Source organism: Lactuca sativa, chromosome 5 (genome assembly GCF_002870075.4).
Source record: "Lactuca sativa cultivar Salinas chromosome 5, Lsat_Salinas_v11, whole genome shotgun sequence".
Taxonomy (NCBI): domain Eukaryota; kingdom Viridiplantae; phylum Streptophyta; class Magnoliopsida; order Asterales; family Asteraceae; genus Lactuca; species Lactuca sativa.
Genome location: NC_056627.2, coordinates 350,227,612 through 350,299,700, shown reverse-complemented (window position 1 = coordinate 350,299,700; position 72,089 = coordinate 350,227,612). Strand labels below are relative to the sequence as shown.

The window sequence follows — 72,089 nt, the reverse complement described above, 5'->3', positions numbered from 1 at the left end:
TTAAAAAAATAAGTTTGAAAATGCAGATTTTAATTTCAGAAAATTTGATGTGTCAAGTGAGGTAGTTGCTTTGATGATTGAAAATCAATTAAATTTAAAGATAATAAGCAAAAGGGTCTAGGGTATGACTATGTTCCTCCTCCTTTTAATCATAACTACACTTCCATCCCTATGGCACAAGAAGAAATAGACAGGGATGCACATATTTAGTATGGTAAACCTATTGTGGTTGTGACTGAAAAAAGCTCCAAGGTGAACAATACTATTGTTTCTACTTCATATGCAGATTCACCTTTAATTCAAGGCAAGCAAGCAGATAGAGAGAGTGTTTCTGATAATAATTTTGTTTTGGAAACTGATGTTTTGATTCAAACAATGATGTTTTTGTTTCTAATTTGAAAACTGATGTTTTGGTTTTTTAATGATTATGTTTTGAAATCTGATGATTTGGATGTTTCTAATAAGTGTGGTGATGTGTTTGATAAATCTAATGAACCTGTCACTAGCAAATACCTGCTATCTAAGCCAGTCACACAATCTGAACCATGCACGTGCACTTGTAGGAAAAGTAAAGAATTCAATAAGGACACCAAATCAGGAAAGAATGGTACCAGTTTCTATATGAAGAACCAGACATGTTTCAATTGTGGAATTCCTGGTCACATTGCATGAAATTGTCCAAACCGTGCATATGTTCCTTATTATGCACAAGATTGAAAGAATGAGTCACGAGGAAGATCTCTCAAAAGAAAATCCTCGAGATCTCATTCTAGTGATGGTGATTGGAATATTAATAAAGACAGAATCGAGCTGAACCTAAAAAGAACAAACAAGTTTTAAACAAAAATTCAACAGGTACTTTAACGAAACCGAAATTGGTTAAGCCAAGATCGATATCGTCAAAGTCATCGTCTGGGTCTTCATCTAGTCCTAGACGGATACCCAAACAATCAAAATAAAGAAAAATGTTTCAAAATCACCTGTTAATGTTTCTAAACCAAATTATAAATGGGTGACTAAACATTCATCTGTCTAATCACCTCAACATCCTTTATGTGCATCTGGTAATATATCTGACTTAAATTGTGAAAAGATAAATTATGTTGCTAACAAGGGTAAACCCAGTGTTTCTATGGCATGGGTTCCAAAATCTAACTAATTACGTGCATCTTGTAGGAATAGCTATGGAGGAATATCGTCAGACCTTGGGTATGTCGATAGTGACTGTTCTAAGCATATGACAGGAGATATTTCCCAACTACACGACATTCAAAATTTTACTGGGGGTTATGTTTCCTTTGCGGGAGGAGAAGGTGGAAAGATCACTCAGAAGGGTACTGTGACGAATGGTGTGCTTAGGTTTGAGAATGTGAACTATGCTCCCGACCTAAAACATAGTCTGTTGAGTGTATCTCAGATTTGTGATAAAGGGTATTCAACTCATTTTGCGAACAAAGAGTGTCTCATTTTGAAGCCCGGAATCATTATTCCTGAAGAATGGATTTTGGTTAGATCGAACAGGGAGGGGAATGCTTACATCATTGACATGAGTCATAACACTCCCGAGCAAGTCACTTGCCTTTTCTCAAAAGTCTCTGAACACAATGCCATGCTCTGGCATCGTCGACTCGGCCATGCAAATGCCAAGAACCTCAATCGTCTTGCTAAAAATGTGATTGTGCGTGGACTTCCTATCAAAGACTTCATAACTTTTGAGAAGTGTATTGCTTGTGATTAAGGAAAACATCACCGCAAGACACATAAGCCAAAGTTGGTCAAATCAATTAGCATGATTCTTCAATTGTTACATATGGATTTATTCGGTCCGGTCAACGTTCTCAGTATAAATAAGAATTCTTATTGCTTGGTTGTGATTGATGATTACTCTCGGTTTACATGGGTTCTCTACTTGTCCAAAAAGAGTGGGATCGCTGACCTAATCAATAAATTCATTGTGATGATTGACAATCAAACCAATGAAAGGATGAAGGCACTTCAAACTGATAATGGCACAAAATTCAAAAATGTTGCTCTGGACCATTTTTGTGCCGAGAAGGGTATCTTGCGTCAGTACAACGCTGTTCGGACACCACAAGAAAAAGGTGTTGCAGAACGGCGAATCGTACTTTGACGGACGCTTCAAGGACGATGCTTTGTGATTCCAAGTTAACGGTCTTCTTCTGGGCTGAAGCCATCAATACAGCATGCTATGTTCAGAACTGTGTTCTGATCAACAAATCACACATGAAGACCCCATACGAGATTCTATACAATCAAAAGCCATCGGTTGCTCACTTCTATTTTTTGGATGTCCTTGCACCCTTCTTCACCTCGAATCCACCCCCAAGTTCAACTCAAAGGCCGATGACTGCTATTTTGTGGGATATGTCGCACGCACCGCTTACCGAGTGTACAGCAAAACCACCAAGAAGATTGTGGAATCCTTTGACGTGCGTTGGCTGGAAGAGAATGCGACAGATGCGTGAGTTGGACCTGATTGGTTGTTTGATTATGCATCATCTTTTAAATCCTTTAATGTGTATTCGGAAAATGTTTTAGGTTCCAGCTCGGGTACACGTGATGTTGTTGAAGATGAAGAGGAAGATCTTGTATACAGACCGCCCCTGGTGACTCCCGTGTCTCCTTTAGTGGATGAAACTGCTCCAAGTACTTCCTCAGTCTCGCTAAATCAAAGAATTAGTTCTGATGCTGAAGCTACTCCAGTTTCCCCTACAGAAAGAGAATTCATGACAAGAGATTCTTCCGCTGCCACTCCATCGTTTATGGAACTTCTCTTTCCTGAACCTATTTCAAATGAGTATGTGGCAAGTACCTCTCACAGTCCAAGATCGTCTTAGGAGAGTGATTCAGCTGAAGACAGATTCATCAACATCAACAACCTTCGAGTCTCAATCAATGACATCAACCATGAAATTCCCACCAAAGTCTAACACGATCATCTGATCAAAAATGGCATCGATCCGATGGCCGACGGAATTAAAACAAGAAGTCAAAATGGAGATGTCAATTCATGTCTCTACTCTTTCTTCATATCTCAGATCGAGCCCAAGAGTGTCGCCATGGCTTTAAACGAACCAAGTTGGGTAGATGTGATGCATGAAGATCTAAATCAATTTGAAAAATTAGGTGCGTGGAAACTGGTTGAGTTATCAAAAGGCAAGAAGTCTTTGGACACGCTTTGAGCTTTTAGAAATAAGCAAGATGATTACGGGGTTATTGTGCGCAATAAAGCTCAATTGGTCATTCGTGGATTCAGGAAAATAGAGGGTCTTAACTACATAGAAGTATATGTATCAGTAGCTCATTTAGAAGCCATTTGTATATTCCTAGCATATGCTTCATTCATGGGATTCATAGTTTATCAAATGGATGTCAAGACAACCTTCTTGTACGGAGCTGTGAAGGAAGAAATTTATGTTGATCAACCTCCAGGGTTCATCAATCCAAAGTTTCCAAATCATGTTTACAAGCCGGAAAAGGCTCTATATGGGTTACATCATTCTCCTAGAGCTTGGTATGCAACCTTCTGTGACAACCCAAAATTTATCCCGTCATTTTAACCTCTTCTTTCGTTAATAAAACTCGCTTTATTAAATTGCCTGTTAACCTTTTGGATTAGGTTAATTAATTTGGGACTTTTATTATGACTTCGTAAGGGTTGAAACAAATTAGAAACACCCTCAATATTCCCTTGAAAAATTTTAGTTACAACCAAGTCAAATTACGACCATTTAATCGGGTGCGACCAAAAGCCTCGTTTAACGTCAGTATCGGGTAAATTTCCTCCGAGCCACAAACTCAAACCTATATAAGGGTGAGTGGAATCCATTTGAAGCCTTTCCACCCTCTCTCTACTCTCTCTTTCTCTACAAAGCCGATTTTGATCCAAAAACGCCTCTTTCAAGCTCCAAACTAGTAAGTGATCTACCCTAACTAGTTATTTAGCTCATTTAACATGCAAATTCGTGTTTAAGACATCCAAAAGCCTCAAAATCTTGTGTTTACGGTCCAAGAACACTCTTGGACCGCAAACACCCATAAGTGGGGTTTTGAAGCCCTAAAACCCTTCTAAATCACTCCTAGGGCTTAGATATGACTTGTGGACTTGCACATATGAGCTTAGAACACCAAAACCTTATCATATGGAGAGTAAACATTAGTTTACGGCCCAAGAATACTCTTGGACCGTAAACCCATCTTCATGAGCCGTGAACACCTTTTAAGGTGTTAAATTTTCCCTTAAACACCTCCTAGGGCTTGGGTAAATGTCTAGAATCAACCACAAATGAAGTAGGGCCTTTAAACATCAAGGAAACTATGGATTTAGGAGTTTACGACCGTAACCCCCCAAGGAATGGTCCATGGGCCGTAAACTCCCATAATGAAGCCAAATGATGCCCTAATTTCCCCATTTGACTTGGAAAAATGCATAGAACCTTATACCCTTTCATTTAAGACCTTAATTCATGAAGGGAATGACCAAGTGAGAGTTTACGGCCATAAACTCTAGGTTTACAGCCGTGAACTCCCTTAAATGGTCCATTTGGAGCCTTAACCCCTTCCTATGCCCTAAATGTGAACCTAGACAAAATCTATAAGTGATATAAGACCTTTTAGCATCCAAAAACACACCTCCCATGAGTTTACGGTCGTAAACTCATGGGGATATGGTCTTAGGGCCGAAATCTCCATAAAGAGTTTACTCTTGAAGAGTAAACTCCCTAACTAGGCCCTACACTCCCTTATTGCAACCCAATAGCCTCCTAGCACTTGACCAAAGTGTTTTTTGCATGTTAGGATGCTTATACGTGTTTAATTAGTATATTCATCACTAATTATATGTAAACATATGCCTTCATATGTTACTAGGTCATTAAGTGTGTTCAAGTCTTCACTTGACACCGAGCACCCAACCGACACCTCCATCCGATCCACTTACAGCAGGTGAATTCATACCCCTGAATTAACCTTTTAAATGATTTTAACTGCTTTTATAGGGGGGGATACAAGTTGAGCTGTATAGTTATTAGATAAATCACATGTGATTAATAACTGTATAGCAAAATAGATTTTTGCATGATTAACTGTTTTATCCAGCTTAAGATGTTCCAATCTCGCTTTCAACTCTTGTTAAAGTATGAATTTCTCTTTTAGATTATCATAAGTATTCGAAAGGTTTTTCCAAAGGTTTTCCAAAGGTTTTTCAAGCTTGGTTACTAAAGAGACATCAAGTCGTAATTTCTTGTTAAAAGTTTTCCAAAGGTTTCCTTCACTTAAACTGTTTTATCAAATTGTTTTCAAAGCTCGTTTTACAAAAAAGACATCAAGTCGTAAATTCTTATTTGTAAAGGTTTTCCAAAGGTTTGACCAAAGTTTTCGTCTATGCTTCTATTTCGTTAAATGCATGCCTATATTTATATAATTATATAAATAATGTTTAAAGGACTTAGGAAGGCTAGTTTGCCCTATTTCCTTTTCCTCGTTGGGATGTGGTCTGGTGGGTATCGGTTGTCCGTCCGAAGGTCGGTTAAACATTAATTATATATCATGTATACATGTATGGACATAAAACCTCTCTCTCTCTCTCTCTCTCTCAGCCAATTCATCGCGTTGAGTAGTACATGCATCCTTCTATTATTCATGTTTCTGGAACCCTAGTAACTATTATAGGAATAGTTAGGAGACTCTATCTCTATCTCTATCTCTATCTCTATCTCTATCTCTATCTCTATCTTTATCTCTCCTTTACTTTAGAATGTGACACACTACTACTCTCTACGACGCTTCATTGCATCAACGCCGTGTAACCAGAGTCTCCGGGAAGGAGAGCGAACATCATGTGTATAGACCTATACGGGACTGACACTCCCACACCATGACTGCTAGCTACAGTACCCGGCCGACTAAGCCAAGGGGTGACAAATGTCACATTCATTCCAACGCTCGCAAGGCGTCAAGTTCTCTACTGTCAATCAGTATGGTTATGAGTATCTCCATGTTTACCTTATAACTCATGGCCTTAAGGTAACAAGAATTATCACTGTATTTCCTTGTTTTAGACTTTGCTAGCTGTATCGTTCATTTGATACTGTCTGGAGTCTGTATTCTCTTGTTTTAGACTTTGTTAGATGTGTCGTTCATTCGATACTATCTGGAGTCTGTGTTTCCTTCTATTAGACTGAGCCAGGCGTATCATTCATTTGATACTCTCCAGGAGTCTATGATTTCTTTTGCCTTAGTCAACAGTATTACTGTTGAGGCATATGTTATTTTTCCCTTAGTATTTTACTAGTGATATTCTCATATTTTCTTTAAATTCAATACCATATTTTGGTAATGATAGTATCTTGGGGAAAATTTCTTCTTAAAACATAAGTATGTCGAGTCTTGGTAGAAGACTGCTTTTGTTTAGAAAATATAGGATTTTCTGGAAAGGACGCTAATACACCATAGATTCTAAACTACTATCTTACATAAAGTTATTTTGAATAAAAATGCGTATTTACACAAATGACACTAAATACTTATGAACTCACCAGCATTTATAAAAATGCTGATACTCGCTTTCAAAATAACTTGTATTCTCATGTCAGCGATAGACAGGTACACTGCGGGAGCTTTTGCGAAGTCAGCCTAGAACCGAGCTGCATCTATATTATTCCTTGTATTACTTGATGTTGCTATGAAATGTAACTTATGTAAAACTATTACTATTAATGCAATGGTTGTTGTACTTTGATTACTATATTGCATATGTTGTGATACTTGACATGACGTCATCCACCCCAGAACGTTTATGCCGTTCCGGTTTTGGGGTGTGACACCTTCACTGAACATTTGCTTGGATATACAAGAGGAACAATTGATTAGACTTTATTTATCAAGAATGTGGATGCAGATTTGATCATTGTACAGATCTACGTTGATGATAGCCTTTTTGGGTCGACAAGTACAGAGTGATGCAAAGAGTTTGAGGATGTTATGAAGAAAATATTTGAGATGAGCTTGTTGGGTGAAATGACCATGTTCTTAGGGTTACAAGTTCGACAGGATTCGGCTGGCATCTTGTTACATCAAAGTAAATATCTCAAAGACATGCTCGAAAATTTTGGTTTTAAAGACTCCAAAATTGCTTTGACTCTAATGGATGAAAGACCACTATTTGACTCCATATTCAGATGGGGAATCCGTTGATCAAACATAATACCACTCGATGCTTGGTTCTCTGATGTATCTGACTGCAAGCAGACCTGATATCATGTTTGTTGTCTGTCAACGCGCTCGTTATCAGGCTAATTCTAAACTTTCTCATTTAATTGTTGTTAAAAGGATTTTTAGGTATCTTAAAGGTATCCCTAAACTGGGTCTTTGGTATCCTAAAAATCCTGATTTCGATTTATATGCGTTTGTTGACACTAATTATGGAGGATGTGATCTTGACAGGAAATCAACATCTGGTGGGTGCCAATTTTTAGGAGAACGGTTGGTGTCGTGGCAATGTAAGAAACAACAAACTGTGTCAACCTCAACGGCTGAGGCTGAATACATTGTTGCCTCAGCTTGTTGTTCTCAAGTTATCTGGATTCAACATCAGCTTCAAGATTATGGTTTGAATTTTCTTGATACTCCCATCTTTTATGATAATGATGCTGTAATCCAAATTGCTAAAAATCCAGTCCATCATTCCAAAACCAAGCACATTGACATCAAAGTTCATTTTATTCGAGACTGTTATGAACGCTCGCTCATTCATTTGGACCAGATCCACACTAATAATAATGTGGCGGATTTGTTTACCAAACCTTTTAATAAAGCTCGATTCGATGTGTTTGTGAGCTTTTTGAAAATGATTCGTTTTGAAGACTAATTTTTTTAGTTTAGTTTAAATTTGTGCATTTTATTTTTCATTTTTCTTTTCTTTTCTCTCCTATGCACAAATTTAGGGGGAGAATTAAAAACAAAAAAATTATAAAACAAAAACCAAAAATATGTGCTTATGTTTTTCTTTTGTAGGTCCTTATTTAGGAAGTGATATCAAGATTAAGTGGTAATGGGCAATTTAAACTAGTGTAAGGCACTGAATCTGAACTGTCTAGACTTTGTGTTCAATGTTCTGGTAGTAACGAAGGGTTTAAAAGGACTAAACTTAGATTGACAAATGAAAGGACTTGACAGTATGGATTTAGATAGCTTTATTTAGTCTGACAATACGACGCCTGGGTAGATTGAGCAGTGAGATAAACATGGGAACTTGCGAGATTCACTAAAAGTCATATGTATCTAGAATTGTGGCTTAACATTTCCTCGATGTATGGAATCATTTCCTTAATTCTGGTACTCATATGTCGTTTGGGGGTTCTAATAAAGTAGGTTTGTAGGAAATTATTTTCTTGCTTTCTTTCTGTCAGTCATATGTTGCCTTCTCTGTGTGATTGGAACATATCTGGCCTAGAATGCAACATATGCAACTCTGTCTCTATGCATCTCCTTATCTATGCAATTGTTTCTATCTGTTAGCCATATGCTATCCCTTTGTGTGATTGGAAGAGATCCGACCTGGGTTTATGACATATGCATTTCTAAATCTGATTTATTTTTCTTAATAATTTCCTACTCACCTAAAGTAAAGGAGTATTTTGGAAGTTCTTGATTAGTGGGGTATATCGGGAAGTGGGAAACACGTTCTAGTATATCTAATATTGAACCATTTAATAGGTTGTCTGTAAATCTCACTACTGAATTTAAGTCGACAACAATATCCTTGGTCGTTGTAAGCTAAATGGTTCATTTAGGAATTTAGGAGAAATGTCTTGACATTTTATAGACTGTCAAAATTGTCAAAAATTCTCCGTGTTTAAGTGGACCACAATACCAGCAATTGACCAGATTTATTCATGAAGGTGAACGTACTGAAAAACAAGTTAAGACTGTGTCAAAACTTATGATCCTAAAAATGTTAAAAATTCTTAATTTTGAAGAATATTTATTTTATTTTTATTTTAAAAAAAATTAAAATTTAGTTTTCATTTAAAGTTTTATATTTTATTTTATTTTTATTTATTATTTTTTTTTAAGTCTTCAATATGTTTCCTTTTTTATTAAATGGAGTTTTGGTTTTGGAATTGGGATTTTCGATAAGGCCCACCTGTTTGAGTTATGGATCGAAAACTTAATTAGGGTTATGGGGAGTGAAATAAATTAGAGTATAAAGGTAAGAATTTTCGGCCGCCTCCTCCATTTCTTTTGTTTCCAGCCGAAAACATCTGCTATTCTCTCTCTCCTGTTCACGTTTGCTATCAGGAATCAATCTCACAGATTCATTATTTGTGTGTGTTCATTCAAAATTGCATTATGATTCTTCATCGTAAGTGATTTGCGACCTCTATACAACTAATTCTAACTCGATTTGGTGACGTTTTTTCAGGATTTGGATCAAAAACATGATTCTGACGGAGTTTTACGTCAAATTGAATAGAAAACCGTTTTGGGGCGAAAATCGTTTGCGGCCAAAAATCGTTTTCGGCCGAAAACCCGTATGCGACCGAAAACTCATTCTCAAATGTTTTTTTGGTTTTTGGTGTAGCGTTTTCGGCTGAAAACCATTAATTAACTTAATTTTGATTAGGATCAAATCAAATTGGGGCCTAATTGACTTTGGTTGACCAAATTCGACCTTAGTTAATTAAAGTTAATGATTTGAGAGAATTGATATTAATTGTTTGATATTTTGATTTTCTCACTTGGCTTGGTTAATGCAAACAAATAGCTGGAATGAAGTTTGCTGACAACCACAACATTGTTGTCTGCCTGTCTGATCCACCTCCAAGTTATCAAGAGTTCAAGTTTATGGTCCATGGGTTAAACAACTACAGGATCACTCACGCAATTCGATCAAATCCCGTCATCTACAAAATCTTAGTGAGTGAATTTTGGGAGAAAGCCTTTTTTAATCAAGAAGGAGCAAATGGAGCAGTCTCGATAGAATCAATTGTAAAGGGGGAGAATGTTATTGTGACTGAACAAATTATCTGAGAAGTTCTTCGCTTCGGAGATCAGCCTAGCTCCCCAACTGAAATTCAAACTGATCTGATCTTGGTGGTTCTAGAAAAGATGGGATATGAAGGAACCTCCCCTCTAACAATAAAGAAATTGCTCACTCTTTATTGGCGCTTTTTTGCTCACACCTTTGTTATTTGCATCTCGGGAAGAAAGGGAGGAGTATATGAGTTATCTCTTTCATCCATCAGTGCCATTGTTGCTCTAACTATGGATCTGGACTCCAACTTCTCAAGACTTATATTCCATGAAATGAAGAGCAACTTACAGTTGGAAAAAGGGACGTATTTATGATGTATCCAAGGTTTCTTCAGATGATCTTTAATGATCAATATCCAGAATTTGAAAGGAAAGGTGAAACCTTGGATTTGAAATCCTAGGGTCCAAACACCTTTGGACTAATGAAGCAAAATCATAAGATTTCAAAGTTTGTGTTTAAGGGGTCGAATCCCTTGGTAAAGTTTGGTCGCTTTGCTGAGATAGAAGAAGCCTCTGAATCGGAAAATGTTTCAAATGATGAAGACGATGAGATCACTGTTTATGAACCTGAAGATGACATTGTTCCTCCTGTGGCAATTGTTACAGAGGAACATGTGCATGTGCTTGATGTGGATGATGATGATGATGATGATGAAGACGTTGGGATGAATCAAGGGGGTGATGCACCAGTTTTTAATGATGGAGATTTATTCTTTGATTTCGAGTCGAATAATGATGACCTCCATTTGTTCTTTGATGATGTCAATGATGTTGTGAACTCTACAACTGAGACAGAGAGAGACACTAATATTCTCAAGCTACCACTTCAAACACATGATCAGATGACAGGCATCATTTCTAAATTGGATTCAACTGCGAGGATTCCTCCCCGGGCAGTTGCTACTCCAACCATCATTCCATCTGATCGTGATTTGGAAGAGTCTCAAGCCTCTCAGCCTCCTCTCAAAAGAAGATGGGCAGATCCAAGGTCGGGAGTTCTCATTAGGGAACAATATCAGCCTATTCAACAATCAATCGCAACCGTTACACCAACCGAACCAGATCATGTTGATAGCCAAGTGTTGCATGAGGGTCCCAGTGTTATTCATACAACCTTTGAAGCCGGAAGCTCATCAGCTCCCCAACCTACTCATGAAGCCGCTTTCGAATGGTTGGCTAGGTTTTTAGCCCAAGAAGGTTTAGAATTTGCATCCAAGGGAAAAGGCATGTCTATAGGTGTAGGGAGCACCACTAATGAAGATCTAGAAATTGTTGAGCTAAAGGAAGAAATCGGGATCTTAAATCAGAAGCTTATTGAGAAGGATCTTTTGATTGGAACTCTAGACATTAGAGTCTCCAAGCTCGAAAAGGAAAACTCTCAAAAGTTAAAACAAAATTTTGACTTGCAGCTCAACCTTGGTGCTTTAACTGCTGGATACTTTGATCTAAAGAACAAGCGGATTAATGAATTTGGCGACAAATTCAAAACATCCGTCAGTGAGCCAAGTGAAGCCGGGGCATCCCAAAAGTACCCTTGCTCATGCAACCCCAGTTCCTCAAGATGTTCTGCGCCATATCAATACTACACGAATCATTGATCGATTTGAAAAAGAACCTGTCAATTCTGATCACATAGTCATTCTAAAGCGAGCTCAGAAACAAGCAAAGACTCAAGACAAAAGAGGATTTCTCTTCATGAAAAATTCTGATAAAAACGCTCGTGATGATCAGCCCCAGTTGAGTGTGACTGAGCTTGAAATAATGGTTCAAATCCAAGTATGGAGACAAGTCGGGAATTACTGTGTGGGGATTTCACGACCAGAAGAACGTCTGGGCTGTCAAGAGGAAAAATAGAAATGTGGAGTATTATGAACATTAAAATGAATTTAATTATTGGACTAAAGTTGATCTTATAGAATTGTCTGAGGCTCCCTTCCACTACGCATCAAATGATCCCTGTGGAACTAACTTCAAGATCGTTTTGGAGAACCAGGTAAAGAAAACATTTGATGGGATGAAGACTGCAGAGTCTTTTGTTAAGAAAGCCAAGGGCGTACTTGATCCCAACACAAACCGTACCGTAAAAAATGTGATGTGGCCTCCTACCAAACAAATAATACAAAATCCTGTTGTTCCACAGTTACCTGACGGTTCTCTGCGGAACATGGAATTATGGGTATTCGATGAGGTCACAGCCACCATTGTCATCAAGCTACCGACTCGTGAGATTCTACTTATTAAAGCAAAGGATCTCCTGCAGTTTGGTGAGCATGATATCCATACTTTGGCAGAGTGTCATATCTTGGTAAATAATGATATTCTGGAGGTTGCTGCTAAAGAGTTTACTGACATGGTCGCTGAAACTATCAACAAGAGAATGTGGGATGGCTCCATGGGGAAATCTGATGTTATGATAGTTGATAAGTCTTGATCTCATGCTAGCAACAATCCAAGGGGGAGACTGTTAGGACATAATTAGTTGGTTTGTACTAGGCATATATGTTGTATAGGCATTTCTTGTTTTGTTTAGGGCTTGATTTGAGTTTTCGGTGGGGTAGACCAAAAGCGTCTCGTTTTCGCTCCTATGGCGTTTTCGGTTGTAATCTAGGTTGTTGTTTTTGTTCCCTTTAAATAGGGGCTTAAATGACCAGTTTTGAGCTAGCTGTTTTCAGTCATTACTGTGTTTCATCATTTGTACCTGACGATTTCGGTTGATATAAAATCGTGTGCATTTTGATTGATATTGCTTCTTCTTCTTCTTGATTCATTTTGATTTGATTCATTATTATTTTTTGATCACTAGTTGGTTCATAATTTGGGTAGTTACAAGCTCCATCCCCGACTTCATTGATAACAGAAGCGACTACGGTGGTGCTCGGTCGTCCATGCGAGGCTAGGTGATGGCAGCGATCTAAACATGCGACAATGTCGGTTGGAGAGAAGGTGGTGGCTACCAAGTTTAGGGTTAGGGTTAGGGTTTGAGAAGGTGACGGGTTTATATGCTCTCGTCCAAAAATCAAACTTTAGCCATATCAACATTTTTAGTCCCTCGTCCTCTCATTCTTTTCAAATAAGGTCCATAAATTACCATTCAACCCCTAAGCCTCCAAAATCTATTCAATATAAGTCCAAATGATACCAAACACCCCCTGACTTCTAAAAATCTTTACAAAATAAATCCCGGAATTACACATTAATCCCCGAAAATATAAATTATATCATTTGGCTCCTTGAAACCAACACCTCACTAAATATTATAGATTTTAGGGCCATTATAAAATAATATAAAATATAAATTTACATTTTGGGGTTCCAGGTTTATTATTTAATTACTCTATTTCAAACGGAATGTTACATAAGGAGTTTAAATAGAGTCTCAACCCTAAAATTTAGGGTTTTAGGATCAACACGAGTACGCCCTGCGTACTCCTTATGTACGCCCGATGTACTCCTTATGTATGCACGACGTACTCAATATGGTCCCCAACCATCTTTATTGATCTACGCCATGCGTACACAATGTGTACGCCCAACGTAAATCAAAATCTCCAAAAATTTCATTTCAAATTCAAACGCCTATAACTTCTTCGTTTCAAATCTGATTTTGGCATTCTTTATATGCATGAAAATGTATTGAATAGGCCCTCAATCATATCTATTTACTTTTAACTTAAAACATACTGAACCAAAATCCTTATTTCATGAAAGAAGTCTGAAACATCACTTTTTCCATTTTACCCTTTGACTCGGAAACACAAACTGAGGGCTTGAATCTCATAACCAATATTTTCGACGTACAACGGGGTCAAAAACCTATTCCCTTGAAGCCCAAGGCCATTAATTGATCCATTTGTTGACCACAATCCTGAAATAAAAAATTTCTCGAAACAGGATGTTACAACTCTCCCCCACTTAAACTGGATTTGTCCTCCAAATTCGTCTTAGTTAGGATCTCCGATACAACGCAAACATATTATGTAAGATCCCTCTAACCATTTCAAAATCAAGGAATCTTATAAAGAAAACTCTAGAGACCACTCGGAAACACACAACTGTCAACAAACCACAACCACTATCCTCCTATACCTAACTAGAAGACCCGACTTCCAGTGAGGACCACTCAAATCGGGAACTCTCAAAACTACAACCACAAACCAAATCCATCAATATACTTCCCGGAACTGGGAACCCATTGGTCTAAACTTCAGAAACCATACTATATGACTGACGATCATCCATTCGTCGTACCTACCCCTAGTCACTGACTACGAACACCATCAAATCATGTAGAAAGAATACTCAAAACATACCGATTGTGAATTTCAACCAATCCTAAATTCGGAAATTACACCCAAGACCTTAAATACACTTTTGACTTCCTAACAAGTCATCACCATCCCGCTGCTCCCATGAGCATAATGATGGCCAAACCAATAACCTCACGTTGAATCCATATCCCTCATCAGCTTATGTGTATGTATGTTCACTTAAAAAATCACTCAATACATTCACAACAAACTTCGCGACTCGAGATTTCCGAACCAATACCCAACACTAGTGACCAAACTCCTAATAAACAACCCACACGCAAACAGGGTTCATAATGCAACACTCAGCAAGGAACTATGATGCACAATTGATACTCCCAACATCCTCTTACTATCCACATGATCCAAACCAGTCGGTCACTGAGTCTCCTGACTCCCAAAAATGCACTAACGCCCAAACATGCCAATAAGACTATTGATCCGAGACCTAAGAGACTCAATCAAATGACTATCAGGTCCCACCCATATGAATCATACAACCACTAATTTACGCTACATCGTGACACCTTCTAATCACTAAAATGATAAGGTCATGGTACTACGTTGATCTTATCGTCATTCCATCACTGGCCTGAAGACTCACGACCATCACCACAAGGGTCTAAAGGTACTCAACCATCAACCTACCGACTTGCAGGAACCCAAACAACATCTCTCTCAACACAACATGAGCCTTACCTTTCTATAACACATAATTCCTTTCACAGCACAGGCTGTTACCAACATCAAACTAGACGAAAACATAGTCACACTATAACATCCCAAAATACGAGCCAAAAATTTCATTTTTAGAACATATACTTAGCAAAACATTTAGGAATAAAACGTTCAATGATCATATCATTTCACAAAGATGTTGCATGTATGGAAAACATTTTTATAAAACATAAAAGTGTCAGAGTACAATTCCCAGGAAGATATCATAATGCGGAATACAAAGCATGTGTGTGATGTACCGCTACCGCGCCAGCTCCTTCCCCTTCGAAGAAGAGGTACCTGGAACCAAAACTGAAAACTATAAGCACGAAGCTTAGTGAGTTCCCCCATCATACCACATACCATACAATCACATATCATACATACTACCGGGAAATTCTGGGGTGCCCGACCTATCCGGTACAGCCATTCTGGGGTGCCGACTACCCGTGTCAAGCCGTTCTGGGGTGCTAACTACCCATCGGTCCTAACAACCGATCCTCGGGGACTATTTCACCCCCTACTGCTACTATCACATATATCATAACATAACATATTATCAGACATATCTGGGGTGTCCGATCTACCCTTCGGTCCTAACGGTCGAAACTTGGGGACTATTCCCCTCCTACTACCACTATCACATATAACATATCATGCCAGCATATAAACACATCATCACATACTGTCAAACATATCTGGGGTGTCTAACCTACCCTTCGGTCCTAACAACCAAACTCTACTACTATCACATATACATATCATGCCAGCATATAACATATCAGGTAGTAGCAAACCTAGATGATATCACAAAGACAATCATCTAACATACAACTCCTACTGGTGGGCCGGCATTGTGTCCGTAGACCCACCGCTACTGGAAGGTAACTCACCTCAAAGTAGCTGCTGATCGGTGTGGGAACCTACTTTCTTCTTCTGCTGCTGCTCCAGAAATCCTCCGGCTATAATTCCCACAAAACACTTAGTCAAATACTGCTAACCGACCTCAGGGTAAAATGACCATTTACCCCCTAACCAAACCAAGAGTCAGAGTCAAATTCAACTGCCAGTTGACCCGACTCGCCGATTTGGCTTGCCAACTCGCCGAGTCCCTATCCCTTTATCTGACCATAAACCCGTCTCTACTCGTCAAGCCGTATGAACAACTCGCCGAGTCTGTTTTTGAGGCAAGAAGATTGCCTTGAACTTGCCGAGTCAGGGCATTGACTCGCCGAGTTGCTTCTGTTGGATAAGGTGTCTAAGTCCATAACTTATTTGGTATATACTTGACCCGACCCGGCATGGTTCATTTGGGTTGCATCTCACCCAAACTATTTATGGATAATTTTATGAGAGTTATACACATATGTTTATTAATATATTATAAGTTATAATATATTAATATGAAGTTATGTTATTTAATTAGTATTAGTCTTAAATTAATTATGAATTAATTTAGAGATTAAAAGGAAGACTAATTAGATTATGGGCTATTGGTTTTATATGGTGTGGGCTAACACTCATTTGTTAATGGGCTAGGCTTGGATGGAAGTCCATGGATGATCCATGGAGCTTTTAACCCATGGATCCTTGGAAAGGAAAGGTCATGGATTATTAGGGTTTCACCCTAACCATGTACATTATATAAGCATGCTTATGGTGCATGAAATGGCAACTAGTGACACTAGTGTGTGTGTTTTGTGTGTGGCCGAAAGTTACAAGTGTGTGTACACTCTCTCAAAGTTTTCCAAGAGTTTGTGGTGATTTGTGATTCCATTTGAGGCATTCACACTATTGGTGCTTGGCCCTCAAACTCCTTAGGAATTGAACTCATCATCAAAAGGTATGTAATCTCATCTAATTCTTTTATGTTTAAAAGTACCCCATGCCATGGTAGATAGGTTATGAACCTTGGAAAATTATTATTTTGCATGTATTTAGACAAACATAGATCCAAGGTTTATTAGGGTTGCATGCACACTTAGGAAGTGTTAGATTGCTCAAAACCCAACAGTGGTATCAGAGCCTAGGCTTGCTTGTTTAATACTTGATGCAAATTGCTGAAAATCGAAGATTTTATGCTGTCTGCACAGCTGACTCGCCGAGTCCATGAAGGGACTCGACGAGTCCAAGGCAAAACTCATCCAACTCGGCGAGTTGGTTCATGCACTCGACGAGTTGGACCCCCAGACAGCATATCTTCGAGTTTTGGTGCTGGAATTGGTCTAGAATCATTACCTTAAACTGTTTTGGACTCATAAAACCTGTTTTTGATGTGGTAATGATGATGGTGGACCAATTTCAAAGTTATAATCAAAATTCCATGATTTTATGTGTTCATATAATTCTTGAAATTTTGATGATCATGTTCATGTACTTATGAATTTAGAAGATGATAGGAATTATTTGCTGAATTGTTTAGAATTAATTCTTGATCATTTATGTGTTTTAATGGAGTCCATAATTTGTCCTCAAGTTATGTATATCCAAAGGTCACTTTCTTTAACACACACATTTAAACACATAAGTTACATGAAAATGAAGAGTCTTCATTTTTATGAACCTTTAATTCATAAGTTATGAAATGAAAAGTCTTGGATGGTTACAAAAGATGAAGAGTCTTGTCCTTAAGTTATGGAGGTTCAAGAGTCACTTCATTAATAAAGTATAAATAAAGTGTAACCTTAATTAATTCCATAAGTTATAAAAATAAAGAAAAGTAATTCTTTTATTAGTTTAAAGTCTTCCATAATTTGTCCTCAAGTTATGGAACTTGAAGTGTTTTTGGATTAAAACTACTTTAAACACATAAATCATGGAATTAATTAGTTTTGAATAGTTTCAAAACTTGCCCTCAAGTTTTGGAATTTGGAAAAGTTTCACACACTTTAATAAACTTTAATTCCAACACTTAGAATTTTAAAAGTTAAAATTCAACACTTATACTATTTATAACATTAATGGTTAATTATTATATATATATATGTATAAGAACAAGTCGTTTTACCGTTAGTAGGCCTCATTCACGAAGCCGGTCTATAAGGTGGGTATAAGGTTGTTGCCTATAAAATGGCGACTTAATGGGTGTCCACTCTCACCCACCGCTTGCTTGATCGGTGGAGGGTCGTTAGCCGAACGGGTAGGACAATGACTTTAAATTCTCATTAAAAGTATAATGATTATTATAAAGTAACTAAATATTTTTTATTTAATTCCCAATCTTAGTTACTTTAGGAAAAATGTGAATTTGGTGCTAGCCCATGGAATTCACACTTTGTACCTTACCAAGTCGTTGGTGGAGCGTGTGTGGTTAACCGACACACTAACTTGGACTAGTAAGGATCACGAAGGGTGACTTAATGTTTGTCATAGATCAATGGAGCGTGTGTGGTTAACTGGCACATTGATTAGGTGATAATATTAAGGGTACCAAGTGAATTGGTATGGTTATTCACACCTTGTTTTGCGATCCTCGGCATCCCAGTCACAAAATTTGAGAGGGCACACTCGAGATTGAAACATGCCATTGAAAAGTTCAATGAATCTCAAAAGATCTAGGAATTTCAAATCCAATTAAAACCTAATAAATTATTTCGTTTTTCATGGTGGAAATTGGTGAATCATCATTCGCCTACCTTCAAATATTTTATAGCTTGGATTACGACATCCCTCTTCCAAATATAAAATATTGTGTTGGGTCCAAGCCTTAATATTTCATATTGGGTGTTATATTAAGGAATTTGAATCAACTAACTTGATTTTCTCCCATTATAGATGTCTGGTTAAGACAACTATGATCTTCCCAAATCTCTTGAAGATGGTGTCCCTCAACATCATGCTTCACTTCCTCCACCTCCTCCAATTATTCTCCCTCACCCACAAGTTCTTGAAAAGTTTAAAGTCACTCAATCCCTATTGGCAAGCATAGTCTATGTGTGCTCACATCTTGAAGATAAAGTCACATATTGACAAGTCGGGAGAGTTGGGTGTCAAAGTCTCGTGAAAGTTGGATGTTCAATCACTTTCTTAGTACCATAGTGAGTCTCTTTGGGACTACTATGAGGCAGACTATGACATGACCCTTAATGATGTTATCTTTTTGCAGGTGTTGTGGAATCAACAATGATTCGGAACACCAGTAAAGCAAATTTGATTAAAAGAACAACTTCCCAAGTCTACATGGACATTGACAATGGTAGCATTGGATATCTAGAAAAGGATTTCTCTTCCCAATGGAAAGGGATCGGCCATAGTCAACTCGGTTGACCAAATGGTAAAGAGAAAGGCTAAGTCTGAGATAGTCTCATGTGCCATTACCAAAGGGTCCATGTGTTTTGTTGCCAAAGGAAGGGACATTGGTTGCGAAGCTACCCTATTCACCTGAAAGGTCATAAGGTTGATCAAGTCAAGAGGTTTGACTCTACTTCGGGTAAAGTCCACTGTCTAACTCTATTAAGTTCCTATTTGGAGATTCTTATTACATAATGTGAATGGATCACATGCTGATGTTTTAAGAATCAAAGAAAAGATAGGAAGCTTAAAGTAAGTATATGTTGATTCTGATTGCAAAGGTGGGTTTCGATTGCATGGTTCGGTAATCAGAATTTTGAGCTGTTGCTTAAGAGTTATAATATATTGCTTATGAATAGATAACAACAAGGTTTTCATGTGGATTGTAAGGATAAGTTTTTCCACAAAGTTTTAAAATAAAAGAAAAAAAGGGTTTTAATTTTATTTTAAAAATATCCTTACAATGGCATCTATGGAAAATTGTTGCTTATATGTTTCCAGTAATAGCAATATTGGAAAGTGGATTTTATTCTTTCATTTGTGGTAGTGTCTGAATTTACCAAATGAAGAAAGTTTTTCATCACCCAAGTTTCAATTGGACAGAAACTTGGAATCATACAAGTTGTATTGTATGATGAATGAGAATTTTCATCTTTGAAAATTAAGACTAATTCTTTGATCACATGTATATGTGAGTCAATTGAAGGACTAAGGAATTAGGTACACTGGGTGTGCGCTGGTCAAAGTCCACCACAAAGATTGATTTGTCATGATTTACTGAAGATTAGTAAATATGATTATGCTTATGAGGTTAAGTATAATTCTGTAACATTGGAAAGGTTACAATGTATGACAAAACAAATGAGAAGAATCAAATTAGGCAGAAAGATAAAAGTTTCTCAAATCTGAAAGGATGGGAGAGTACTTTAGTATCGTATTTCATGATCATCTCAATGATTATGAAACCATATCACAAATTCATACTCTAAGGACGTCTTAGTGCATTGTTATGGCTAAGAAGAGAGGTCATGAATTGTTGGATTGGTTAAAATCAAGAAGATGAGTCATACTTCGTTCCAAAACAATTCTTAGAGTCATACTCCAAGATTGTAACTTTGAGTGACATAAAGGAAGATTTATTAACACTAGTCAAATGTAAGAGTAAAATGTTTTCTACTCTTGTACATTTGAGATTGGTAAGTTGTGATGTCTTGGATGAGACGAAGACCAACTAAGACCAATTGTGTGAAGTGTTAGTCTTGATAAGAATCCGCACTATCCCTTGAATATTTGTTTTGTCAAGGAATGGTTCTTGACTGGGGAAACTTATATGTCAAGGGGACAGTGGGAGCCTTAATGATCCTGAAAGAGTTTCAAGATTTAATCAAGAGTAAAACCTGTAATTTATCACTAGCACACGACTTAAGGTTTGCAACCTATCGTGTTGACATAATTCTTATTTTTGTACCTACTTCAAATAAGTTGAATTTGCATGTGAGTTATCAGAGTTCAACTTGGAAGCATTGGTGGGCCTTGTGCTACCAAGGTGACAAGAAACTAAGACTGAACAAGTTTAATCCATGTAAGGCTGAATTTATCACTAATCTTATCTTGTGATTATGGTTTTGACAAATTCACATGGATAGCAACTCATACACTATAAAATCTAAGTGTCATAAGGTTTCTCTCCGATTCATGAAAATGATGGTGAGGAAACACTTTCACTAAGTAGATTTTACGTAAATATCAATTGTGTTATTTGCATTTTCAAAAGTCGTTAGTGGAGCGCGTGTGGTTAACCGGAACACTAACATGGACTTGTGAGAAATGGCAAATGCCTAAGCAATTGAGACTATGATTACAACATCCCTTTTCATAGTCCTGAAAATTGTTTAGACACACATGTGAGCTATCTAAGAAAGGGTGTATAAATCTAAATTTCAGAAGTCCAGCAGATTTCTGGAAATATGTCAGAGCTAGTTTGAGCATAAGAGTTATGCTGATAATCATCATGTTAGTGGGAGCATGATTATTAGCAATGTTAATTATAGAAAACAAAGTTTCAATTCGTGAAGTTGCAGGGGTTGAAAAGTTGTTTTGCTATAATTAAGGGAGAGGAAATTATACTTCGTTTCAATTCTATAACTTAGATTGAGATTTTTATCATCTTTAGTCAAGAATATATATATATATATATATATATATATATATATATATATATATATATGAATTTTATGTTGGAATGGTTCAACTTGAAGAAATTCTATATATATTGCGTTTTCAAAATTCGATTATGATTACGGCATCCCTCTTCATAGTTAAATTTTGAAAACATGGCAAATAAAATATTGTAGCAAAAGACTGGTCTAGTATCATGTCTTTATGTCAAACATCATGAATCGTGTCCCATATGCTTCGGATATAGGATCGATTGCATGTGCTATAATATTCATCTTTTCTAAATTTTCCAAATGCTTAAGGCATTGAGAAGGGAAAAGTCTAGAACTGGATATGACTAAAGTGATTAAGCAATTGTCGAGGACAAATCAGAGGTTCGCCAAAGATTAGTTGCTCAGGGACAGTTGGAAGTATGATGTAAGTTGTCGGAAAGGACCATATTGACATATTCTGAAAAGAAGTAACTCTTGTTCGAAAGTGATAGTCAAAATGAGACTATGGAAATGTCTCCATAGGTGGAAGTTATTCAATCTATGTAAGATTAGAAAACCTTAATGCAAGAAGGATGTTCAAAGCAATGTACTTTGAATATGAGACTTCTTTTCCATAGAGTTGATCTTCTTTGGAATACTCTGTAATGACTGGTGACAAGGGTTTGGTGACTTTGTGCATAATCATTACAAGAGGAACATTGCATAAAAGTTTAAAATCTAACATATATTTTTTTTTGGTAAATGATAGGAATCGGGGATTTTCACATTTACAATAAGGATTTGGGATTGTGAAATGAGTATCATTGGAATCATGTTCAATTGATCTACATCACAATGTAAGGATCAAAGACAAACATAGTATGCATACTTGGAGTATGGCATAACTATTGTATAGAAAAACAAAGTGTACATGCTAGGAGCATGGGACGACTGTTGTTTTATTCAAGTCTTAAGTTGATTGTTTGAAACATTATACAATGAATAATGTGTAATCAATATGGTGATAAATAAAAGGTGGTTCTATTTATATTCAAAAGGGTTCTGAGACCATATTGGATTCGATTATTATTGTGTTTCACTTTGCATGTTTTGACTTCCAGAATAGCTAGGTTATTCTTTCCGAATGACTAAGTTATTTAAACACTCCACAGTCGTTCATATGTTGGAAGTAGGTATGAATCAAGACTGTCATGAATCGAGTTTGTAGATGACTAAATGGGTTTAGTCATAGCAATGGTTGCTACAACATTCATGAGTGCTCATAAGTTATGAGTATTGGAATAAACCCACGCTCACTTGTATCACTTCATGGAATTTATCTCGAGTGATCGTGAGACGGTAATATCATATAAATCTTCAAACCTAGAGATATGAGTTGTTACCTATGAGTTGGTTGTGCATTGATTACACGTAAACGCATCAGTAACTTGATGTTATAAAACGTGCCTTTGTGTACAATTCAACAAGTAGTAGAATAAGCATACGAGTTGAAGTTTATCTGTTCCTTCTAAAAATAGAAGCGATATTTGGGCCCCTCGATGATTTTGTTGTGACCTATGTACCGGCCGGTCAGAACTAAATTGATGTGTTCGATTAAGTTCTTTGTCAAACAAATCGAAAATCGGGAAACAAACTGCTGGACAATAAGTACGACGTTGTTCCATGTATTTGTCCGGCTGATATCATGAGAACAGAGGATTATATGATCACTTATCTAAAATGGCGCTTCATAGTTCAACGGAGTTTTCGAGAGCTACGATTGCTGGTTGGTTCCTGAAGTAACATACGCAAATATAGTTATTAGACTTATCCAAGTGGGAGTCTGTTGGATAAGGTGTCTAACTCCATAACTTATTTGGTATATACTTGACCCGACCTGGCATCGTCCATTTGGGTTGCATCTCACCCGAACTATTTATGGATAATTTTATGAGAGTTATACACATATGTTTATTAATATATTATAAGTTATAATATATTAATATGAAGTTATGTTATTTAATTAGTATTAGTCTTAAATTAATTATGAATTAATTTAGAGATTAAAAGGAAGACTAATTAGATTATGGGCTATTGGTTTTATATGGTGTGGGCTAACACTCATTTGTTAATGGGCTAGGCTTGGATGGAAGTCCATGGATGATCCATGGAGCTTTTAACCCATGGATCCTTGGAAAGGAAAGGTCATGGATTATTAGGGTTTCACCCTAACCATGTACACTATATAAGCATGCTTATGGTGCATGAAATGGCAACTAGTGACACTAGTGTGTGTGTTTTGTGTGTGGCCGAAAGTTACAAGTGTGTGTACACTCTCTCAAAGTTTTCCAAGAGTTTGTGGTGATTTGTGATTCCATTTGAGGCATTCACACTATTGGTGCTTGGCCCTCAAACTCCTTAGGAATTGAACTCATCATCAAAAGGTATGTAATCTCATCTAATTCTTTTATGTTTAAAAGTACCCCATGCCATGTTAGATAGGTTATGAACCTTGGAAAATTATTATTTTGCATGTATTTAGACAAACATAGATCCAAGGTTTATTAGGGTTGCATGCACACTTAGGAAGTGTTAGATTGCTCAAAACCCAACAGCTTCATGGGTGAGTCTGGATTCCGACTCACTGAGTCACACCCATGACTCACTACTCCACCCCGCAACCACGAAAAGGGGGAAAACTCGGGAACTCGCGACTCGACTCGCCGAGTTCGATGAACGACTCGTCGAGTCTGTCATATGCAAATACTATATACTCGATTTTGCTTGAATCCAGCTCATGCCATTCATAGATCTGGGTTTCTAAGGCATGAATAACACGTAAAGTTTCCAACTTTACGTGTAAATAATCACCAATGAAGGTTTTCGGGATCAAAATGCACCAAAAGAGTAGATCTAGAGCTTTCATGCAATATGGCTCCATAAAGGCAGTAGATCCAAGCTCCTAGAGCTCAATCATGCCTAGATCTAGAGGCTAAACAACTTATTACAAACCCTAATACACAATCAAGCTTGGGGAAAGGCTCAAGAAGGACTTCCATGGAGCTATAAGGGACTATAAGCATGAAAACAGGGGAAAATCGAGTTATACCTCAAGGAAATCACTGAGATAGCACAAGGATGCCTGGCCTCCTTCTTCTCTTCTTGATCTACTCTTCTTTCTTCTCAAAATCTTCAAGAAACACACCAAAGCACTTCAATCTCACAAGGAATAAGGGTTTGAACGATGTTGGGAGCTCTGAGGGTGAAGGGGGCGAGGTTGGGGCGCATAAGGTTGGTTTAAATAGGGTGCAAACCCTTGGAATTTAGGGTTTCACCAGACAGCGGGGACTCGCCGAGTCCAGAATGTGGACTCGCCGAGTTGCCGACTTAAACGTGCCCCCAAACCCGTATCTACTCGGCGACTCGGGCCTACAACTCGCCGAGTCCAAGGCTAAAATGAAAAATACTTAGATAAATTTTACGTACTAGGAACCAGGTGCTACACACACACAACCAAACAATGAGATAGGCAGTTAAACTCTTGCTCCAATTTAAGGGCCATTAACCAAATAAGAACCATACCAATAAATTCATACCAAGTGTTCCCTTTCTATCTTGAATCAAAATCTCGCATTCTTGAACCACATACACATGTGACCTGTTATGCCGAAACCTTAAACTCTAACAGATCGATTATCCTCTAAGGTGAATATTCATTTCTCCCCTACTAGGATTCGAACCACCACCAACTAGCATTGCAAACATACCAAATCTCAAACCGGCTCAACCAGATACATAGCATCCATGACCCTTGGAATGTATAACACAATGCAAGATAATCTTCGAGATAAAGACCAAGAAACCTCAAAGAGATTCTGAATCTCATATGGTGACCTTGAAAACTCCCCAATCATGACTGACTACTTTACATATTAGAATAAATAAATGCGGTGATTATCTTATCTTTATATATCAATAAAAAGATTATTGTAATCTTTTAAACAAAAAGTACGAATTAAGATTTAAGGGTAAACTAAATTGCTTGAGAATTTAAAATAAAATAATAGAAATCAATTTTTCCTCATTTTATGTTATATAATTCAACATAACTCTATTGTTTAATATTTTTTTTTAAAATAATTGATTAATTCTGTAATCGTGGTTCTCACAGGTTATAACGTTATATATATATATATATATATATATATATATATATATATATATATATATATATATATATATATTACGTACTATCAACAACATTGTATACCTAATCATATATGATTATACATATATTCATGTTCACAGACTGAGTAATCATAAATGATTATGACAGTTGGTGGAAGAAGAGGTGGTGGTGACAGAGGTGTCGATGGTATAAGTGACGGAGATGACAATGGTGTGGTCAGTTGGTGTTAGAGGTAGTGGTAGTGGTGGTGGCGGTGGCGGTTGTATTGGTGGGGATGGTGGCGGAGGAGAAAAGAACGGGTGGCGTTATATAATCATTTATGATTATAACATGCATGTCGCGTCAGTACGCCGGAGGGTTAGAGCGGCAGATGTGAAATATATGGTTGAGGTTGAATCTCAATATCAATATAATTTTTAATCACAACAGAACCTCTCTCTCTCTCTCTCTCTCTCTCTCTCTATATATATATATATATATATATATATATATATATATATATATATATATATATATATATATATATATATATATATATCTTCCTATCTAATAAATGAATAGGGTTAACCTCATTCTGCCATGTGTCAAACTATTAAATAATATTACGCCACGTGTAACTCCTAAATTCAAATTCGAAATATTCTATAATAATCAATTCCATATATTATTTGAAACAATTTCCGTATATTATTAAAATAAAATGTAAAACTAATGTAAAAAATAATAGATAATAAGATAATAAGATAAAATAACAATTTATATTAGTTGATTCGTTCTTGACTTCTTTTAGGGGAACAATAAATATATTGTCCTTATTTTAATATAATTAGCAAGTTAGTAATACATATAATCGGAAAATTTCAAATTTACTTTAATAACAACAATAATAATAACTTGGATGTCCAACCTAAATTACATTTATTATTTTGATTCGGAACAAAATTTCAAGCTCACGTCTTTAATGATAATTTTTTCATAATATTCAAAACATCTATATTTATACATTAATAAATTTTATCTTATCATTGTCCAATTATAATATTATAATTTATTGATAATTTTTTTTCTTTCTCATCCGTGGTCTCTACAGGTTTTAACCTTATATATATATATATATATATATATATATATATATATATATATATATATATATATATATATATATATATATATATATATATATATATATATATATATATATATATATAGGGTAAAGTGAATATACCTAACAACCTTATATAAGCTTAGGTACCTAACCTCATCAAATTACGTCATTTTGCATTAAATTTTCATTGCAATCATCCAGGGTTTTTAAACTTCATTCCTAAACTTGATTTACTTCAAAAAAAATTTGGAAATTCATCATTATATTTCTCCTACATCCTTTCATTTGTAGCAGTAGGATATGAAGCTCATCAGGTGGTATTCGATAGAAAGACGTGATGTAAAAGAAAAATATTGGTGAAAGTCCAAAGATTTTGAAAGTAATCAAGTTATGGGGTTGAAATTTAAGAACCTTAGGCAATTACAATGTAAATATGATACAAACCGATGTACTATTATAGAGTTAGGTACCTAAGCTTATATAAGGTTGTTAGGTATATTCACTTTACCCATATATATATATATATATATATATATATATATATATATATATATATATATATATATATATATATATATATATATATATATATATATATATATATATATATATATATATATATATAATTTAGGCTATTTGGATCTTTGGTTTCATTTTTGTTTATCCATCTATCCTAACATTTACTTATTTTACAATTCTACAATATTTATAGAAACTAGATGGTTACCCGCGCGTTGCGCGGGACGGAAGGTGTCGGTTTTCTGTTATAGCATTATACTTTTGAAGTACAATGCTATAATAAGGAAAACTTTTAGTTATTTCATGTTAACAAAATGTTGAGACGACATGCTTTAAAATAACATCAGAAATGATTAGTCCCTAAAAAAATACATAAATGGCATTAATTTCAAAAAATTGCATAACAGTACAACAACAAATCACCATAAATCAATCTAATGTATGGTGATTACTCTAAAATTTGTATTCCTTCTGGTTTCCATCTTAATGAAATAAGGGAGTGACCTTCGTATGAAATTGTGTTCTGCAAAACCCAACTAACACCTTTAACAGAAATGTACTTTCATTCTATAGTTTAACATGAAAACATGTTGCTATATTATACATCAAATTAATTTAAAAAAATGAAATATACCTCCACAAAGAACATCATGGCCTTCTGATTGTTTCCTTATTTACTTGTAAAATGTTGGTCCTATTTATTCCCCTTAACACCTTCAACAGAAATGTACTTTCATTCTATAGTTTAACATGAAAACATGTTGCTATATTAGACATCAAATTAATTAAAAAAAAAAAGAAATATACCTCCACAAAGAACACCATAGCCTTCTGATTGTTTCCTTATTTACTTGTAAAATGTTGGTCCTATTTAACCCCGTTGTAAAATTCCAACCATAGAAAGAAGGAGGTACCTGAGAATATGTAATAAGAAAGAAATTTATATGTTTTAAAGATCATAAGAAAGCACATAAGAAAGTGAACCTCAAGTGTTCGTTAACATAAACAACATTATCGTCAAAACGATCATAAATAGCATCAAAATAAAAATGTCCCAACTGTTATAAATATTTTTTTCATTTTTTAATTCACTAATAGTTGTCACACTCTCTGTTAGTATATCTAGGAATCATGTAAACCAACCTTAACAGGGCCTCTGGTTCAAACGTGGAGCAATGCAGCAGGAAGGTTATTCAAATGACCTGCATCAAATAACCAAAAACTAAGAAACCCTAAAATCAAAACTATTACATGAAAAATTATAAATGTAATTTGCTATAAAGTTTAATTTTGGTTTATATTTGCATGTAAAGAAATGACTGAATTAGAAAAATGGTCCCTATGGTATAACGAAAATAACAGATTCAATCCAACTTCAGATTTCATTACAGCCCTTGAAGAACAAAAGAATCAGCCAATATGTCTTTGTCCTAAAAATGAAAGTTTATGTCTAATGAAAATGGAATGCTTTTTCTTAAGTGAAAGTAATATGCTAATGAAAGAAGAATATTGTTTATATATTAAAAATGAAAGCAACCTACTATTTTTGTATGTTTTTTGGTATGAAAAGAGTATTATCAAAAAATATAAAAATAAATTATACCTCCACTAATTCATTTTTGAACGTGATGATACTCATTTGTAGGACAGGTAGACAATTGTAAACATGATACCCACCATGCTCCATTTTGCCCTTTTCAATCTGTAAAATCATTTAATAAAGAAAATGTCAGTGACCAACAACAAAGTTGCCTTGATTTTAACGATTTCATTACCTTTACATTTGTTAAAATTTTCTATTGTGGTTAGCCTCTGTTGAAAGAAACCTATATAAAAGAAATCTTCATATAATTACTAAGAAAATCCATATAATAGGAGTAAGAAAACTAATAATATGGATAAAGTAAATTATCCTAATTTGGTCTCTTTTCAAGATCAATTTGAATAGTAGATGACTCCACAGGGAGGAAAACTTACCAGTTCCATGATACAACTAAAGGATCAAAACCCATTTCCGTGAATAGTAAAGAAGTTGTTGCATATTTCAGTAAGCATTGGTTGATAAACTAAGCTACAAAATCATTCTTTAAAACACACCAAAAGACCTCTTCATTAGACATGAACCACATGAAAACAAATTTAGTTAGCCTCGACTGCTGCAGTTTTCCAAATAATGTCTACATAAACTCATCATGTCAACACCACAATTCACAAAATAAATAAGGGTAAATTTGAAAAAGTTAAGACACTTCATTCTATAGGCAAAAATTCTTCCACTAATTACGAAATTACCTGGAAGGGCAACAAAGGCAAAGGATCAGAATCCCAACTAAGATCATCAACTTCACCATATAAATAAATATGTGCATGAGAGCGTGTTTTACCATCTGTTGGATATATAAATTTCAAGATAGTAAAACGGGACAATTACATATAACAATTCACACAGCAACACAAAAAGGTGATTGAACTGTAAATCAAAGTAACTATAAAACACAATAGAAACAGAAATTAAACAACAAAAACCTGAAGAAGATAGCGACGAAGAGCAAAGGAGCGGAAGATAGCAAAACATCAAACACCTTGTGAGCATAAATCAAATCCAACTGTATATAGTTTAAAAGATATATGTTTAATATCTGTAAGAAAAATTAGACCAAAAATAGAAAGAAATCAAAGTAGGATAACAATTTTCTTGTTAATCGAAACTGGAGTAATAGAGAAGACATACACAAATTCAATACAAACAAATATTAAAAGAGATAGAAATAGAGATGTGTTGATTAGAGCTTACTTTCACTCAAGAATTGCACTGTGCGTCCTTGTAAGTTGAACGAATCTCACATTAGCCAGCATTTGAGAGCGGACTCCAGAGGCCTAGCGATTATCGATTCCATAACTCCTCGGTCGACTTTTTGCCACTCACTTTCCAAAACAACCCTTCCAATCAACAACCGCCGACAATGTGTACATTCCCGTATTGGTTATTGAATCAGTAAGCCAACCAACCCAAAATTGCAAGCCAAACAGCAACCCTAAAAAACCTACTATCCACCAATCGACCATCGTTTCCCCAAAACCCAACGACGACTCAGAGGAAGATGAAAAATGAAGCAGAGTGGAGCAGGAAGATGTTCGTCATCGTTCCTGTAACATCCCGATGTACTTGTCGTCCGATGGAACATTGGTAGTTCTAGGCTACAAGGCGATAACTGAATGAACGGTGAAGCACCAGAGATGGAATAGTTAGGATGTGGTGTTGTCGGCATCGGCTATGGCAGAATGAAAGACTGGAATAGCAGATACGGAACACATCGTGGAGAAAGAAAAGCAGATGAAAGCAAGCAGGAGAAAGCATGGAGTCTTTGAAGAAATATTTGATGGTTAAAAATCGATGAGTACCTGATTGAGATAGTGTACAGGCGACGACATTTTTTTGTAACAACGAAGAAGGCAAGCCGTAGGCGATGATATACGTCGGTGAGAATGAGGCGGTAGTGAAGAGGTAGAAGAGAAGCAGTGGAAACAGATATTAGGTGACAGAGTCGGTGGGGAAGTTCGAAGATGAGACGGTGGAAGGATCGGGAAGTGAGACGATGGGAAAAAAAAGAGAAGAACAGGCTGCGGCGGTGACCATGGTAACCATGGTAGACTAACCATGTAAGATAACCATAAACAGTATCTGTGGTAAGCTACTGTAGCTAAACCAAGAGAATTTTGAAGGGCCGATTTTGGCCAAAAAAGCAGAGGACCTATTTTACCAAATGTATATATAAAGAAGGATCAGTTTTGCTCCATCCTTAGCAAATTTACTGTAGCTAAGGATCGAGAAATTTAATATATAGTATAATTAAGTTTTGGCATACACATCGAGTTAGTTAAACTTTCTAAAAATAGAATTATAAAACGTGTTAGTGATTATAATTTTTTTAGTTATTTAAAAATCCAAAAAATCAAACGACAATATCATAAAATAATTTGACATGTGCTATATAATTAGGTGTTGATGGTCCATCGGACACAGAATAATAAAAAAATTTATATAATTGTCTTTCAACTTTAATCTTCCTGATAGAGTGATAGGGACGCTATATCAATAACCAATGACTAGAAACATAACTTTTGTTTGTTGTGTCTAGAAACAGTATGATATCTAATTATATATGTTTTATAATAAATATTTAATTATCAACCAAATCACATTCCACACTCTCATCGAGATAAAAATATAACACGATTTACGTAATTACGTAAACAGGGCACGGTTAGATGAGATAGATAAGAGAATTTAATGATGTTAGGACATAAGTATACAATCCGCAAAACAACATATATTTAATAAACAAAATTGTAATTAAATGTAAATACAATAATCAATTCACAAGAAAAATATATTTGAATGTAGGTTTACAATAGATTACAAATTCGAATTTGTGTGGAGATTGAAGTCTGCTTTGCAGTGTCGTAAAACATAAATTTGTCTGATTAGGAATCTATCTAAAGGATACAACAATTTAATAAAAAAATAAATCTTGATTCTAACGAAATTCTCTACGTTCCTATCATAATTGAAGAATATGAAGATAAGAAGAAAGTGATATTTTCCAACCTTGAAATATGTGTCTATAATCTATATTTATAGACTGTCATTGGCATTTAATAAGTGCTTTTATCTCCGGCTAAATTGAAATTAACTGTTAAACAGTTAAAATGAAATTATAAAATTTAATTATTAAATAAAATCAAAATCAGAATTTAGTATATAAAAATAATTTAATTAGTTAAGGAGACCCCAAGAGTTCTAAAGTGGAATGCCAATATCTTGAATATATATATATATATATATATATATATATATATATATATATATATATATATATATATATATATATATATATTCTCTAATAAATGAAGGTTTTTTTGCCACTTATCACACTCTTATTCATTTTGTCACATGTCATTTTGTGGTTATTTTGAATTAATTTTTATTCTATATGTAATTTTGTAGTTTTCCTATTTTATTAAATTCCATATGATATTTAAGTTTAATAATAAATGCATATTAATTTCATTAATTGACTTTCCTTATAATTTCAAAATTTTAAAATAAAATCTCATTAATTTGCTTTGATTATTTTATCTAAATTATTTGTTTAAATTTAAAAGAAAAAAAAAACACTTTAATTTTAGTAATTCAATATGTTTCTTATTTTTCTTATAAATTCAAATTTCTCAAATGTTTATACATATTTAATTGTTTTAAATACACTCATGTAATACATGGGGCTTACACCTAATATATATATATATAACTTTATAAGGGAGTTCAAGGTTCTTTTCGCTACCAATGTGGAACAAATCTTATAAATGTAATTTCCACCAACAAAGTTTCATTAAATGATATGAACCATAATTATCATCATGGTTATTTGTAACATTATCATCATCACTAAAGTTTTGATTTTTTATTGGTTCGAAATAATGAATTTGTCGTTCTACTAGTATTTGACATGAAACTACCAACATTTGATATGGAATTATCAGGATGTGATCAATGGCAAATCTAGAATAAAATATCACGTGGTTCCCAAATTAAGTGAAGCCGATGAAAAATTCAACACTTGTGGGGAGTCGGGTCGGGTCTAGTTGGGTGTGTATGATTTAATGAAATATAATTGAAGAAACCGATCAGCCACCACCGATTAAATTTTTTAAAAAACCGACTGAAATATAACTGAAATAACCAAATGATTTGATGAAAAACTAGTTGATTATTAGTACATTGATACCTTATTTATTGATAAAAACTATACATTATATTTAACCCTATATATTTAACAACACAATTTCTCATTGTAACTTATTTTTTCTCCTTTTAAAATGGTTTTTAGGATACTTTTGTAAAAAACAAACTCGAGATAAGTCCTCTACTTTTTCTAAGGTAGTTCCTAATTTTTGTGATACATATATTATAAATGAAATAGAAATTTTAGGTAGGACCTAGAACCTACCTTCTTTATTCTTAAACACGCCCCTGGATGTGATATGGTACATAATATTCGAGGGATTGGCATACTGAAGTTGTCTAAGCATAAACTGGTTCTTACAAACAACTTGTGTATTGAATTATTGTTGTACTGGTGTTCTATATGCATAACATTTTGAGGATCATTTAGAGAGATATGCAAACCTACATGATCGTTGCTACCTCTTCCGTTGGATTTGTTTCCAACAAAGTTTTTCCCTCTTCTGCTATTAGACCCTCTTCTGTTTCTAGATGTGTCCCTACCAACAAAAAATCAATTTATGACATTGTATCCAACAATATGTGTCTCCTCAACTAAATTATTGTAACATCCTGTTTCGAGAAGTTTCTTATTTCAAGATTGTGGTCAAAAAATGGATCAAGTAAAGGCCTTGGGCTTCAAGGGAATATGGTTTAGACCATATTGGATGTTGAAAATATTGGTTATGATATTCAAGCCCTCGGTTTGTGTTTCGAAGTCAAAGGGTAAAATGGGAAAAGTGATGTTTTAGACTTCTTTCATGAAATAAGGATTTTAGTTCGGCATGTTTTAAGTCAAAAGTAATTACATAGGATTCTAGGGCTCTTCAATACATTTTCGTGCATATAAAGAATGCCAAAATTGAAGTTGAAACGAAGAAGTTAAAGCCGTTTGAAGTTGAAGTGAAATTTTGGAGATTTGATTTACGATGGGCGTACACATTGTGTACGCAGGGCGTAGATCATTAAAGATGGTCGGGGACCCCATTGAGTACGTCGGGCGTACATAAGGAGTACGTAGGGCGTACTGGTGCTAATCCCAAAACCCTAAATTTTAGTGTTGAGACCCTATTTAAACTCCTTAAGTCCCTTGAGGCCTATTCATGTTCAGCCTCCAATCTCCCTAAAGCAGTCATTTTGAAACCCTAGCTACTTTGTGAAGATCTTGAGCATTTTGAGTGGGTTTTTGTGTGACTTGTGAAGAAGGAATCAAATATGGAAGCATTCTTGAGCTTGGAGCTTGAAGATCCAGAACGCCCATCCCATTTGCAAGTACCAGAAGGTATAAAGTCTTAACCTTTATGATTCCTTGGTATAGATCTTGTAACATCCTGAAAATCACAGTATTTTTTTTTCATTTTTGAAACCAATTCAAAACATTAAGCGTTTACAAATCATAGTTTCCAAAAGTCATAAACATGAATAAGAGCATCCCAAAATCATAATCTCATAAAATATAGGATGATGTATACGATCAACCTTTCGCCTTGTCCCGATCATCCGAAGTACCTGAAACAAAAAACTAAAACTGTAAGCATGAAGCTTAGTGGGTTCCCTCAAAATATCACCACACAAACAGATAACATATACAATCATGCATGTTGGGTCCAATCAGTCATCGGACTAGAATACCCTGGGTCCACAACCTCCCGTTTGGATTACCCCTGGCCCATAACCTCCCAGTTGGATTGCCATGGACCGCAACCTCCCGGTTTGATTGACATACATACTACATATTGGGTCCACAACCTCCAAGTTGGATTACCCCTGGCCTACAACCTCCCAGTTGGATTACCCTGGGTTTTTTGACTGACAGCACAAAGCAGTACAGTCTCAACCCAACCATGCCATGTCAACATATGCCTCAGATAAACATATAACAAGTAAAAAAGGCAAACAGGCAGATCTACAGATCACTACCACATAACATCATCCTATATACCAGGATATAGATCTAAAAGATCACTACAACATATCAACTGTTGGGTTTTAGTTCAAAAATAGTTTCATAAACTTGAAAAATATGGCAATAGAAGACTTTAATTTTTGAAATAACATAATATTTTATACATGCCAAGGATCTTCTTGCAAGTTATAGAAAGATTAAAATACCAACGAAAGAAATGGAGGATATCTATCAGTTTTGACTTTCAACATGAAACAAAATTCCCAAAGGTTGAAAGGTCATAAACATAATATAATTCGTTTAAACCGGTGTTGAGACCCATGGAGGAGTTCAGACGATCGATCCAGTAAAGGATCCTCCAAACCACTTGCATGGATTGGATATATGAAATCTTGGTAATTTTGAAGAATTCATAGACAATTCCGGGAAAGGGATATGTAAGACCTAAGGCAAAAGGATATTCAGAAAACAAATAAAGGTGGACGAAACAAAGTCTGGTTGGATCCTCGGATCAAAAGCACTAAAAATGGTACAACAGGGGAAGTTTCGGATGATTTCAAAGCTTCGATATCATCATCATCAAAGGTACATGTTTCATCATAGGATAAGGCTTTTTGGTCTATGAAATCATCGCTAGGGATAACGATAACACTTGTGCGAAAACGAGTTACTTTTTTTACCACATTTAAAAAACGAAGAAGGAGAAAAAGAGACAAAGGCAGTAGCTTTGATGATATTCAGTGAACATTTGGAAGGAGAGCTAAAAGAGTACGATGAAATTGAAAGACTGAATACCCTATTTATACGAGATTCATGGGAAGGTATAAGGGTGATTTGGCCTATTCCAATGGCTAGAAATCTATCCGTTGAAATTTAAATTACCTTATTGGTTAGAACTTTTTACTTTATTTTTTACTTTAAATTATACCTATATATAAATATTTAAAAGCTAACATTAATATTTCGCAGGTATAATTTGGGGACAATTGTGAGGGGCAGGATCCCAAAATCATATTTTGGATCCTTAATATTCCTGAAACCTCAAGATCATTAAACGTATCTTAGGATCCTGATTATTATCACTAATATTTCCTAACACTTATAACGACTATATTCTTCTTTCTTTTTCTCATACATTCAGAATTAGTCAACACAAGACTCATTCTCAACGGAGAATCACTTTAACCAAGATTAATACTCAGGAATACCAAGTCAAAAAAACGTGCATATACTTTTTCAAGGAGGATCCTGGAAATCTCGGACTTCTTGTTGATTAGCTTAGACTATAAATAACACTTATAAATCGCACGCTACACACAATCAGCTCTATAATTACACTTGTACTCGTATTATCTACATCATCTCTATAATCTCATATTAAAATCAATAAAATGCAACAAGGAAGGTGATCATTATCACCTCCCAAGGTTGTATATCGGAGATCCTATGAAGGATCAAGGGTCTTCCTTATGACTCACTTGTCTCACTTTGATTATTATTCTACACTTGCATTATCCTAACACCATAACCTCTCATAAAATTTGGTTGAATTACATTTGATCAAATTTTGACCAAAACATGTATCACCAACTTCTGTACAACAAATGGGAGATCGACATTTTTGGTCGTATAACGCTTCAAATGGTTCTTCTTTGATGCTCATGTGATAGTTGTTTTTGTATGAGAACTCAACCAGAGGAAGGTGAGTATCCCATGCAATTTTGAAATCTATCACACATGCTTTGATCATGTCTTGCAGCGTTTGGATGGTCCTTTCACTTTAACCATCGGTTTATGGATAATAGACAGTACTCATATCCAGGCGTGTACCAAGGGACTTTAGCAAACTCTACCAGAAACGAGAGGTAAATTTGTTATCCCTATCAAAGATAATAGATAAGGTTAACCCATTCAATCTGAAGATATCTCTAAGGTACGTCCTAGTCAGCTTCCCCAACGTATCCATCTCTTTTATTGGTATAAAGTGGGCAGACTTGGTTAATCTATCGACAACTACCTAAATAGTGTCTTAACCAATGGTAATCTTTGGTAATTTGGTAACAAAGTCTATTATGATCTGCTCCTACTTCCACTCAGGGAGCTCTAGTTGTTGTAACAATCCTGAGGGTCATTGGTGTTCTGCCTTGACCTTGGAACATGTTAGGAATTTACCTACGTAGGTTGCAATCTCAACCTTCATGTTTGGCCACCAAAAAGGGTTTTTAGGTCTTGATACATATTGTCTGCTCCAGGATGAATGGAATATCTATTCCTATGGGCCTCATTTAGGACTAGTTCCTTGACCTCTCCAAATTTCGGAACCCATACCCGGTTCATGAAACATCTCGTTCCATTATCCTTAATTTTGAGTTGTTTTTCCATCCATCTGAGGCCTACTACTTTAACGTTTTCTTTTGTTAAAGTATCGAGTTGATCACTCCTAATCTGCAAGATTAGATTTGACTGGATAGTCATCGTAAGTTCTTTGACTATATGATGTTTAACTCGTTCTTTACGGCTCAAGGCATCAACTACGACGTTAGCCTTTCCTGGGTGATAATGAATCTCCCAATCATAGTCATTTAGCAACTCTAACCATCTTATTTGTCTCATGTTGAGCTCTTTCTGATCGAAGCTGTGTTGCAGACTCTTGTGATTCGTGTATACTACACACTTGGTTTCGTAAAGATAATGGCACCAAATCTTCAGGCCAAAAACTACCGCTCCCAACTCTAGGTCATGGGTGGTGTAGTTGTTCTCATGCACCTTAAGTTATCTTGAGGCGTAGGCTATGACCTTCTCCCTTTGCATTAATACACATCCCAACCCTTGATGTGAAGCATCGCAATACACTACAAAGTCATCAATACCTTCCGGAAGGGATAGTATCGTGTGCTACACAACATTTCTTTTAGCTTTTGGAAAGTTGTTTCTTGTTGTTCTCCCCAAATGGATTTTACTTCTTTTGGGTTAATGTTGTGAGGGTTTTGTCTATGCGAGATAAATTTTCTAAAAATTTTTGGTAATAGCCAACTAATCCTAAAAATTGACGAACTTATGTGGCGTCTTGGGCTCTTCCCAATTCTTTACCTCTTCGATCTTCGAAGGGTTGACATGAATTCCTCTGCTTCTTACCACATGCCCAAGAAAGTGTACTTCTCTTATCCAAAACTCACACATAGAGAATTTTATGTACAACTTTTCTTTCCTTAAAAGAGCTAGGATCACTCGAAGGTGATGACCATGCTCTTCCTTGGTTCGTGAGTATACCAGAATATCGTCGATTAATATAATCACAAATTCTTCCAAGTAGGGATTGCACACTTGATTCATGAGATCCATAAATACAGTTGGGGCATTGGTCAATTAGAAGGGCATGACCAAGAACTCATAATGACCATAGTGTGTCCTGAAGGCAGTCTTTGGAATATCATCTTCCATGACTTGAAGTTGATGATATCCCGATCTCTGGTCGATCTTAGAGAAGTAACTGGATCCTTGCAATTGATCGAAGAGATCGTCTATTCGAGGTATTGGATATCTATTCTTAATGGTCAACTTATTTAGCTCTCTTTAGTCTATGTATATTCGAAAAGATTCGTCCTTATTCTTGACAAACAGAACGGGTGCTCCCCGAGGTAAGAACCTTGGTCTAATAAAACCCTTGTCAAGAAGTTATTGTAGTCGCTGGAGAGTTCTTGCATCTCCGAGGGTGCCAATCTATAAGGAGACTTTGCTATTTTGGCAGCTCCTAGAACTAGATCGGTCCGACAGTCCACTTGTTGAGTTGGCGATAGATCTGGTAGATCTTCAGGGAATACATCAGGGAAATCACACACATGAGGTACTTCCTCAATCTTTTTCTTCTTATTGTCTTTCCTATCGACAATATGAGCTAAGAAGGCAAAATACTTTTTCTGCAAGTATTTTATGGCCTTCATGCAGGAGATGATCCTAAGATTTCTACCGAGTTTATCTCCATAGACTATTAAGGGTTCTCCGTTTGGTAGGGGTAGACATAAGGCTTTCTCGAAGCATAGCACCTAGACATGGTTAGAGGATAACCGGTCCATACTGATGATGACGTCGAAACTTCCAGTGACCATTGGCATAAGGTCGATAATAAAAGGATGATTATCTAACATTAAGGCACAGTTCCTAAGTATTTCCTTAATACTACCAACTTGGCCATTATCCATTTCTAACCTATAGGCTTCCCTAAGTTTACTAGACGGGTGATCTAACAATTTCCTAAATTTGGGTGTAACATAGCTTCTATCGGTGCCGATATCAAAAAGTATATTGGCATACAAATTGTTGATTAGGAACTTACCAGTAACTACCGTCGAATCTTGGATGGCCTATCTGGCTCCTATAACAAATGCTATGCTCCTAGCATTATCTCCCTGACCCTTCGAGTTTGGTCAATCCCTCTTGATATGTCTAACTTCCTTACACTCAAAGAACGCTCGGCTCTCTACTATTGCAGTTCCACGATTGGGTGGGGTTTTGCATTTGTTGGTAAGATGACCTTTCTTGTCGCAGTTGGTATAGACCCAACATGCTCCATTGTGACGAAACCTACACTCATTACATTTAGGGCTACTTCTAGAGGTAGTCCATGTCGAGGTTTTTGAAACTGAAAACGCTTGAATAACTTCTCATTTCTTCTTTGTTGGTTTCCTAGCCTTCCCTTTTGACTCTTTTCAAAACTTCCTTTATCTACCCTCCACCTTCAAAAGGTCAGCCTTCTAGACCATGGGGTTTGAGGCAGTGACTAAGCCTTGGATAGGCTGAAGCAAACCCCAAATATACCTCTTTATCTTCTTATATTCTGGGGTAACCATCATGGGACATAAGATTGCAAGTTCATTGAAACGGCTTGTATAGGTGGCAACATCATCTTCTCGCATCGTAGGATTCCACAGCTCTCACTACAATGTTTGCATCTCTTCGCATGGATAGTATTCCCTAATCATGAGTTGATTTAACTCACTCTAAGACATGGCATTTTCTGCATTAACGCCCATGTTCCTTGTGTAACTGGTCCACCAGCTTAAGGTTGTGTCTGCAAGGGTGCATGCGACAAATTTGACTTTGCAGTCCTCCGGACAGAAACTTTTCTCAAAAACAAACTCCATCTTTTCCATCCACCTAGTCATCCCACTACACCTTCATTTCCATGGAAGGGTTTTGGCTTATAAATCATAAAATCTTTATACGAACATACACTAGTTAGACCTCAATTATCTCATTGCGAACTCTCACCTCCATTTCCTCCGGATTCTAAGTTCCTAGGGGTTTCTAAGCTTGCTAGGGCATCAGCTACGCGTTGGGATACTAATGCCTCAATCGCGGTTGAACTCATTGGATCGGGATTGGTTTCGGGTTGTCTTGGTTTCCTTCTAGTGCGAGGCATGATTCCAAATTTTATGGCATATGTTAGTTAATTTTTTGAGTTTTACATTGATAATTTAGTTAAGATAGTTAACTATATCAAGAAAACAATCAAACAAGTAACTCCGTAAACATTAAGATCACACAAATTTCATTAATTTCCAAAAAATTTTACATTAGATTTTCCAAAAAGAGCATACAATGGTGTGGTTTGAGCAGGAAAAGTGTCTATTTTACAACAAAAGATGTAGCGTTTCCTATCATCTGCTACACTACTATTCCTTCCCTCAAACCCCAAAATCATAGTTCCTGGCTTCCCTAGGCTAGAACTATCTACCACAACCGAAAACAAACCAACATCTAGGCAACTGTTTGTGCTAACTGATGATGAATGAAACCGATCATCACCTCCATACTGGCTATAACTATCTCTGACACTACTAACCTCAATTCCATCTCCCTCACACACTACTCGAGACTCTCAATCACGATCTTCTGATATTGTACTAGAGAATGAGTCTCCTCCATATGATCATAAGCGTGGAGGATCCTCATCTCGTTGTAATCTCTCTCCTACTCTAACTCCCTAACTCTACCAACTTACAACCTAACCTCCCTCTTCAATGAGTCGTGATCCTCCTCCACCTGATGTATGCGATCCTTGTGTAACACCACGCGCGAGACTAACATTGAGATCCCTCGATCTATGGGATCCTCTGCGATGGGATTGTGTCGCGGTGCCTGGGATGACTCTCCGATCTCATAGAACGCAATACTATCCTCCTCGATCCACTCGTCCACCAGAGGTGCCTATTTGCGAGTGGGGTAGGGTTTCTTTGATGGATTTAGGGATGATGGTGGTAAGGCTGCCCTCTTGTAGGATAGGATGGGAATGATTTTTTAGGGGTAATGATAATCATGCGTCCCGGAGCATGAATACTGAGAGAGGATGCGGGAAGTGGAGCAATAGTCTATGAGGATGACGCTAAGTCAGTAGGGTCCTCCTCCTGATTCTCCTCACGATCCTGGTGAGAAAATGAATTTGGGTAGGGCGAGCTGTCTGTAGATACTCGACCGATCTCATCACCAGGCTACTCCTCCTCCCTGGGTTCTTCCTCATTTTCAAATGGCTCGTTATCAGCTGATATTGGGCTAGGTGATAAGGGCATCGCCGAATCATAATCTCTCTTAGTCTCGGGCATGCGTGGAACCACTTGTTCTTCTTCTGGATAAGGATGTGATACCCAGTCCCATATATCCTCCATGTCGCTCTGATTTCCTGCATAAGACATCAAACATGTAGATTTTTATGAAAAATAATATATAATACATCTAATTTCCTATTATAGTATGTATGTGTGTGTGTGTGTATATATATATATATATATATATATATAGAGAGAGAGAGAGAGAGAGAGAGTAGATATTACCATATCTTAGGTAACTTTCTATATGGGAAGTATACTGTATGGTTGTCTCTATTTCAGATATCCTTAAGGTGTACCATCCTCTTACACTAGGTCTTGATCTAAGGCTCTAATCTTCATGGATTCGATCTATGCTACAAATATAAACATCCTCTAGTCGTAGACGTCGTCCTAATCTCTTAACTAGGCATACTAAACTAATGATCCATAAATCCTCAAGCATTTAGATTGTCAACTATGACATCCAGGTTTAGGCGTGCGCCGGTCGGACCATAATAAAACTTAGTTGTGCATTCTAGATCTAGTTGTGGTACGACCACAATACTAGACTTATCCTAGGATTTGTTTTGACCTAAATTTTTAAGTTGTGATTTTAATGGATAGCTTTTATGATACAATAGTGTATTTATAAGAGTTTTTATAACTCTTTATCTAAGTAGTGTTTGATTAGGGTATTTTATTAATTCTATGTTTTTGTACCTTAAGACCACAAAAAGAGGATCGGCCAGGTAGGAAAAGTCGGAGGGCAGGACCATTTTAGCATATAACTGTTCTGAAATCCAACAACCCAAACAACAAAATTTTCCAGCCTAGGCACCTCTCCCGTAAGTAGTCCATCCATACGATAATTAATAATAATATTTTTATTAGGTTTAACTAATTTAGAGTTTTATGCCCTAGGTTATAGTCTTAATTCCTAAGGAATTACTAGTTTGTTATAACCTGTAGCTCTGATACCATCCTTAACATCCCCCTCTGGCACAGATCACAATATTGTCTGTTTTGGGCTTTCAAGACGAAAGCTTCCCATGGGCTCACCCATACCTGGATTACACTCATCCGAGCATGCTTAACTGCAGAGTTCTTATAGGATTTGTTGCCCTCACGACTTTAAAACACGTTGTGATAGGGAAGGTATCCACACCACTTATAAAGAAGTGTTTCGTTCTCATTCCCAGCCAATGAGAAATCAGCTGCAGGTAGCCATCCACCTTCACCCCACCCCCCCCCCCCCCCCCAATTATAGGGTTTGACGTCCCTGTCGAACACATCGACCCATACCCTATCTCTAATACCAATCTCTGACACCCTCGGCCGGCGACGGAAACACCAGGTAGTGCAAACGTGGGGAAATTAGATCGAGGTATACATACATATATATATATATATATATATATATATATATATATATATATATATATATATAACACAAATATATATCACAAACATTACATTTATGTATTATGAATTATTTTGGGATTACATTGTTTAAAAGACAAGCACATAACCTAACGCCACTAGAACGATAAACAAATGGAACTAAACTCCAACAAGCTTCCTTAATGATCTCTTCCTCCTCGGCACAGCAACCCTCCATACTCATCTCCCTGAGAATACATGTATTTTTGAAAACGTCAACATAATGTTGGTGAGTACACAAGTTTTTATAGTTTTCGGCTTTTATTTGGTTGTATCACCAAATAAAAGAGATGATTAAGTTCAAATTTTATAAACTCGAAGTTTATAATATATGTACTTTGTCTTTAGGAAAAAAAGACAAAAGGATTCAACTAGTCCAAAAGTTTGTACATGACTTATAAATCATACCATATGATATATTATGTTACTTGCTAATGAAAATTATTATTTCCTAGAAATAAATAATTTTCATTTTAATTATAAGAGTTTTATTAAATATTTATTAAAATCAATTTCTAATAAATAATCAATTGTATCAAGTTGTTGTTAGTGTGACCCATTAGTATCATATGTTATTTAGAAATATCACTTTAATATGACTCTTGAGCATACTAGACCTTTCAATCTCCCACTTGCTCAAGACTCATATTAGATTGATATAGACAATGGTGAAAGTCTAGCAACATTTAACTGTCCCTAAGACCATACGACTGTTTATGCCCTTCTATCAATGTCCAATTCCCAAAAAGCTCAAAGCTACAATTGGTGTGTAAGGCAAGTTTATTAGTTATCTCTTTGCTAAAGACATCATGTTGAATCATGAGATTCGGATCGCGATAAATCTCATTAGTTGTTCAACTTTTTTTAAGGCGCCTTAGATGTCTAACTCTCAACACATAAGAGGAAAAAATCCCATCTTGACTACATAAGCCACTTGCATAGTTCACACCATACCCGAAAATGGCTTTTATAACTGACCGGTTAAGGAACAACGTTTGAACATTATCAAAGCATAGTACTCCCTATACTTAAGTCCCATTATGTATCTCAGGTGTTAAGGATACAAAGATAGTACCTTTTAATCAAGTATCATTCAGGATAGCGATCCATGAGATGATCTTGATGTGGGTCAGTTCAATACTAGTTCTCTAACAAGTACCTATGAAACTTGGTTACAACCACTTGCCTACTTTCATCTAGTAAGAGTCAACCAATCTAATTCATATTAGTCTTACTTCATCATTTCTCCCACAACTATAACACAACAAGTATTAATGTCATGATTATATTCCAATATATTATAACATTATCTAATAGTTGTTGTTATAATGTTCCAATATCAAAATACTAAATCCAAATCAAAAAACCATTTCTAGAATAATAAAGTCTTATAGCTGAAGTGTGACCACCCATACTTAGCTCAAAAGAATGACTTTATTAATGGATCTGTCAAAATTTAATTTGTGGTAATTCTGTGAATACTATCATCTCCATACTTAACTTTACTCTAAGTATAGTTAAATATCTTGGAGAATATGATTGGTGTTCTTTCGTAACATAGAGTCTCTTAGCTTGATTAAGTATACCCTCAAAGTCATAAAGATTTCTATGTGATCCTTGAATGGCAGAAATCAACATAGTTTTTCAATGATCATATTCATCCAATCATATTTGAACTCAACTTCTAAAGTAGTGTATTCTTATTTTCAATGTATCATTTCCTTCCCAAGTCTTTCATTTTAGAAACACTTTCTGAGTCAAGGTGAAAACGACCTTGCTTAGTTAAATGTGATTTCAAATGATTAAGCATGTCTCGTTCATACAAGATTAGGAATTTCGCTATGCTCCCACTAGTTCTTAGTAAACACACAAGTTCTATTCATTTTGATATAAAAACATACCTTGTGGTTTTACATATAATGATGATTGCAACATTGAGGTGTTTGCTTTATATCCACAAGTGGATCTCAAGCTCTACACATTTTGTTAGGATAACATGGATTAAGAAAACCTCTAGGCTAATCTATATAGACATCTTCTAGTAGATGTCTATTAAGAAAAACGGTCTTTCTTGAAATCTATTTGTTATATGTCATATTAAGAATATGAGTTTACAGTAAACAATGTCCCTATTGATCTAGTCATAGATACTTGTGAAAAAAGTTTGATCACAGTCAATGTCATGAGTATGATGAGGACCATAGTCAATGACATGAGTATGAGAAAATCCTTTTATAACAAGTCTCGCTTTAATTGTGTATGGTTATCCATGTAATTTATTCTTTCTAGAAGAATCATTTACTCCTTCTATCCTTGCTATATGGATATATTTTAATCAAGCCTATACTTGATTATCATACATGGATTACATCTTATGTTCATGACTCTAAGTCATTTATCAGATTCGAGATATGACATAGCATCTTGGTATTTGATGGATTTTCTAGAAACCATCAATAAAATATCATCAATGAGAGATTCCACATTTCTCAAGTCATAGATGAATTCTACCATTAATGCGAACAATTTGTGTTTGTGAATATATATTGTTCAATTTTAACGATTCTTGTTAAAACTAGTGCCAATTATTACTACATAAGGTTATGGTTCTTGATCTTATTCAAGTTCCATATACCTCCCACTCGCTTTGTCATTAGAAGCTTGCTTTCTACTAACTTAGCTTTCACAAGAATAAGAGAACTTATTCTTGGTGGGTTTACGTATAATAATCTAAGCCACATTTAGAGTATTATAAAAATATGTGCTTAGCATATTTTGGGTTCAAAAGCTTTAGTCCAACATTAGCTTCAAATCCACAAAACATTAAGTAAGATGAGGATGGAGTCTTTCCATACTAAATCTTATAAAGTGTTTAATCTACTTATTAGTTGGTATTTGTATTCAAGATACAATTAATAGTGATTGAATTATTACCCCAAAAAGATTAAAGGAGGATATTTCTACCGATTAGAAAGTAAATCATACCAAGTAATATTTAATTCATCATTTATTATCACCAAGGCCTTAGACGGTTCTTACTAGTTTGCATATTAACTTTTTGAAACCTTCAACAAAGATTTCACAATTATGCTTTACCACGTAAAATATAATTAACACTACTATAATTGTTAACAAAGTTGATTTTGTATCATGTGCTTAATCTCATACATTCATTAGAAAGGAAGTCATACACCAAAATGTATAGTTCCTTAATTATTTTCTCTACACTTTAGTGAAAATATTATTAGGAATCTTTTACATATAAATAAGGTTCACATATGTCAAATAAACTACATTATTTGCCTTCAAAGATCCCTTTCTTGAAGTTGGAATATGTGATTGCCATTTATATGATAAAGATAACAATATCAAAGATAAGTTTGACTTAAAACAAGTTTAAGTCAAAAGTGCTTGCATATAGAACTTAATTTTATTTATGAAATGTTGATATTTACTTCACAACTTATTAAGAGATTTACTATCATAAATAGAAGTTACTCATTTCATAATATGAATATTATCTTTATGAAAAACGATTAAGTAAATAATCAAACATTTGAATAAAATAACTGAGACATAAATTTAGACATGCTAAATTAAAACATAATTTGCTCCAAAACAAATAGTGTTTTACATTACAAGTAATTTATGTTCAAAGCATAAACTAAACTCCTAGAGTGTAGTTCCAACTTGATTGTGCTCAACATGGTTACTTTTCAATAAATCTATGCAAGCCATTTACAAATATTTGATTAACATTTAAGTACCAAGTACCTAAGTGTTATATGAAAAGTATGAGTTCTATCATAGGCGACTCCCAAGCTGAAGTTTTTTATCAAGCAAGTGGAATTGCAGCTGTGAAAGGTGGTAAGAAACATAAGAAGTGATAATGTTCTAGAGTTCAAAAATAAAGACTTTGAAGAATTTCTGGCTGAAAAAGGAGTAACTCACAACTTCTCTGCTCCCTATACTCCATGACAGAATGGGATCGTTGAAAGGCGAAACCGTTCATTGTCTGAAGCCGCCCGAGCCATGTTGAGTTTCGCTTCTCTTCCATTATACTTTTGGGCAGATGCTATGGCTGCTTCTTGTTACACACAGAACCGGTCCTTCCTAAACAAGCAATTTTCCATCACTCCATACGAGATTTTGAATAATCGCAAACCCAATGTAAAGTTTTTCCATGTGTTCGGTTCAAGATGCTTTATTTTCAACTCCAAATAGAACCGAAACAAGTTTTATGTAAAGGCAGATGAAGGGATCTTTCTTGGCTATTCGCTTACTTTAAAAGCATATAGGGTTCTGAATAAATGCTCAAGGAAAATTGAAGAAACCTACTATGTAACTTTTGATGACAATTACATGAAGAAGATTCAAGCAAGCAAAGGTCCAACAGAGGAAATCTTTCCGGAATCAAGTCAAGTCTTAATACCCATTTCCAATCTATTTGAAGAGTACATGCTGTTCTTTGATGAACCAGAGAAGGTGATCCACTCAGAAGCGAAAGCAGCAGATAACAATATCGATACCTTGAAGAAAATAATCGATGAAGTTGCTAAAGACATGGAAAGCGAACCTCAACAACCAACCGAGAAGCAAACTCAAAGCGAACCTATTGCATCAGGTGATTATCCAGCTACTAATGACCCTCCAAGAGAAAGCTCTATACTTCATGGGGAGGGTCCGTCTACACCAAAAACAATTGAATTGCCTTATCAGGGGGTGAATCCATCACAACGCCCAACCCATGAATGTCCATTCGAGGGGGAGAATCCAGATTCTGACATGGGATACGCTTCGCCATTTGTGGGGGAGAATGAGAATACAAATAATGAAGGAGATCAATCAGAACTTGAAGTAGATGTAAATGCTAAGCTAGATCCCGCTTATGATCCAAATTACCCTCGTCTCATAAAATGGGCAAAGGATCATCCTAAAACTCAAATCATTGGTGAATCATCTGAGGGAGTTCTCACACACTCTCAACTGAAGGCGAAGCAAGCTGCTTTATTCTCTCATGTAGAATTTTGCATGTTTAATTCGTTTGTATCCAAAATTGAACCAAAAACGGTAAATGTTGCTCTTGATCACTTTAATTGGGTGCAAGCTATGCAAGACGAACTCCATGAGTTTGAACGAAATCGAGTTTGGAGGTTGATTCCCACACCAAAAGAAGCATCTATAGTCGGTTTAAAATGGGTTTTTAGAAATAAGTTAGATAAAGAAGGCAACGTAATTCGCAACAAAGCGAGGCTCATGGTGAAAGGATATTGTCTGGAAGAAGGAATAGATTATGAAGAGACCTTCGCTCCTGTAGCAAGGTTGGAATCAGTGAGAATCTTTCTGGCATATGCTGCACAAAAAAACTTCAAAGTTTTCCAAATGGATGTAAAATGTGCTTTCTTGAATGGAGAACTAGAAGAAACGGTATATGTTGAACAACCACCCGGATTTGTGAATGAGAAGTATCCTGATCACTACTACATACTGGATAAAGCAGTCTATGGTTTGAACCAAGCCCCAAGAGTTTGGTATGAAACTCTAACACGTTTTCTTAAAATGTCAAAATTCAAACAAGGTTCGGTTGACCCAACCTTCTTTTGCAAGAAAGAGGGCGGAAACTTAATGATAGTTCATATTTATGTCGATGACATCATCTTCGGCTCCACGAATCCTAGCTTAACAGTTGAATTCAGGAAGTTGATGGAGACTAAATTTGAGATGAGCACAATGGGTCCGATTAAATTTTTCCTTGGATTAAATATAAGACAGGGACCAGAAGGCATCTTCATTAATCAGGAAGCGTACACGAAGACTCTGTTGGCGAAGTTCGGCATGACGGGAGATTCCAAAGTAAAGGTTACAATGGCATTTGGCATGAAGCTGACTCCATCTCTTAAGAAACCGGCTATTGATGTGACTCTCTATCATTAAATGATAGGGTCCCTTATGTATCTAATGGCTAGTAGACCGGACATAATGTTTTCAGTCTGCTACTGTGGAAGGTTTCAAGCAAATCCAAGAGAACCTCATATGGTTGCAGTGAAAAACATATTCCGGTATCTGAAAGCGAACCTCGTCTCTCAGTCTTTGGTATCCTGCAAAATCTGGCTTCTTTATTCAAGCCTTCTCGGACGCTGATCTTGGTGGGTGTGGATTAGACTGAAAGAGCACAGCTGGTGGGTGCCAGTTTCTCGATGGTAAACTAGTCAGCTGGCAATCAAAGAAACAAACTTGTGTGTCTCTTTCCACAGCCGAAGCTGAGTACATCGCTGCAGCATCCTGTACATCACAAGTCATATGGTTACAAAGCCAAGTTAGAGACTATGGCTTATGCATGAAAAGGATTCCTCTCTACTGTGACTCAGAAAATGCGATTCGAATATGTCACATTCCAGTGCAACACTCGAAGACTAAACATATTGCACTAAGATACCACTTCATAAAGGACCATGAGGAAGATGGTAACGTTGAAGTTAACTTTGTTTGGTGCTTAGATCAACAGGCTGACATATTCACTAAGGCCCTACCGGAAGCAAGCTTTAATAAAATTCTACAAGGCTTGGGAATGATGGAAGCTGAGTCGATACCGAAACCCCTTTCGTTTCACTAAAAATTGGAGAATCGAAATAGAGCGAACGCTCGGTCTATTTCGGTTCCGGAACTTTTGGTAACCGAAATGAACCGAATGCTCGGCCCATTTCGCTTCATCTTTATGAAGTTTGATTTCAGTTGCATGGTTTGTATATCTTGTCTATATTTTCGCTTACCTTTTATTTCTCTTTTATTTTCATTCCAAAAACTCCAAAAATATTTTTATTTTCTGTTTTTATTCTTTTTCAGAAATATTCAAAACTCCAAAAATATTTTTTATTTTATGATTTTATTCTTTTTCAGAAATATTCAAAACTTCAAAAATATTTTTTTTGTTTGTTTCATTTTTTTTGGTTTAACGATCACAGATGCTATCTCAATTACAATTGGAGTTGGGGCAAGTATAACACTTTTATCTTTGTACTAGTTAAGTGTCCCTAGAAGCATGTTGTCGCATGTAGACCGAAGCCTCCTAGACTCTGAGTGAAGCCTTAATGATTCGATCGACACCTATCATTTCGTCCCAATTAGGCTACTAAATTCACTCCAGTCATGAGCTACCTTACTCTTCTCATAGTGAGTTAAGAGTTTTTTGCTTTGTCATTCTAAATTCGCAGAGGTACTTTCGGCTCTTTAACCACCTCATTTTTCTCCATCACGTTTTGCTCCACAATCGTAACCCTTGAGACTCTTAGCAATTACCAATGGGGTTTATGGTTACACAACATCTGTGTTGATGATCTTAGATACGTTCACCACGTGCTGAGTGAGACCCAAAATCCTACACCTTGAATGAATTGATGGTGAACGCTATAATGTTCAAGCTATATCTTGTACCTCAAGAAATCTCCTTTTTAATTTTTGCGTGATCCTTATGATATTGTCTATCACCAAGATGTATCTTCCCATAAGATCCAGTTTCAGTTTTGTTTTTGAGATTTCTTATTATTATCCAGTCAAAAAATAAATTCTCCAACCTACTTGTTCAACAGACCACATCGGTCTCACAAGTACTTCATCCTACTTTCGGTCTTATTTTAAGTATCGAAGTTCGGTTGAAGCTAAACCACCCACTAAAGCCTATTCTTGAAAAGATACCTTTCAATGTTTAATAACAAACATTTGATTGTATTTCACGGGAAACCACACAGACACTTCTCAGTCTCTCTTGACTTTGAAGGAAGAGATCCATGTCCGGGATCATTCGTTTCATGTCTTCAAAGACATCACTTATATCCCACACACATCTTGCTTTATTTCTTTTTCTTTGGAACACTCTTGCACGAAGATCTTTATGATTTTCCAAACTCTTGTTTGTGGTACTAATGGAACTTTTCAGATTTGTGCTTGCAGTTCTAACAGATAAGGTGGTTCACTTTCTTATGGAGGAGTGAAACTTGCTTAACATGAAGCGAACGAATGAGTCTCGTTTATAGCTGCTTGTACTTGACTTTTCAGCATTTTCAAAATTGAAGAGACGGTAATTGGATAAGAATTCCACATGACTCATAGGATAAGGATTTGTATTGGGCGCGTGAATTTGAAACGGTTTCTACACCCACACCTTCTTACGTATATCTAGGGAAATCAAGTTGTCAAATCGTTCTTTTTCTTGCGACGTTTCAGAGATCATATCATCGTCACAACGGATATTTTCTCTCCCGTGGCAACGGTATAAAAGGGGGTTCTCACACCTACTGTACCTCCTTACCTTATTCAACCTCTCTCTTGAATACAACAGGCGATATACAATTGTTCATCTTCTTCACTATAGCAATGGCGGAATCATCCTCTCTTCAAGATCAAACAGCTTCATCATCTTTGCTTACGATAAAATCCAATCAGAATCTCATCATTCAACCGGATCCTTTCCTTTATGATTCGTACATGCTTCACGTTGTAGAGTGTCTCAAGTATTCTCCATTGGTGATTGCTCTCACGCAAGTCGAATCAGTTCCCATGTCCCTTCTACCACAGGTCTATTTCACGGATTCCTATGACAAACACAAGGAACAGATCTACTTTGATATCTTTAATCACAAGACATTTGTATCCAAAGCACGCTTCTGTTCACTGCTAGGGCTTGCTGCAAATGCTTCTGTCATCTCTCCGGATTTCATCACAACAAATCAGTTGTTTTCGATGTTCTATGACATGGGATACACAAACGTTTTAACTATGGTGATGAAATTCAAGAAGTCATGTTTACCACCTTAATGGAATGGTCTGTTCACACTTATCTATAAGGGGTTAGAAGAAAGGGTTGTAGGGTCGGATGGGGCGAGTAAATGTTTCATGACCATTCTTTATGGTCTCTACAATGGAATCAATTCGGATTATGGTTCACTAATCTGGTCACAACTGGTGCAGAGCCTTAACTTCTCATCCAAACATTCTGAGATTTCATGCGGTCATTTCTGGACATTTGTCACTGGTAGAGCCATTGAAACTTTTCAGATTCCTGTCATGGCGGATGCTCTGCTGTCTTCTGTTGCTACTTTTCACATGACCAAAATTATTGTTTCGGAGCCTACACAGTTCATGTACATCGTTCTATTCCTGAATCGATGAGTCGATGTGTCTCTAGTGAAAGTAAAGTCATGGCCGATTACAGTAAATTGACACCTTCGGGTCCACGCCAACTCACTCCTGAGATGCAGAGGGGGAAGAAACCGGAGTCTAAGAAAGTCGAGACCGAAGGTCCCTCATCTCCTAAAAAGCGTAAGGCTGGTAAAGCTGCACCTTCGGCTCCCAAAAAGAAAAAGGTCAAGAAGATGGAAAAGCGACCAAAGGCACTGACGTCTCCTACTTCCAATGAAAGGGAGCAATCAGCCGATGAAGAAGATGAGGTTTAACATGAAGGCTCACCAAGAGGAAACACTCCTCCCAGATCTCCAACTCCTGAGGTACATATTCATGTTCCTACTCCCCCTCCTTCTCCAAAACGAACCACAATACCAATCTCGGTTGCTCCCATTCCACCACATGTCACTTCTCAACTTACTACTACTACTCCACTACCACCACCAATATTTTCTCAAGCAACAACAACCACAACAACTGGACCTTCGGTGAGTGTCAACGTATCTGATACGGGGGCACATACCATTGGCATTGACACCCCTGTTACCACCAAATCTCTCTCACCATCACCTTCAACAAACTTTGAGCCTACTCTGGGAGGTGAACACTTTGATTTTGACTCCACTTATTATAGTCCTTATTGGCTTCCAAGTGAAGATGATGATGGTGCTCTGGTGACAAAGCTCCATTTAAAAGATCTTCATGATAAGCCTGACAAATTGCTTGGTTCCTCAGCAACTTATTCAGATGTTGTATTAAAAGCTTTTCTTGACACTAATCTTCAGCAATATACATCCTCAATCGACAAATATACAAAGGTTGTGGATGCCTCCATATCTACCTGCAAGAAAGCAACAACCGAAGTAACAGATCTTGTTCATGATTCAAAGATCTTTTTGGAATCATTCAAAGGCCATGCAGACTCCAATGCTGCAAAGGTTAATGCTTCTGTTGATTCTCTCTTAAAGTCCCTTCAAGAAGAGATAACAAAGTTTGATTATGTTAGAACTGCATTCCAAGCTGATCAAACTTCTCTTCTCATTTCGGTCAATTCTCGCCTTGATAAGCTTCAGGCTGACCTGGCCATGGAAAAAAAGATTATGGACGAACTAGCTCGAAAGACTACACAAGTTGAAGTCCAGTCTGCTCATCTTGCTCAAGCCCAGAAGGAGATTGCATCACTCAAGACTGAGAAGGCAGTTCTTAAAAGTAGTGTTGGAGATGTTCTTTCAATTCTCAATAATCTTGTTAATGCTCATGATCCGGTTCTCACCCTTACTATCCGGAATCACTTGACAGCTAAACTTCTTCCTTCTATTCAGATATTGAGTCAGATTCAGGGTGTTATGGATCGCGTGGTCACTTCGCAACAAAGGGGAGAAGTTAATCCTCCAATTCCACCCAAATTCATTATCAAAACCGAACCGAAGGATAATGTGGCTTCGGGTTCTGGTGGACAGGAAAAACCAAAGGGTGTTGTGGAAGGTAGTGATGATGAAGAAGAAGAAACGATTGCTGAGGCATTAAAGAGGAAGAAAAGGGATAAAGAGATTGACGAAAGTTTGAGAATAGCCAGAGAGGAAAAAGAGAAAGAGCGAAAGCAGAAAACAACTCAAGATGCTCTGGTTTGTAAGCAGGCTCTCTTTCCCACTTGGACCCGGGAAAGATTAATCAAAGAAGCAATTGAGTCTCCCAGCACTCACTGAATGGAACCTGTTGTCTCGTTTGAATGTGAAAACACGAGGGATTCTCAATTTGATATGCCCATCACTCGCAGGGCATTCGTGTTCCATTGTTTTGATTCAACGGTTGAAGTCCCTTCTCCTCACCCACATGTTGATCGAGATCTAATCTATTATTATCTTGAATTTGCTCAAACCCAATACTTGACATGGAGTGCTCAGAAAAAAACATCTGTCAAGGTATTGAAACCAAATGCTGCTGGGAAATTTATCAACATAAAATTCAGGGTGACCCGAGGTTCTGATAACTCGGTTCATATGATTTCATTAGCTGATCTTCCAAACCTGAACCTACACGATTGAATTATGTTGTTCAATATTCTGCTTACTAATCAAGAGTAGTATGGGCCGATCCTCGATCACATTAAGAGAATGTTGGCTTCCTACATCCATGAAGTTGCTAAGATGGATCAGGAGGTTGCAAACTTTTTGAGGAAGAAGCCGATTGTGAAGAATATCGGGAAGCCAAGTGATCTAAATAAGATGAAATTGGGCAAGATAGATCCAATTCATCACACTGTTATGTTCACTAGAAGCGAAGGTGAAAAATTCCTTTTCGCTCTTGTTGACAAACACTTGTTCTCCACTTCCAGCTTGGAGCACGTACTTGATATAACTAACAGGTGTAAACTGAACAGTGATTTGGATAAGAATAATTTCTCTGACATGCTTCGGTGGTATATAACTTTTCGTCACACTCTTTTGGCCATTATGCTGAAGGTGTTCAAGACAGTGAAGAAGTTTTTTCTTTCTCAACCGAACTAATGTCTCGCCTTTATTGATGCAAAGGGGGAGATTGTTGCGTCTAGAGTGTTGCGTCATATGGGCTTAATGTTGATATATTGATTACCCGGTTGGAGCCTGTCCAACCGTGGTTTAAGCATTAGGGTTAGCTTATATAATTTGCATGCATGTATAGCTTTACAAGAAGACATTCTCATTAGTAGCTTTTGCATTGTAACCCTAAACACACCTCTACAGTCGAAGTTCTTCATCGAGCTCTTCTGAGGTGTGAGATATTAATCATTCGACATCTTTTGATCCATCCTTGTGTTCTTTGATTGCTTCATTCTTGTTTATCTGTTTTGAATCTATCGATCTAATAGTGCAATAATCTCATCAGGCCTAATAGACGTTTTAACAAATAAATATAATGACACATTTAATTCTTATTATCTCAAAAATCAAATATTACAATACTAAACTATTACATCTATTTTCCTACTCTTTTCTAATGGTGATCAGTGATGGAAACCTCTCGGTTGTCACATCTTACCCTGGTTGTAGCTTTTACCTTCAATGCTTCTAGTAATTTTGGCCCAATCTTCACTACAAACATACACGACCTCATTTTAGTAGATTAGTCTATGGATAAGGAAATAATGTGATTTACGTTTACAAAAATCACTCAGATTTGGGTGAAGATGAAGGTATGTAAATCTAAAACCCATGTGATTTACCTGAACACATGAGTCGGGTAATCTTAGAGCGAGAAGATTGAAACCATAAAGGTGCCTAACAAAGATAAGACCAATCTGAAACTAAAACTCAAATCATCTCAATCTACCATGAAATTCCAGTTAGGGTTGTAAGTTGTGGAGAAATAATAGAAGCAGGAGGTGTATAGAAATGAGGCATAAACAAGGTGAATTTCTAAGTGTGTTGCAGGGTAATTGTGACATCCCTAAATTCACGGTCATTTTAAAAATTTTATTTATTCTTATTTAAACATCAGAGTATCCATTTTAAACAATAATATTGCGGAATTTGTTCCTACAAAACATGATAAAGATATTATCAAAGAATTTCCAAAGAAATGTACTTTGTTTATACTTTATATTAAAACATTGGGATGTCATCGTCAATATAGAAACATAAGCATAAACAAGCCTTACATTCATTTACACTGAGTGGGTCAGGTTGGGAAACCTGGTGAGTACATAGGGTTTTCAACCCACAATAATATAATTATTATGTTTAATCATCAAACAATTAACCCAATTATCCTTACCCATTATCTTCTTTATTCTTAAGTATCTTCCTTATGAATCATCTATTCCTTTTGTACTATATTTACTGTTAACGTATGTGTGGTATGTTTTCGTATTCGAAAGGTACATATATAAGTATACGAGTTTAATGATTACGCAAAGGTATTTAATTAGACCACAAAGGCCCAATAACATGTAAGAGGGTAATTTATGCTCAATAGGCATGTAAATGGGCCACAAAAGCCCAATAAACATGTAATCCATAACTTAGGACCAAATTAACATGTAAGTGGGTCACAAGGCCCAATAAACACGTCATAGAAAACATTAGGCTCAATATACACTTAAATGGGCCCTTAGGTCCCAATGGCCATGTAACGTGGATATTAGGCCCAATAAATAGTTATCGACGTATTTCATTCATTTGTTTTGTTCCGTAGTTTGTTTTAGCTCGAGGTTTACTAGATTGATGATAAGAAGCTTTCTTTTTGTAAAAATGACATTTTTGGCCAATAATCCTCTAATTTTTAATTAAGGCCCAAAGTTTTTTAAAAATGACACTTTAGTCCCTAATTTATAAAATTTTGCAATTTTGTCCCAAATGTTTAGAAATTCACAAATTTAATCCAAAATTTTATGTTTTGACATTTATGGCCAAGTTTTGCAGAAAATTACATTTTCAGCCTCTTTTTTGTAAAAGTTGTCACTTTCGGCCCAATTTTTAATAAAAGTTACATTTTTGGTCCAATTTAGGAATAAATGTCATTTTTACCCCAAAATTTGGTTTATTTACATTTAAGATTCAAAATTTGGCCAATTTACATTTTTAATCCCCCAAACCTCATTTTTCGTAATTTTGGGCGCAAAACCATGAGCCCAAAAATTTGGCCCATTAAGCTACAATTTACATTTTTGGCCCTTTGGAAATTATGTTTATCATAAAAATCCCTTTTTATACAAGTAGGACCTGTTTGGTCCCTATAAATACATAATTTGCCCTTTTAGTCCTTATCTTTTGTTTTCTTGACAATTTTTGACCTTTAACTAGGTTTTTTGTTGAAATCTTTGGTATCTTAAACATGTAATCACTTTTGGCTTGATAATGTGATGTATATAATGTCATAGTTCATAGATCTTTACTCAATATTACTTAAATTTTCGAGATTTTCTAAGATCTAACACACTTTTACCAAATAAAATAAGAATTCACACAAAGCATGCATATAACACATAGATCTACACATTTTACTCGCATTCTCCCCCAAAATCATATGAAAACCGAAAACAAGGGGGGTATGAACTCACCTTTGCTTGATGTTTCAGTTTTGAAGAAGAAGTGGAAGAGATTTTTGGTCCTAACACACCTTTGTTGTAGATCTCGAACTTATGGAGATTTTCTAAGAGTATGATCACCAAAATGTTTAGGAGAAGTGATTTATCATGAGAAAGGAGTTATATAGCTTGGATTTGTACAAACTTACCAAGAAATGATGATATTCTTGTGAGAATCCTCTTGTACACAAGCAAAATCTCGAGATTTTGGAGAAAGAAGAAGAAGATGCTTGAGAGTGATTGAGGAAGTATTTGAAAGAGTGTGTGTGTGTGTGTGTGTGTGTTTGGCTCCCGACCGAGAGTAGAAGAAGTGATTGGAGAGAGATAATGAAGTGACTTGCATGGGAATATGAGAGTCCTTGCATTGATATATGTTGAACATTATGGAGGTGGCACCTCCTAAGTCAACTCTTATTACATTTCCCTTTTTTTTATTTGATGTTGGGCCGAGATCTTTGGGCCAAGGAGTGGGAATTGAATAGTTTGAGCGCATTAACATCTAGTTAGGATTTTTGGAACCTAAACATAAATTTTTTGGCCCATTAGGCTCATTAGATAGCTCATGGCTCATTTTAAAACAAAAGGGGAGTTTATGGCCCATTAGGGAAAACTAATTCATTACTGGCCCATAAGGCCCATTAAGGGTAAACTAATTTTCTTTGGACCCAAAATGCTAAGTTTAGTGAAGTGGGTCCAATTAGACTCCAAATAAGGTTTCCAAGCCCAAAATGGTTGAATTGGATGCTTATTGGTCCATTAGGCCTAATAAGGAAATCCTAGTCCAATATGGACTTAAACCATGGTTCTTAGGGCTTCAGACTCTTTGATGAACATAAATGGTGAATCTAAATGAGCATCGAGTGATATTTACTTAGAGTATATGTTTTGCAATAGTTGGATGATTATACAAGAATAGAATTTCCTAGCTAAAATGCTAGTTGTGACATCATCCCCCCGTTAGAGGAAATTCCGTCCCGAAATTCTTTTGAAAACCAAGATTGTGAAGGAAAGAATAAGTGAGGGTACTTTTGTTTCATTTGGTCTTCACGTTCCCACGTGAATTCCGGTCCACATTTAGCACTCCATAGAAACTTCACAATCGGAATGCGACTTTGCTTTGTACGCTTCACTTCCTTATCCATAATCTCGACTGGTTCTTCGACGAACAGGAGATTCTCGTTTATCTCAATCTCTTCCAAAGGGACGACAAGGGTTTCATCTGATAGACACTTTTTTCAGATTCGAGACGTGGAACATTGTGTGTACGTTGCTGAGCTCGGCGGGTAACTACAGCTTGTAAGTCACTCGACCAATCCGAGCAAGAATCTCGAACGGTCCAATGTACCGTGGGTTCAATTTTACTCTTTTCCCAAATCGAATCATTCCCTTCCATCGAGAGACCTTTAATAACACGCGATCCCCGACTTGAAATTCTAGTGGCTTTCGCCGCTTGTCAGCATAGCTCTTTTGTCGGGCTCGCAATGCTTGAAGTCAAGCTTTGATTTGGACTATATTTTCTATTGTTTCACAAATGATTTCGGGTCCTGTAAGAGCACTGGTTGGTGATTTCCCTTTTTCTATTTGAGTGTCACCCACCTCGGCCCAGCATAGGGGCGATCTACATTTATGACCATAGAGAGCCTCGAAGGAAGCAACCTTGATGCTCGTGTGATAACTGTTGTTGTAGGAGAATTTGATCAGAGGCAAGTGGGTATCCCATGACTTGCCAAAATCGATCACGCAAGCTTGGAGCATATCCTCTAGTGTCTGGATGGTGCGCTCACTCTGACCATCCGTCTCTAGGTGGTAGGCGGTGCTCATGTCTAGTTGTGTTCCTATTGCCTTCTGAAGAGATTGCCAGAATCTTGAAGTAAATTTGGTGTCTCGATCCGAGATAATAGATGCTAGCACTCCATGGAGTCTCACAACCTCCTTGATGTAAATTCGGGTCAGCTTTTCCATCTTGTAGGATTCTTTTATTGGCATGAAATGAGCAGATTTTGTTACTCTATATACAATTACCCATATTGCATCCAATCCGCCAGTTGTCTTGGGTAATTTTGTCACAAAGTCCATGGTAATCCTCTCCCCTTTCCACTCGGGTATCACTGTTTGTTGTAGTAGTCCCGAGGGCTTTTGGTATTCCACTTTCACTTTGGCGCATGCAAGACACTTGCCTACGAAAGTGGCTATCTCTGCCTTCATATTAGGCCACCAATATTGTTGCTTGATATCCAAGTACATTTTATCTGACCCCGGATGAATAGAATATCGCGTCTTGTGGGCTTCATGCATGATTACTTCTCTAAATCCCCTGATTTTGGGAACCAAGATTCTATTCATGAAGTGGTGAGTTCTGTCGTCTTTAACTTCGAGCTCCTTCTCCATTCCTCATAGTGATTCACTAGACATATTTTCTGGCTTCAAGGCATCTGATTGGGCTTCCTTGATCTGTGAGGCTAGATGAGATTAGATGGTGATTGATAGGGTCTTCAAACGATGACTTAAATACTCCTTTCGGCTTAGGGCATCGGCTACCACGTTAGCCTTGCATGGATGGTATTTGATCTTACACTCATAATCATTTAACAGTTCAATCCATCTTCGCTGCCTCATGTTTAGTTCCTTTTGATTTAGAATGTTCTAAAGGCTCTTGTGGTCTGTAAAGATGGTGCACTTGGTACCATAGAGGTAGTGCCTCCAAATTTTTAAGGCGAAGATCACTGCCCCAGTTCAAGATCATGTGTGGTATAATTTACTTCATGCGCTTCCAGTTGTCTAGAAGCATAGACAATTACCTTCCCGCGTTGCATAAGGACACAACCTAAACCCAGATTCGAAGCATCACAGTAAACTATGAAGTCTTCGGTTCAAGGTTTGGAAAGCGATCTCTTGCTTCTCCGTCCAGTTGAAAGGTACGCCTTTCTATGTCAATGTGGTGAGGGGTTTGGCTATCTTAGAAAAGTTCTGAATGAATCTTCGGTAATAGCCTGCTGGACCCAAGAATTGACGAATCTTTATTGGCGTTGTTGGAATCGCCCAGCCTTCAATGGCCTTGAATTTGGAGGGATCTACATGGATTCCTTCCTGACTAACTACATGCCCCAAGAAATTTACACTACGGAGCCAAAACTCACACTTTGAGAGTTTCGCATATAACTTTTCAGCTCGAAGGGTCTCTAAGATTTGTCAGAGATGTTGGCTATGCTCTTCCTTGCTTCGAGGGTATACGAGAATATCATCAATGAAAACGATCACGAATTTGTCAAGGAATGGACGAAAAACTCAATTCATGAGGTCCATTAATGCTGCGGGGGCATTTGTCAGACCAAAGGGCATCACGATGAATTCGTAATGACCGTAACGAGTTCGGAAAGCAGTCTTAGGAATGTCCTCATCTCGGACTTTGAGTTTATGATAACCGGATCTCAGATCTATCTATGAAAATTAACTAGCCACTTGAAGATGGTCAAATAGATCATCGATTCGCGGAAGTGGATACCGATTTTTGATGGTGAACTTATTCAGTTCCCTATAGTCAATGCACATCCTGAAGGATCCGTCTTTCTTTTGAACGAAAAGAACCGAAGCTCCGCATGGAGAGAATCTTGGTCTAATGAATCCTTTATTCAAGAGTTCACTTAATTGGCTTGACAATTCTTGCATTTCAGCAGGAGCCAACCAATAAGGTGATTTGGCGATCGAAGTGGCTCCAGGCACTAGGTTGATTCTGAATTCGATTTTTCATTCTGGGGGTATTCCAGGAAGTTCCTCTGGAAACACATCCAGGAAGTCACATGCCACTGGGATGTTTTGAATGCTTACTTCCTCTTTGGTTTTGTCCACAATGTGAGCGAAAAACGCATCGTTCTTCTTGTGCAAGCACTTTTGTGCCTTGATGCACGAGATAAGACGAAGATTTTCATGGGGTTTATCTCCATATATTATTAGGGTTTTGCGATTTGGAAGATGAAGGCGAACGACCTTCTCGTGACCCATAATATCGGCATGATGGGGGCTTAACCAATCCATACCGATGATCCCGTCAAAACTCCTAATATTTACTGGCATTAAGTTTATTTGGAAGGTGTAATTGTTTAGAGTTAGTGTACAACCTACATAGATATCCTTAGTTGATTCAGTCTTCCCATTATCCATTTCCAACGTGAAGGCTTCATTATGCTTTTGGGGTTGGTGTTTTAGTAAGTGTTTGAACTTATTACTCACAGAACTTCGCTCCACTCCACTATCAAATAAGATGCATGCATACGAGTCGTTAAGTAGGAATGTACCGGTGACAACGGTTGGGTCCTGCACTGCTTCACCAGGACCCATTGTTAGTACTCTCCCTACTGCTCCTGTCCCATGATTGTTCGCGTTGGGGCAATTTCGCCTGATATGCCCATTTTCCCACATCCGCAACAGGTATATATGGCTACAACATTGTTGTTGTTGTTGTTGTTGTTGTTGTTGTTGTTATTGTTGTTGTTGTTTTTCATCTGGTTCTGTTGAAGTTGAATCCTACAATACTTCGATTACGCCTCTCAGCTACACCATTCAACTGTGGTGTCCTGGGAGGTGTCAATTGTGAGACAATCCCACATTCCCTAAGATAGTCGAGGAACTCTAAACTAAGATACTCACCACCTCGATTGGATCGAAGCATCTTAATGTTCCTGCCCAATTGATTCTCGAATTCCTGTTTAAATTCCTTAAACCTTTCGAAAGTCTCTGACTTATGCTTGATCAAATAGACATATCCATATCTATTGTAATCATCAGTAAAAGTCAAATAATAACAATTAGCATCCCTTGTGGCATGTTTGAATGGTCCACACACATCCGTGTGTACAAGGTCCAACAAACCTTCACCCCTCTCACAAGAACCTGTGAAGGGTGACTTTGTCATTTTCCCAAGTAAGCATGATTCGCGACTATCATCTGACTTTAGGTCAAATGACTCCAAGACTCCATCCTTTTGGAGTTGGCCTATGCGTTTCTTGCTTATATGTCCAAGACGACAATGCCATAATGATGCTTTATCCAAGTTATTATTATTAACAGAATCAATACACAATACATTATTTCCTAAGTTATCAATCACAGATACTGTTTCATACACGCCATCACAAGGTAATGCTTTAAAATAAAGAACATTATTAAAGAAAGCATTAATCGAACCAACTTCATTATCAAATGAAAAGGTAAACCCTTGTTTGTACAATGCATGAAAGGAAATAATATTTCTTTCCATTTCTGGCGAATAACAACACTTATTCAAATCTAAACTAAACCCACTACTTAGCGATAAAGTATAAACTCCAATCTTGGTGACAGGTGAAGCTTTCCTGTTTCTCATGATCAAGTTTATTCTTCCTTGCTCCACATTCTCACTTCTTCTTAGTCCCTATAAATCAGAACAGATATGAATACCACAACCGGTATCAAGGACCCAAGAATTAGAATGGGGTGAGTTATTAGATAAGATAGTGTAAATACCTGCATGGTTGGGTTTAACTTTCCCATCCTTCACATCTTACTGGTACTTTGGGCAGTTCCGCTTCCAATGTGCCTTTTCATGGCAATAGAAGCATTCAGCCTCTTTTGGGTCAGAAGAAGGAGTGATGAAACCTTTCTTGGTTCCACTTGAAGAAGAGCCATCAAGGGTCCTAACCTTGGTACCCTTCGAAGAACTCTTTCTCTTCTTCCTTCGTCCTTTCCCGATTACCAAGACAGGGGCGGAGTTGGTAGGAGTAGGAGTAGTAACAACTGCCTTACCCTTAAGACCACTTTCCGCGGTCTTTAAGAGTCCTTGAAGTTTGCTAAGAGTGACCTCTTCCTTTTTCATGTGGTATGTCATGCGGAATTGATCATAACATGAAGTTAAGGAGTGCAAAATAATATCTATTGCTAGCTCCTCCGGGAAGTTCACATTAAGCTTCAGCAAACGGTCCATAAATCTTTGCATTTTCTGCATGTGGCCCATGATGGGTTCTCCATCCTTCATGCGAGTTGTTATCATGGAGGAGATGATTTCATACCTCTCTTGACAAGCACTTTGATGGTATCTTTCCATCAAGTCTTGGTGCATCTCATAAGGGTAGAAATATTCATAGGATTTTTGGAGATCCGCGGTCATAGTGGCCATCATGATGCATGCCAATTTGGAGGCATCCCTTTCATGTGCCCTAAACTCAACGATCTCTTGAGGAGTAGCAACTGTCTCATCAATCTCCTTAAGCTCCTTATCGAGGACATATTCCTTGCCATCGTAGCGAGTAATCATTCTGATGTTTCTGATCCATTCATTAAAGTTGGATCCATCAAAAGTGACTTTCCCACATAAGTTCATAAGAGAAAAGGAGCCACTAGGATTAGAGCCAGAAGCAGCGTTGTTTGCAGACATCTAGTAAGAGAAGAAAGAAAGAATTAGTTTAGATATAGAGATAGTCCTTAATAAAACACCCAAATGTAATATTAAGGCTAGGACCCAATCACAATATATTATACTTAGAAGAGGTATGCCGTAATCTAAGTAATAACATATTTGAAAGGTAGGTGAATGACGATTCACCAATTTCCACCAAAGTCGAAATATTAAAATATTTAATTTGGTTCTTAGAAACTCCTAGATTCTTTTGAGATTCAATGAAATTTTCAAAGGCATGTTTCAATCTCAAGTGAGCCCTCCAAGTTTTGTGACTGGGATGCCGAGGATCACAAAACGAGGTGTGAAGTAACCATGCAAATCACTTGGTACCCTTAATAAATTACCCCTCAATCGATGTGCCGGTTAACCACACACGCTCCATCGATACAATGATAAATATTAAGTCACCCTTTACCTACCTTGTTAAGTCCAAGTTAGTATGCCGGTTAACCACACACGCTCCACTAACGACTTAGACAAAGTGTAAAGTGTAATTTCATGGATTAGCACCTTATTCACATTTTTCCTAAAGTAACTAAGATTGGGAATTTAATAAAACACTTAGTTACTTTATAATATTCATCATACTTTTAATGAGAATTTATAAGTCCTTGTCTTACCCGTTCGGCTAACGACCCTCCACCAGTCAAGCAAGCGGTGGGTGAGAGTGGACACCCATTAAGTTGCCATTTTATAGGCAACAACCTTATACCCACCTTATAGACCGGCTTCGTGAATGAGGCGTACTAACGGTAAGACGACTTTAATCTTATACATACATATATATATATATATATATATATATATATATATATATATATATATTATTAACTTATAATATTATAAGTATAAGGGTTGAATTTTAACTTTTAAAATTCTAAGGGTTGGAACTAAAGTTTTTAATATGACTTTACTTGTTCCAAAACTCGAGGGCAAGTTTTGTAAACTTTCAAAACTCTTCATTTCTTGTAACTTATGAGTTTAATAGAGTAATAAAAATGAAGACTCTTCATTTTTCTAACTCTTGTGTTCTTTTAATGGTTTTTAATTCAAGTGACTTTTGGTTTTCCATAACTTGAGGACAAGTTATGGACTCCATTAAAACACATTATGATCAAGAATTAAACTACCACATAGGTTACAAATAATTCCTATGATCATCTAACCATCATAAGATCAAGAGCATGAATATGAACACTTTCATGAATCAAAAATTACACATAAAACTTTGTAATCTTGATAACAAGTTGTTGTAAATGGATTAGCAAAGACATTACACCATCTAAAACAAGTTTTCAAGTACCAAAACAGTTTAGGGTAATGTTTCTAGTCCATTTCCAGCAACTAAAGTCGAAAATCTGCACTCTGTGGCTTCTACTCGCCGAGTGCATGAACCTACTCGGCGAGTAGGTTGAAGATACACATGAACTCGGCGAGTTCATCAGGCAGACAGCAAGTTTTTCGACTTTTTCAACTATTTTGCATCAAGTATCAAACAAACAAGCCTAGGCTCTGATACCACTGATGGGTTTTGAGCATTCTAACACTTCCTAAGTGTACATGCAACCCTAATAAACCTTGGATCTATGTTTGTCTAAGATACATGCAAATAATTATTTTTCCAAGGTTCATATCCTAACTAGCATGGCATGGGGAACTTGAATCAAATAAAGCTAGTAGAAATACTTACCTTGTAGTTGTAGTTGATTCCTTGGAGTTTTAGAGCCTAGCACCAATAGTGTGGATGCCTCAAATGGAAATCACAAATCACCACAAACTTGGAACTTTGAGAGAATAGTCACTACTATCTTGAAACGGGCCCTCACCTCAACAAGTGTCAACCAGTGTGATTTCAAGAACCAAAGCCTTCTTTATATAGTGTGGTGGATTAGGGTTACATCCATGTAAACCCTAATACCCATGTCTCTTCATTTCCATGAGATCCATGGGTTAAAGCTCCATGGAGTATCCATGGACTTTTCCATGCAAGCCTAGCCCATTCCAAATAAGCCTTAGCCCACACTATATAAATATAGAAGCCCATATTTAATTAGTAATATCTTTGATCTCTAAATTAATCCTAGATTAATTATAGATCAATACTAATTAAATAATATGATCTTAAATTAATATATTAGAACTTATAATATATTAATAAATCATAACTTGTACTATTCTCAAGAGATTATCCATAAATTGTTCGGGTGAAGTGCAACCCAAATGGACCATGCCGGGTCGGGTCAAGTACATATCAAATATAGTTATGGACTTAGACACTATATCCAACAATAACATCATGATAAAACATAAAGCATATTCATTAATACTAATAGTTTTGATACATGAAAATTTGCCAGAAGACATACAGTACATAGAAATATAAAATCTGGCAGCATGATGAACCTATGAGTAGTGTAGTCACCTAAACATAGAGTCGATGGTACATAGCATAAATCACATAAGAGAAACCTAATACTAATAGATATACTACTGATCCTGATCATGTTATGAAATTCCTAATGGTGGTAACGATATCATATCCCAAAATGTTGTGCCAACAACTGAGCCATCTCGGTCATCTCTCCGATGACCTCATCCCGTTCCTGCTCAGCTTGCACGGCTCGTGCCTCCATAGCAAATAGCTATTGTCGAAGTGTGGCAACCTCTGCTTTTTAAAGAATGATCCTCACCAACGAGATCCGCTGGTGGAGCAGGGTGGTCCTGGAGTGCCTCATCGGTAGTTGGTTCGATGTGGGCCTCATTCGCGTCCCTATCTTCCTTCATGTCTTCGTCAGTCCCCTCAAACTCATAGTTTGTATCAGTGTACTCCCGGGCACAATTTCAGGGGCTCCCCCTTGTCCTTCTTCGGGTTTCTCTTCTAGCATCCCATGAGCCACTAGGGCATGATAAAAATGGACTCCTTGTTGAGCGTCATCCATGGTGACTGCATGAGGGCGTATGAATGGGTCATGTTTTGATTATCCCTATAGTATTCTTAATTATTTGTGTTTGGGTTCCCCTAGAGTTATTGGAGAGAGTGAGGTAGGCTTTTGGAATCATTTCCCTCTATGATTACTCCCGAACACATGTTGGTCTATTTCTGAATAAATATAGTTGATCAGGCTATATTTATCCCTAATATGACTACATAACTGCCCAGGTTTAATCAGAGTGTTCAATTTCCTCCAGAAGCTCTTATTAAATATTGTTAGGTTATTATCCTAATGTGCGCACATAAGTGTGAAATTTTTGTTTTGTTTAGAGTTATTTAGTCCCATTGTGTTTATAGTTGCATATCATGCATGGTTAGATATGCTAATTCACTATAAACATTACTCTGATACCAACCTGTCACGCCCTCGAACCATACAGCGGAAATGCCCGGGGGCTCGTGTGACTAACAATTGAATTATCATCATAATGAATATACATGAAACATAACACATTCATCACCAACATTACATATAACAACTAGCATTGTTCATATCAAGTACATTGTTATAAGTTACATAGTTTGAAGTTTTAAAAGTACGATAAATGATGTTACACAAAATAAAAACATACATTCTTGCAAATCCTTTCTGCTTAACGATTACCTGAGAATACAAGTTATTTTGAAAACGATCAACATATATAATGTTGGTGATTTCATAAGTTTGGTTGAATAAAAGCTTTTGCATCTTTCATAAAAACCCAGAAAATCCGATATTTTCTGTAAATTGTCTGAAAATGATGTGAAAATCAAGTATAAATGCATGTGTGAATTTCATAGTTATAACTTGAATGAGTGTAGTTTAGATTCATTGTATTGTGAATAAGTGATAAATGTATATATACAATTTCCCCAGAAAATCCGATATTTTTTGTTTTATAACAACGTCTAGGTTCTTGTATCGTTAAATAAGTTGTTTTGTATTGACACAATCGAAAAGTTTATCTTCGAAAGGTTATATTTGGTATTGAATCCATATATGAGCCGTTATAATCATGCATGATAATGACTAGGTTGCCCGTCTTGGCATTTTTCCAAATGTCGGTATTGCTCAAGCTTTTGTCGTCCTAGACTGGCCTAGTCTAGCTGTAGCGAATAGCTAATGCATGGGGGGTCACTCAGTATAGATCTATACACATACTCCCGCTTTCCTTCTAGGAAACTCTGATTATAACTACATGCTACGATTGTACACTCAGAGGTGCCAACCGACATGTCTCACTAGATTCTCAACCCCTTTTGTACTATGTTTAATGTTTACGTATGTGTGGTATGTTTTCGTATTCGAAATGTGTGTTTTAAGTTTGGAAGGTGGATCTTGGTGAGAGAAGCTTGAGGATCAAGAAGCTTTGAACAAGGAACGATTGGGGACCTGAACTCTACTCCATTTTAGCATCTCTTGAAGGTAGCAAGTCGTTACTTTGACTTTCCTCCTTCTAGATCTCTTCATGTTTAAGATTAGGGCTTTTCTAGCATGTATGATAACCATTTTCCGGTATGGGCTTGGGTTTGAAGTTGCAATTTCAGATCTGAACTTATCTTGGCCTCTTTAACTATAAAGCTTCCAGCTTTAGCAAGTATGAGTTATTCCCTTTGAGTTAAACCCCATTTTAAGCTTGGATTTGGTATTCTAAACCTTTAAAGCCCTGCATGCACATAAAGTTTGCAACTTTACATGATAAGCATGCCTTAGGAAGCCAGATCTACCATTTGGAGCCGTGGAATGGCTCAAAATCATCTGGAAAATAAATGGACTTAATGAACTCGACGAGTCGGATAAGGAACTCAATGAGTTAGGAAGGGTTTTCCCATTGTTTGGTTTCAGCATGGACTCGGCGAGTCAACAGAGGACTCGACGAGTCAGTTAGGGTTTTCCCCGACTTCTCGACACGCATAGACTCGACGAGTTGGTCGGAAACTCGCCGAGTCGGTGAGGGTTTTATGACCTTTTGAACTCTTAAGGAACTCGACGAGTTGCTAGCTGCACTCGACGAGTTGAGTCAACATGGACTATTGACATTGACCGTTGACTTTGACTTGGACCTGGGGTTGACCAGTTGACTTCTAGGGGTATTTTAGTAAATTGGAAATTTATGGAAATGGTCCTATGGTAAATATAGGTGGTGGGGTCCGTGGCAGTGATTTGAGAGATTGAGCTTACCACTTCAGTTCGACAGTTGTGAGGTGAGTTTTCCTCACTATACTCAAAGGTCTAAGGCACCAAGACCGGCTCTTTTTGGATTGTTATCCTGATATCTTATATGCTCGAGTATTGTATGATTCGTTAGATCAATATCCTGGTAGATAGGATGTTATATGTTGTTATGATCCGTTAGATCGGTATCCTGGTAGATAGGATGTTATATGTTGTTATGATCCGTCAGATCAGTATCCTGGTACATAGGATGTTATATGTTGCTGTGATCTGTTAGATTTGTTTGTATGTCTATAGACTGTTATGTGATTAGCTGATATATGTGCACATGTTTGATTGGTGGTTGAGGCTAATCTGCTTTGTGCAAAATCCAACAGACCTGGGCATTCTAACCCGATGATTGTGGGTCGTGAGTATTCCATTCTGAGGATGATTGGACTCGTAGTATGTGAGCATTCCAACTTGTTGGTTGTAGGCCTAGGGTATTCCATCCCGAGGATGATTGGACCCATAGTATGTTGGCATTCCAGCCGGATGTTAGAGGGCCTGGGTTATTCCAACCCGATGGTTGACTGGACCCATAGTATGTTGTTCGTGATTGTATGTATATTGTTGTGTGTATGGGTATTTTGGGGGAACTCACTAAGATTTGGGCTTACAGTTTCAGTTTTGGTTTTAGGTACCTCAGATGATCCTAGGAAGGCAAAGGCGTGACCGTACAACTCCTCACATTTTATGACTTTGTTTCTGGGATACTCTGATATGGAACTATTTTGAAAATAGATTTGCAATAACTATTGGTTTCTAAATGCTTTAAAAAGTTTTAAATTGGCTTGAATTTTTATGGTTGTTACAGGTATGTGGGGTGAAATAGACCCGGTACGACCTTGTGTTGACACATGAGTTGAAATAGACTTAGGGGTGATATAGACCCGGTACGGTTTTAGGACGACACATGAGTTGAAATAGACTTGTAGGTGAAATAGACCTGACACAACTTTGAACGGGCAGATATGTATGGTATGCGGTATTTTGGGGAACTCACTAACCTTTGTTCTTATAGTTTTCGGTTCATATTTCAGGTACTTCCAGATTGAAGGGGGAGGGCTCGGGATGATCGCATCACACACACCATGTTGTTCCGCATTTTGTTGAATTGATGTATTTGTATGATTATTGACATACTTTGAATTTCTTTTATGGGTTATTGAACACGTTTTGGATGATGGTATTATTATTATAAAAATGAAATTTTTGGTCTTTAATTTTGGGATGTTACATATTCTCTTTTAAAAATGGGAAAAATTGCTATGGTTTTTGGGACGTTATGTCACACCCCAAAACCGGAACGGCGGAAATGTTTGGGGGTGGAGGACGTCATGTCAAGTATCACGATATATGTATATAGTAAGCAATTAATGAACAACCATTTCATTTAGAAAGAAAGTGTTTACACTGTGTGTGTTTACAAAACATAGAAGTCATAAACAAATAACAAAACAAGACTTGAAGCTGTAATGCTCCATCTTCTAAATTCCCAGCACGAGCACCTGTCTAATAGTCTCCTGAGAATACAAGTTATTTGAAAGAGTTGATCAACAATTAAGCTGGTGAGTTCATAAGATTTTAGTGATGTGAGTAATCTGTAAAGTGTTGTTGAAAATGTATATGCACAAGTGATGTAAGCTGTAAGTTCTGTTTTGAAAAGTTTGCCTGTTCCTCTAGAAAATCCTATATTTCCTACTTTAATGGAAGTTAAGTAAAATGACACTACAAGCCTTTCTATGCGTACTAAGTGGGTACAAGTTATATATACTTGGAGTAAATAAACAATCGATTGTACGCATTTGCCCTCAACTCACAACCCAACGGGGAACAGTAAGTAAGGCGGATAACACACATTCCATTGGTTGTTAGATCGTTGTCATATATAACCTTGGTGTATTCACTTGTTACTCATGGAGTTATTTGTAATGGTTCCTTTATATCTAATGGAGAGTTCCTTTAAGAAAACCTATATTTCTTATAGTAAAATATTGACTACGGTGATTACTTTTATAATAGCTTTGTTTATACTGCTATATATAATCTGATATCGGGTAGATAGTTAATTGGGGGAATCTGACCTAAGCCCACATCCAACGGGAACAGGACGTCGGGGGAAAACACACATTTAGCTATCTATCGGATATTAGTTTTATATATAAACATGGTGTATAAACTAAGGTGTTATAGAGTTAACTCACTTAAAGTCTTTAAAACTGTACTGGCTTAATAAAATGGATTAAGCCCTTAACTGGGAAATCGCTAGTTTTGTATACCAAAAAGTACTGACTTTGAAAAGTAAGTTTTGTACTAGAATAACTGTGCGTTGACTCTGTGTCCTATGACCTGATCCATACCTGGTACCCTTATGATGACTTAATGTATACTAAGCATAGATATATATAGATTCGGGTAAATAATAGATTGGGTGACCTCGGTGTAAGCCCACATCCAATGGGAACAGGAATTACAGCGAAGAGCACACATCCTATTAGCTGTCGGAATCTACTTACCAAGACTCGACTGTTTTGAAAGTATCCTTCTACCAAGACCCGACTGTTCCTTTGTCAAATGTAGAAGTATATTCTCCCTAGTTTATAACTATCTCGAATAGAAAATAGATCAACTTTCAAGTGTTACCGACACTTTATGAAAGTAATGGGAGAAGTGAGTACACTGATGTCATTTATAATGACATGTGGAGGTACTATTAACCTAAAAACATATTCGTTTTATTACGGTCATAATGTGAAAGCTAGAACCCCTACTAAACGCTCTCAATGTAAAGAGATTGAGGGAACCCAACTTGACCCCAGCAAATTCATGCAAGCCGTGTAATTCACATTAAATTTATATGATCATGTATACCCAATATAACTATCACTAATGCGTTAGTGATTCATTGGTATAATTAGATCATGTCTGTGTGTTATCATGCTATAGCAACTTAACTTGTTTGTTATGTTCTGTTCTGGTATTGTTTGATTCTCTTCACTGCTTGTTCTGTTCTGGTGTTGTTTCTTTGTGTGCTTCATTGTACTAGAAGTAATGAATAGCATTCTCCTAAACTATACCTATAATAGTTTACTAATGTTCTAACTGTACTGTTACTGAAAACACTCATTTATCTACCAAGTTATGCTTATACTTTAAAAACGGAGTTTTGTACAACTGTAA

General features: G+C 36.7%; 1 long non-coding RNA gene across 3 annotated transcripts; it reads right to left on the bottom strand.

Annotated features, from left to right (window-relative positions):
* Positions 1–27,683: 27,683 nt before the first annotated feature.
* LOC111878712 (uncharacterized) lies at positions 27,684–31,061 on the bottom strand. Of its 3 annotated transcripts, none has more exons than XR_006192054.1 (10): positions 30,736–31,061; positions 30,128–30,545; positions 29,860–29,939; positions 29,311–29,720; positions 29,109–29,159; positions 28,937–29,035; positions 28,477–28,535; positions 28,141–28,247; positions 27,968–28,047; positions 27,684–27,856 (listed from the first exon to the last, which is right to left on the bottom strand). It is a non-coding gene; the product is annotated as an uncharacterized LOC111878712 (long non-coding RNA). The 3 variants fall into 3 exon arrangements; XR_006192055.1 differs by having other exon boundaries at positions 29,109–29,440; positions 29,626–29,720; XR_002845859.2 differs by having other exon boundaries at positions 29,109–29,720.
* Between the last annotated feature and the right edge of the window lie 41,028 nt (positions 31,062–72,089).